Genomic DNA, 72,089 nt, shown 5'->3' with positions numbered 1-72,089 from the left:
TACTCATCTTATGAGCGGCACTAGGTCTATTCTATTTGGATATTTAAATGTCCTCATCGAGTATCCTATGAATATTTATATTTAAAACACATGTTTAAATACTATTGACCCTCATAATATGATCTCATCATAATTCATATAGTCATTGCATGCATACGTAGACCTCAGTTATAAACATCGCTTAGATAATGATTTTTCCATATTTTTTGCATTCAATTGAGTATATATGCATTTTATAAATCCTTAAAATATTTAAATTCATATAAAATGATTTTTCATATTTTGTGATTTTTAAGTATTTTTAGGGATTTTCTGATATTATATTATGAAAGAAAATATTTCTTGAGTCGAATATGATTTTTCTGTATTTTTGAAATTTTATTCACAAATATATAATTTTATAAGCTAAAACATAAATTATTTATATGAGCTTATTGAATTTTTTGGGTTAATCCTAGATAGCATCACATGTTATGATCTAAATCATCGTAAGTAACGAATCAGGGCATTCCGCAATGATTAGGTCAATAATCATTGTCAAAAAGCACAATTATGGCATCAAAAATTTCAATGCTATTATAGCCAATTATTACTGTCCTTTTTCTTCTTTTTTTAATCACAATGGTGATGTGGGATGGTAAAAAAGGCGCGACTTAATTTTCAATAAATGCATTTTAGGGATCAATGATATCCATTGAAATAATATTTACTTTATTATTTTAGAAAAGACGACAATGACAGCACATCCACGTGTCATGAAAATCCTAGGGCCATGCGAACATGTTGTGCACATGTGTACGCATGGCACATATGTGTCTTAAAAGTAATGAAGCTTGTTGAAAAGTGTTTTGATGTGGTGCACGTTGACCATTGTCAAGAAGCACACATACCCTTTTTAGTACCTTTGTCAACAAACACGCATCTCTTCTCATCCTATTAGAATCACTCTTGAGATATTTTAAATCCCTAATATATGTTCCTTGAAGTCAACACATGCTCATCTACTATATGGAATTATTAAGTGAGTATCAATTTATAAATTTTATTGATTAAAATCAAACTCAAACAACAACCTAAATTTAAACCTATAATTGAGTTTATTGTATGAAATACATTATAATAAATACATATTGTATGAAAAAAATAGAACGAGATGTGGAATGTATGATTGAGTTGCAGGCCAATATAGTTCCAACCATTATAATGAATGTGAAATAGTTCTAATTCAAGTCTGTGAATCGATGCAATAAATATGTTAATTATGATGATACCATAATGCATTGATGAGTAATATTTAAACATATGCTCTACATATTTTTATTCAAAGGATACTCGAGAAGGACATCAAAAAATTCTATAAATTAGAGTTAGCCTAGCCTCACTCATGTGATGAGTATGGGTGTTTGTTTCTACAGGCCTAGATCTGGATGAACAACTCAAAATGGTCCATAGTGGAAGACTTAAAGGAATTGTTACATCATCACTAAAATCATGAAATGAGGAACTTATGTACTGATTGCAACTGTAATTTCTTGGATCCCGTAGCAAGACGAGTCGAGCTAGTCAAGTGTTCAGCCTCTAGACATATCCAGGTGATTCTTGGCACGATAAATCTCCTCCTTCATCCTTGGAAACTCTGTTCACCCTCTGTCATTGTCATTACGCCGTCCTGATGGCATCATGAGTGGATATGAGGTGGGGGAAAAGGGAGAAGAATGGGAAGGCCCTTAAAAAATTCTATCTTGGGTGAATTTCATTCAGGGGATTCCCTTATTTATACTAAATGAGTATATTTTGCAAACACCCCCAAAACTTGAGTATACTTTCTGACTTCTAAAAGATCATTTACGTCTGATCCTGTGAGGTTAGATAGTGCTATTCTATCTCGATACTTCAATGCCCTTCTCGAGTATCCTTCGAATAGGCATATTAGAGCACATGATTAAAGATTAGTGATCTCTGTTATACGATACCATCATAATTCACCAAGTTCGATAATCTATTCATGACTTCATTATAAACATTGCATGTGCACTATAATGAATATGTTCTATTAATGAACATGAAATGAAATATGGAATGTTTGATTGGCTTGTTGACAACATATATTTCCATCATGGTCTGACAAATGAATTTGAACCATCTTGGAAGCTTGGTCCTTCCTAAAAATGTGGATTGGTGGTCTCGCTTCAATCTAGTCCAGTATTACTGAACTTTGGTCAGACCCTGATGTTCCCAGATGAGATCATCTTTATAAATTTTCGCCTGATTTTATTTTGATGATTTTTCTGTGTAAACCATTTTTGAATCTTCAATAGAGCGTACATAACTCAATAAAGAGAACTCTAAAATATTGATAATGAGGACTACGATAGTATAACCATTGGGCTTACCAACAAGCTCCAAAATGGTGAGGACTTGACCATAGTGCACATACTTTGTGCCACCCAATAAATGTTGATACCCAACATGCCAGTATAGTTCTCTATAGACAATACCTTTTTGGTGATCAGTGCTCAGCGAATGCCGCCTCATAACCTCTTCACCTCATCCTTTATATAATAGTGCATCATTATTACCCATTGCTTTATGATATTTGTACTTGGGCGATCCAAATCAATTTATGCCACATATCAACAAAGCTCCTCAAAAATTGTTTTATTGATGATGCTTGGGGATAAAATTCCATGCAACCAAAAGTGCATTAATATTTAATTTGAGGTATATCCCTTAAAAGCATGTCATTGTGTTCCTTCTATCCATGGCCTACCACCTAGAGCATCACTCATTGAAGGCAAATTGATGGCGCACACCATCAAGGATCGTCAACAACGTCATCTGCAGCTCGTGCCATCGACGTTGAAGACCGGGTGAAGATGCTCGAGTTATCATTTCTGTTTTTTTGTCTCTCTCTCTCTTGTGTCTTTGCATTTTTCCCTTTCGCGTCGTCATGTTTTGTCGCGTTCACGACAAGTTTGACCCTCTGCTGTTTTACCGTCAAGGGGAGGGGCCTTCCGTTGACCCTTTCCCCTTGTCTCTCTCCCTTTTGTTCCCCATTCCCACATCTCCCCCTTTGTTTTTCTTATGTTCTTCTTTGTTTGTAATGGGGGGACCCATTTATAAGGGCTCCCCTAATGGACTCCCTCGTAGGCCCAATTTGGGGGCCCATTTCCCTTCCCCTTTTTAAGGGAAGAGATGGGTGCCTTATAGACTTAGACCAGGAAGAATGAAAAAATGTTTGTAGTCTATCTTGGTCTCACCTTTAGAAAATACAAAAAAAAGGAGAAAAGGAAGAAAAAAAGAAAGAGAAAGAGGAGAGAGAATGGGTAGAACGGAACGTGGTCAGGTTCACACCCGTTCCGTCCCGCCCACGCGCCGATTCTAGGGCTCCATTCAAAGCCCTAGGCGGCCGCCGCCGCGGGCGCGCCGCCACTGCGCTGCCGCCGAGCTGCCCAAGACCGCGGCGCCGCCACCAGCAGCAGCGCCGCCGCCAGCGGGCGTCGCCGCTACCAGCGAGTGCCGTCCCTAGCGGCGGCGCGCGCGCTGAGTAACGCGGCGCTCGGCGGCTGCAACCGTTGATGCCAGACGCTGCCAACGGGCATGCTGTTGCCCCGCGCCGCCACCTCATTGGGCGCCATCACCGGACACCTCCACCACGCCCTGCACCCCACTGATCGTCGCCGAACCGCGATGTCTCGACGAACGACGCCCCAGGGCGCCATTCCTCACCGCCCCAAAGAGGTCGTTGCCCCGAGCGCAAGACGTCCTCAACGAGTCTTCTGCCAACCTTTACGAAGAGTTCCAGTGCTACTCCGTCTGTCGAGCCGCCGTGATCTCTCCTGCAACTCTCCGCCCCACCCGCTCCGAATCGCTGCTGACCGTCGACGACACTGCATTACAAGCCACCGCCGACGAGATACGCCATCCTCTCCCATTGCTCATTTATTTACCACTCGCAGTATATCTTCGTCTTGACTCCACCGCGCTCGGGCTAGGTAGGTGAGAGAGGACGAATTGATAGAACTACGATCAACTGAGTGTCTTACCAGTATGGACGAGTACGTCCATTACGTGCGAGCCCTACGGATAGATTCCGTTCAGCTGTAGACACCTTCGTCGCTCTGACGAGGTTTGAGAGGCCACCGTCGCTCCAAGCTTGGAGCTCAGCGCCTCCCTCAAGTCGGAGCCTGCACGTATGACACGTAGGGCATTCAACACATCATAGTCACATCAACCCGTTAGGGTTTTGATCCGTCGGACGACGACACTGCCGTAGTCTGATACCATCATCCCTTATCAGCACCACACCATCATATTCGGTGTCGATTGGACGACGTCCCCGATGACGTCCGACATCACTGACGAACGTCAGTAATAACATTTACTTAACCATATCTTTTATGATGAAGAATTTTCAAATATCCCCAAAATTCATTAGTGCTCCCTTCCACTAAGCGATTGATGCATTTATTAGTTCTTCTCACAACAAAGAAGATATATGTAGTCCCACCACCAAGGGCCATGAAGTAATCTTTGATAAAAAACTTGTCTCATCACTACGACACTTATCCCTTCAGGGAACAATAATTTATATATTCCTCATTTAGCGCTTGACCCATCACAATAGTGGTTTGCATGGGACATTACTGAAATATACATACATACTTTTCATAGGCTTTAGAGTTTGATCTAATTCAGCATGCTTTTAAATTTTAGTTTTCAAAATAAGTCATCTCAGATAATAATTCAAATATATAAAATAAAAACAACAAGTGATGGGAAACGCCCTTCGGGGATTGCCGCCACATCATCTAAGCGATCATCATTGTCAACAACAACCGCTGGCTAGCGCGCCACACGACCGGCACGCCAAAGCATCCATGAAAATGCACGGGTTTTAGTACCTCAGGAAGAGCACGTCGCGTGTTCGCGTTTAATTATCTGTTTTTGTTCGTCCAATTTCATGTTTTGTGTTCGTCACGACGAGTTCACCGTACTCATCGTGATGCATCTGTATTGTAGTGTTTTATCCATTGTTTTATTTTGAATTTTGCAAGATTTCTCTTTTGTTTTTTTCATTTTAAATGTTGTGAAAGGGGTCCATTATTGGGCCCCTTATGTGTACCTTGTTATGGGCCCATCATGACCCTATATAAGGCCATGATGGGGGCACGTTCTGTTAAGATCTGGAGTTTTCATTTTGGCAGTTACCAATGTCCAGGTATCACCAAGAATAAGAAGAGGAGGAGGAGGAGGGAGGAGGAAGAAGAGAGGAGGAAAGAAGAGGAAAGGGAGAAAGGTATGTGCCTTCTTCCCATTGCTGCCAGAGCTTCCTGGCCACGTGCTTCGCAACGCCGTGACAAAATCGCGTCGTGCCATTAATCACGACCCGTGGTGTTGGACTCTCGGTCTGCGTGACACCAATCGGTCATCTAGGGATCCGCCGAATCAGAGATGATGCCCGCCAGTTCACCATCCACGTGACGCATGGGCCTCGCCACCCCTCATTGCACCATCATCGCATCCGTTGACACTGATCAGCCGCTACCGGAGTCCACTGCGCTACCCAACAACGTTGACCCCTCATTGGTGCTGCTAATCCCCGATGGTCGTGTGCACTTGCACCATGCGTCACCCCACGTCCAAGGCATCGAGCCACTCCAGTCAACGGACCCACCCTGCACCCGACTGCATGCACAGAAGGATGCTGTCGTGCTGTATACACGGTCCATTGCAATTCCCTTGGGCCTGATCGATCGCGTTCAATCCCTGTGCTCGAACGACCTCCCCACGACTATAGTGGTCAACAATGGTCCTTCCCAACGGCGTTGCTTGAATGAAGCTTGAGCAACCGTTGACTCCCCTTTGGACTGCACCTATCAGCACCTACGAATCAACGCTACGCGATGACATGTCGCACAAGTTGTACGTGTCGCGCTTAGCTTGATGCGCCGCATCCGTTTGTGTGCCGATCTGTGGGCTTACATACCAAGACATTGTATTGTTCGTGTGGAAGCTCCTCGCCGTTGTCGTGACTACCCAGTAGTGCTATCACTCGTTGGGTCGGATGGTAAGCGCTTTTCAGAATAGGCAGTGCTACGTCACGCCCAGTACGCTGACGCGCACCATCCAAGTGTCATCGGCCTGTGTCGCAGTTGTGGCGCCACCGCGCCTCTCGCGCCCAGAATCGCTGGTGACACTGCAGATGCAGTCCGTGCCCTTATAGACAATTCATGCTGCCGTGTTCCGCACGCGCCAAACCCCACGTTACGGTTGCGCCCACCAAGCTCAGCCATTCTTAGCAAACGGTCTCGGCACCATCTCTCTCTCTCCTCCTCGCCTTCGCTCTGACTACCGCTCTAGCGTCGCGTCGTTGCCGCCTGTTGAGCCCAGTCGTGCCTGTCAACGGCGCACCTCCGCCTACTTGCCCACACCAGTCCACGCACCGACAAAGACCCCAACAACAAAACTGAGGAGGTACGTCATTCCCCCTTGCTCGTAAGTTAAATTACGTCTTACAGTATATTTTTGGCTGCACTCCACCACGCTCGGGTTAGTTTAGGTGAGAGAAATTATCTAGAAAACTATGTCATGAATGATTTCTTAGGTACGGGCCGAGTCCATCCGTTACGTGCAAGCCCTTACGAAATTATTCTGTTCGGCACTGTAGTCACCTTCGTCGCTCTGACGAGGGCCAGAAGGTCACTGTTTTCGTCATCGGTCGCCCACCACGAAGCTTGGAATTTCCACAAGTGGGACTTGCACGTACACTCCACTTAGGCCATTTATACTCACGTATTTACATCTCCATTAGGAAATTACCTGTCGGACGATATCTTTGACGACATCCGGCATCACACCGGTATCCAAACATCATCTCGATACCCGTCTTGACGATGACACTGTCGACGTACGTCATCAAAAAGCCCACACATAATAAAATAAAACCAATTTTAAGAAAAAATCATTACTAATAAAAACTGTTGAAAAAAATGACCCAGATCCCTAATCAGCATCATGCATTGATCGTGGTCTGATCTTAACCAAAATTCCTGACGATACACTGCATTCTGATCATGATGTTATTTTGACTATAATTTTTTAGTGATCATATTACAAATATGATTAGATCATATACAGTATGATTGTAAATCTTGCAATAATTTGAATCTGATTAGGATTCAATCATAATAAGGTCTTGCATTCTAATCAGGGGTTCTGATCATAATTCAATTGTGTTCATAATCATATTATGAGCAGAATATTTGATCAAGATTGGGCATAGGTGGTCTAAGTTCCGAAGACTGAGTCTTCCTAGCCCCTGTGAACATGTTTTCCTAATGACAGTCTGATCCTATTCAAAACGTCTAACCAGAGGTTGGGTTTTGATCAGGTAATATTGGTAAAATCAGAACCCTAGTCTGATCAAATTTTTTCTGATCAGTGTAAACTTCAGATCTGGATCTCTAATTAAGATCGGATGCTCATCGCAATCAGATCCTCATCACAATCTGATTATGATCTTTGATTAGGATCAGATGCTAAACACAATCTGATCATGATCACAACTCCTAGTCAAAGGTTGGATTCCAAGCAAAATTTGATTAGGTTCTTACTTAAAATTCTGCTTAGATTGGTTTCTGATCGAAACAGATATCCATCTTATTGAAATCTGACTTAATTTAATATAAAGCAAATTGGGTATTTCTGTCATTTCTTCATCATTCCTCTCCAAGAAAAACGAAGAGGAAATTGAGGAAACGCACAGTCGAGGGAAGAAATGGAAGGAGGTTGTGCGAGGAGGAGCTACAGCAACGCGGGAAGGCTTTTCATGGCGGATTAACAAGCTTGAAGCTTTCCTTTACCCTCCGCTTCTCCGTCAAATGGGTATTTCAGCCGCCCGAATACTCCGCCGATACGCGTGCAGTAGCTCTTCGACGAGGGTACGGTCTGCGTTCTCTCGGTATATAAAGGGCTTCTCCACCAGTCCGGAGGTTGGCAATGATTCCGGCGACGAGTGTTTTGGCCGGCATATTGCGTATCCTGATAATAAGAAACTGGTGCAGCTACCCAGTGATGATCACGCCGCCAGGCACATCCCAATCAAAGCCTACTTCTTCTGTACTAGGTGTTCTCTCGCTCTCTCGTCTTTGGTTTTCTTGTGAATTTGTTCTTGACATGTTGTCGGTGTTCATATGTTAATGGTTTTTGGCAGTATTGATCTTAAGACTATGCAGGCTGAGCATGCTTACAATGTAGTTCCTCCCACCTCTCGGTCGATAAACTATGTGGCGTTGAGATTCTGTGATTATCCCTCGGAAATTGTGGTAAGTAATTTTATCTTTTGATGTTTACTCCTCTCTGATTACACATTCATTCGCTTCATGTTGGTTATTCCCGGAGTCCAGAACTGATACAAAATTAAAGATGAATCTTTTTCTCTATCCCTTCTTGCCGTCAAGGGAATCATTTCAAAGCCCGAAACAAGTGTTTATTTAAGGTTGGTGTATTCATCGAGGAAAACATATTTTGAATGAGGCTGAGGCAAACGTAAAAAATGGAGAACAGAAACAAGAGATAGAGAACATAAAATAGAGAAATCTTCACTTGTTTTTTCTTTGGTTTTTGTCATTCTTTGATTAAAACTTTCTTCTTGATGCCCTTCCATGATGAACTCATGAACAAGATTACGCACTTCTCATCAATTTTTCTTTGCGAAACCTTTATTTGGTTAGTTCGAGTTCTGATTTCAAACCATTTCTCCCAGGATATGGGCGTTATTGAGAATTTCCACCGTTATGTGGTTGTATTTCAATATGGATCTGCGGTCCTGTTTAATGTTACTGATGACGAAGCCGAAGGCTACTTGGAAATCATCCGAAAGTACGCCACTGGATTACTCCCAGATATGAGAAAAGACGGTAACCTTGTTTAAAAAATACGCGTACTTTTACAATCAGAAGTTTATAATTTTTATTGTCCCACCTGGAGCATAAGGAAATAGAAAGATTGGAAATGTGTCTACGAGAGATAAATGTGTCATGATCGAATTATGGTCCTAATACGGAGAGAGATAAATATTGTGATGGACTATTTTTTCTGAAAATATATCTGATGTCGCTTTTATGTTTATTGATATTTATTTTCCTCGTCTTATTACAGAATTGTTGTGAGGTTTTTTGTCTGTTAATCCCTGTATTCTTTTTGTTGGTATTAGACTATGCGGTTGTTGAGAAACCTCTCCTGATGACGTGGATGCAAGGAGGTCCCGACCACATCGTCCTTAAGAACTTAGATGCGGATGGGATTCGCATAATAGGAAGCGTGCTTGGCCAAAGCATTGCTCTTGATCATTATATAAGACAGGTGAGTTATATTGAATTGCCGAGGTATTAGGTGAGCTTTTTTTCTGTAAAGCTGATTAATTGTTCGTGCAGGTCGATGGCATGATCGAAGAATTTACTGACATAAACCGTATCATGGAGAAGACCGGTACCTTCACCATGGAAAGAAAGAAGCTCTTTCAACTCGTTGGCAAGGCAAATTCCAATCTTGCGGATGTGATCCTAAAGCTTGGGCTCTTCGACAGGTGAGTGATGGATTATTGCATCAGTTTGATTAAAAAAACTGTGTAGCATATGACGAATCTTCATTCTCCACATCATCCTTATCCATCTGTTGATAACCTGTCGTCGTCATCATCATATTACTAGATTGGTTGATGACAGTGACAAATGACAAATTCATCAATGGTTGGAGGATGATGACAATGGCAAAAATTAAGGATGACGACGACAATAAATTTAATGCGGAAATCACCTGCTCATTGGTTCTCAAAACTTTCCTTAATGATCATCATTTTTTGCGTTTTGGGGTGATTGCCTTTAATATTTTTAAAAAAATCTTTTTTGGCGTTTTCAGATCTGAAATCGCATGGAGGAATGCGCATTATGATCAGATCTTGGAGTACCTCCGCGAGGAGTTTGAGCTAACCCAGCGTTTTGGAAGCTTGAACTTTAAGTTAAAATTTGTGGAGGTAACCTTATTCTTAGTAAGCCTTCTCGTATGTCATGATCGACGATCATCTTTTCATCGATACTCTCTCTTCCTCAGCACAACATGCACTTTCTTCAAGAAGTCCTTCAGAAGAGAAAGTCTGATTTCCTGGAGTGGTGCATCATTGTACTGTTAGCTGTGGACAACATGATCTCCATATACGAGATCGTTCAAGAATCCGGTGTTCCATCGCCATGAGAGAGGAACACAACTCGTATAAACACTCATTCCTGGATACTGACAAGCCCGGGTAGGACGGTATTACCCTCTCTTAAGTTTTCCTCCTGGGTCCCTTGATTCTTTATATTTATTATATCTGTGCACAAACTTTTTTCCATCTAAGATCAGTGATTTTCCTGCACTCTACCATCGCATTGTGCTCCTCTTCATCTGGAATCTGCTGTTTTTCTTTTAATTCAATACCTTTATCATTTTCTCTCTTGATATATGATGGTTAAATCGGGGTTCGATATCCTGCACAGTTTACACAGAGGGCCATCTTTGGTGAGACGATACAGCTTCAGACGGGTAAAGAAGGCCCAAGTTGGGAGAAGTTTTATACAAGTTAGTATTTTGTATCCAAGTTGCGACATTTGATAAAAAAAGCACCCTCCTAATTTTGCAGGGTTGTTGGCCTCCCTTTTCCTTCTTGATTAACGTCGTCTTCAGAGCTATATTCACGTTGTAACGTAATAAAAATCAATAAGAAAGAATATGATTCCAAGTAAGAGAACTGAAGCTGATAATAGAATGGCTTCAAATTTGTATTTTTTTCGTATCTAATCAATAATCAAATTTACGAGTGCTATTGCACATGTTTTTCATGCAATTAAAAATGTAGCATCCGAGGAATATCTTAGATTTTTCTTTGATGAACATTAAATTTTGGCCAACGGTTGCAACTCATCCGGAACCTCCAATAAAAAATCTTTAATTTTCAAGATCCCACGATTAATTATCTATCCTCTATTACTAGGGGTGGTAAATTACTTTTATCTCGCGATGACTAAAATAGCCATGAAAAAAAGGAAACGGCCGACAAGAAATACACAGAATATCCAGCGCACCGAGAAACGCGGTCCACATACATCCCCACCAGTCAATCGAGAAGGGCATCTCGCGTAAATATAAGAGTTTCGAAGGGCATTCTCGGAAATAATTCAGCAACAAGATCCCAAACACAGTCACCCTAGATCGAGGCCAGAACGGCGGCGGCGACGGCGGCGGCGGCCCTCACCAACGCGGCGGCGCCGGACAAATAGGCGGCGGCGGACTTCATCTTCTCCGGCGGCGGCGGCGGGGGGATCTTCTCCACCTTGATAGCGAGCTTCATGCCTCCGTAGCAGTATCCTCGGCTGCAAATGAAGTAATATTTCCCCGTCTTGTTAAGCTCGAAGGCAAAGCTCCGGCCTTTAGAATAGTTGGTGATCGGGCTGTCCGATAAGCACTGGTTGAACGCCGTCTCGTTCACTTGAAGCACGTCTACTTGCCCCGGTTGGTAGAGAAAGACTGCCATTATCGGCCGAGGAAAGCGCAGATCATCAGATTTTGGAAGAGCCCGGAAATGGAGAGTGGAGGGGGAGAGAGATAGAGAGATGGGTTTTGGGGGAAATGGAGAGTGGAGGGGGAGAGAGATAGAGAGATGGGTTTGGGGAGAAATGGAGAGTGGAGAGGGAAAGATGGGGTTTACCGAGCCAGTCGCCGACGTGGAAGCGCTTGTCCATGGCCCATTCGGTGTAGTTCACGTTGGGGTTCCAGCCCTTGGAGCCGCCGACGGTGAACTTGTCGGCGTTGACGGTGGTGGGGATCTGCAGGAGGGCGAGGCACAGCAGCAGGGCCGGCAGCGCCAGCCTGGGGGAGACGCTAAGGCTCATTGTGTAACCTCTCTCCCTCTCTCTCTCTCTCTCTCTCTCTCTCTCTCTCTCTCTCTCTCTCTGCAGCTCTATATCTACCCCTGCCGACGCTTAGACCAGAATTTATATAGATTTTCTCTCTCTCACTCTCACTCTCTCTCTCTTTATCTCTCTTTTTCTCTCTCTTTCTCTCACTCTCAATCTCTCTCTCTCTTTATCTCTTTTATCTCTCTTTTTCTCTCCTTTTATCTCCTTTTCTCTCTCTTTCTCTCACTCTCACACTCTCTCTCTTTATATCTCTTTTCCTCTCTCTTTCTCTCTTTCTCTCACTCTCTCTCTTTATCTCACTCTCACTCTCTCTCTCTATATATATATCTCACTCTCTCTCTATATATATATATCTCACTCTCTCTCTATATATATATATCTCACTCTTTCCCTCACTCTCACTCTCTCTCTATATATATATCTTACTCTTTCTCTCACTCTCACTTTCTCTCTCTCTTTATCTCACTCTTTCTCTCACTCACTCTCTCTCTTTATCTCACTCTTTCTCTCACTCTCACACTCTCTCTCTCTTTATCTCACTCTTTCTCTCACTCTCACTCTCTCTCTCTCTTTATCTCACTCTTTCTCTCACTCTCTCTTTCTCTCACTCTCACTCACTCTCTCTCTTTATCTCACTCTTTCTCTCACTCTCACTCACTCTCTCTCTTTATCTCACTCTTTCTCTCACTCTCACTCTCTCTCTCTTTGTCTCACTCTTTCTCTCACTCTCACTCACTCTCTCTCTTTATCTCACTCTTTCTCTCACTCTCTCTTTTTCTCACTCTCACTCACTCTCTCTCTCTATCTCACTCTTTCTCTCGCTCTCACTCACTCTCTCTCTTTATCTCACTCTTTCTCTCACTCTCACTCACTCTCTCTCTCTCTCTCTTTATCTCACTCTTTCTCTCACTCTCTCTTTATGTCTTTCTCTCTCTCTTTCTCTCAATCTCTCTTTATCTCACTCTTTCTCTCTCTCTCTCTTTATCTCTTTCTCTCAATCTCTCTTTATCTCCCTTTTTCTCTCTCTTATCTCTCTTATCTTTATCTTTCTCTCTTTCTCTCTCTGTATTTCTTTCTTTCTATCTCTCTCATTCTCTCTCTCTGTTTTTCTTTCTATTTCTTTCTCAAACCCTCTTTTTGTCTTTCTTTCTTTCTATCTCGCTCTCATACTCACTCACTGTTTTTCTATCTCTTTCTCTCATACTCTCTCTCTGTCTTTATTTCTCTCTCTTTCTTTCTATCTCTCTCCTCTCTCACTCTCTCTATCTCTCGTTCTCTATATCTCTTTCTCTTTGCGTTGTGAATGGTTTCTCTCTGTCTTTCTTTCTCTCTTTTCTCACTCTCTCTGTCTTTCGTTATCTCTATCTCTCACTCTTTGCGTACCGAATGGCTTCTCTCTGTCTTTGTTTCTATCTCTCTCTTCTCTCGCTCTCTCTCTGTCTTTCGTTATCTCTCTCTCTCTCTGTCTTTCGTTATCTCTTTCTCTCTCTGTCTTCCTCTCTCTCTCTCTCTGTGTTTGCGTTGTGAATAGCCTCATGGGTTGGCCGGTAGAGATACAAAGAACGCAACTTAGCCGGTTGTAGCTGGCAGCCAGCTCAACAGGGTTCAATGCTGGAACGGAGGTGGGGGTTGAGGATCGATGTCCTACAATGCCTTATTATAAAAAAAAGACGTCTTAATGAGAGTTTTTTTATTAGGCTGGACAAAAGTTTGTGTGGGTCAACTCCTGATGTGGTCCACATTTTTCTAGTAATTGTACACTGATTGAGTCAAATGATTTAGACTGTCCTGAACTCTGGACTAAAGTTCATATCAACATTGATCACGTCGCCCAAACGGCCTTTTTAAAATAAAATAAAGTGGTAACTTTTGGGTACTGTTTTCCCTACAGGGTTGGATTTATTTAATGATGTTGAGTGGTACTGGAACTTTACAAATGCTGAACATGATGACAACCATTATACAACCGTGGTTTGATACTCCAAGTAGAAATCATCTTCAAAACTTGACAAGAGACAAAAACTGTGGATGAATAGTTGAAAATACCAGAGCTTGAGCCAACATTCGGAACCTACTATACCATCTATAAATTTAATTATAGCATTCAGTAAATAACTGGGTACTGAATACTGTCTTTGACATGATTTAAAAATAACAGCATCCGCTGTCCTTTGCACATGGAATGATAGGCTCATAAAAGATGTATCTGGCTTGAATGACATTCTAAAGATCAAACTGTATTTTTTGAAAGGAAATATTACCCTGAAATTTTAAAACCATGGTATTTATGTTTGATCCATGAAACATTGTTTTCTTGAATAAACAAGTTTTTGCTTTATTGCGTAAAGTCAAAAATGGATCAGTTATTTGGCAACTGCATTTTGAACTATGTAAAGTCATCTTCCTTAAACGAAATATGACTGAGCCATGTTATAATTTATATGGCAAAGATCAAAATTATTTTGGGCTGAAATGCATTAATAAATAGTTGAGTTTTGAGGAGATGGCCAATCACTAAAACCTTTTGACTTTGAAATGAAACATTTACCACAGAATGTATTATTTATTATATCTATACATTATTATATCGAGTTTGAATCCAAAATTCCCAAAAATTCATGCATAACAAAATCAAACTTGATGAATATTTGAGGGTGATGTTATAAACAAATGGTATAAAATTTAAAGGGAAACTCTTACTGCAGCTAATGTTTTTTTGAGTGACGTACGTTTTAATGAAAATAATAAATGTCAGTTATCCACAAAGGAAATAATTATTCTTACATTTAAACAAATAAAGTAAGATGGTATGATTGAGTGTGCAGACACAGTAAGCCTTAACTCTTGAAATTTTGAAATTTTCAAAAAGATATGTTTAATTTTAAAATAGCTTCAGACATTTTAAAAATATTTTACAAGAAAATAAAAGTATTTTTAATAATTTTTTTGATAATATCATTATATTATGTATTTTTCATACCATTTTCATAAAGCTACTTGGCGCATCATGTGAAAAACACCCCATTCAATACAAGTATGTGCCATTCTACCTGCATGAAATAGATTAAAACATAAGTTCATAAATCATTTCTCTTCCAGCCCCATTATCAAAAATGGTGGATTATTTATTATATTCCCAATAGGAATAAGTAGGAACCTGTGACATATTAGCATTATATTACATGATTAGGGAAGTTTACACCCATGTTTTTTAAGTTGAGAATATGGGTTCTTGAATATTTTAAGGAATTTTTCTGTCATTATTTTTTAAAGTAAACAAATGTTAAGTCAAAATTATACTTATTTTGGATTCTTTGTACATTTTGGCAGTACTTCTATAAACTGCAATATATTCTCTCAAGATTATTTTTTTTGGAAGTTTATGATATTAATTCACATGTTGACCTCTGATTTATCCACATGGAAACCAATCATTGATTTTCACAATTATTAGATGCAACAACCATTATGAAGAAGTTGTCAATTGGGAATAAAAAAATGTGATGTGACGATGCACCAATCATGAGCTAGCCTTTGTTATTTTAATGTGTCAATACATGAGAAGTAAGGATATAATAAATAAGACAAAACATCATGATAAATCTTAGGCCAAAATAATCATACAATTAAAATAACAGTAATCATGATTGTGAAGTCTGAAATTTCATCGACGCATGGGTTTTATTCATAAAAATAACTGACATGGCACATTTCAATGTCACACATAAATGAGATTTCAAATGTTTAAAAACCAGATGTAGCAGTAAGTCTAAAATATGCTTTGGGTACTCGGGAACAGGGTTTTTCACCGTTTTTATCGATGGAAATATATGTAATTGGCACGCCAATCATATATTTTATTTCTTGTTTCATATTCATTAATCCAATGTATTCATTATAGAGCACATATGATACTAATAATTAAGTCCAAAAATACATGATCCGACATAGTGAATTATGATGAGATCATAATACAGATATCACCAGTCTTCAAGCATGTGTTTTGAATATTCCAATTTGAAGGATAATCAAGGAGGATATTAGAAAATCTGGATAGAACAACACTATCTAGTCTTACTCATACAATGATTATGGTGGGTGGCATTGCCATTTGTGTGGAGACTCTAAAGAAAGATCGTGGGTGGGTGCCTTTTAACAGAAATAATTCAGTTATTGGTCCATATGAGTCCCTAAATGGCATTATATCAAATTGAAAATTAGAATGATTCACGTCATGGTTGTATAAGTGGTCCTTAGACCTAAATCAAGAAAGATGTGTTGTCGATGGACATTGGTAAATTGTGTATGACCTAAGAGTTCATTATCATGAAATTATAAAAAGTCTTAGTTAGGTTGAAATGAAAGTTTACGAATACGATTGAGGGGTCAATATGGGATCATCCAACCTTGACATAATTGGACGCAACTGAAAGGAAGGCAACACGATGAATTCCTTAGCCAAGACACTTGGAATATGAAACATAAGATCGACGATGTTTTTTTAATGCATCAATACTTGCTCCGAGGTCTGATTAGGGTTTGATAGTTGGCCATACCCTAAGTCATCCTAGGAGCACCAATCAGATCAATTATTAAATATACATTGTAACCAATGAAAGATATGTTCCATGTGAGTCAATATACACTCTTTTATATCTTCTTCAACGCGTTGTGTAGCTTGGCACCCCACAAGTTGGAAACTCAACCTATCAATTGGGTTAAATCTATCCATATTTCTATATGGTGATATATTTAATTAATTTGGAAGGCCAATAAATGTTATCAGGCAACTAGACTTGTTAGCTAGACTGATACATTGGCTTAGAGGGACACACACAAATGGTCTTGTGGACGTCAAAATATAGATTTCACGTTTAGGGTTTTTTAAGGAAAAATTGTCACTTAGTATAAATATGGGAAGCCCATGAGAGAAATTTGCCCAGGATAGAATTATTCAGGGCCCTTCGCCTTCTTCTTCATTCTCTATTTGGATCATCTCCATTCTCAATGTGATCAAGATGGCATAACAATGAAGGTGGAGTGGAAATGAGGCTCCTCAAGATAGAGGAGATCTAAAATGTCAAAAATTTCTTGGAGATGTATAGAGGTTTTACACTTGAGTAGCTTAATACATCTTACTTGACGACGTGAAATCACAGATTCAATCCATCTAGAGATCACTTCATCAATAGTTTTGAATGGCATTTTGGATCAAGACCACAGAAACCAACATTTATAAACAAATCCATACTCTAGAAAGATGATGCAATGAAATCCTAAGGCCCTGTAGCCTAAATATAAGTCTTAACTTGGCTGAAAATTAGGTTTTGATACGTGTAATTTCATGCAACTTATTATCATTAAAATGATCACATATGTGTGGAATTAAAGCTTAAGTGAATTATTACGCTTACAATTAATTTATGAATTTTTCTTGATTTTATGGTATTTAATAATTTTAGGAAATTAGTTTCATGAATAAAATAATTTTATATATTAATATTTCGTTGAATTTATTAAAATTTATAGTGATTTTATGGTTTTACTAGATTTATGGTATTTTCATTGAATTTTCTGACATTGAATTCATAAAGAACATAATTTTATGAGTTAGTAATATAATTATGAATTTAATTGAATATTTTAATGAATTTTTTGAGTTTTCCTCGTCTCTTAGTTTTAGTACCACAATAGTAGCATGCAGCATGGACCGAATTACTGAGAAAATTGGCTTGCTTAGATTTCTCCAAATTCAAACAATGATAGATAATGATCCACAAAGAATTTTGGGCTAAAGTTTCGAGGGTAGTTCTATCTTCACCTCCTCTAGTTATCTGCCATCTTGAATCAATAAATCAAACTCCCCATCATTGTAAAAAGGGCACCCTTCGATTTTTTTCCTAATTAATATTAGTGGAGTGATTTGCTCGTTCAAAATCTGATTCGGGTTTGTTCTTATAACCCAAGAGTGAGGGGTTTAATAGTACAGTCAAGATTAACACAAAGGAAGAAAAAGCACCACATGAGTTTAGTCTGATCTTTGTCTTTTTTGGAATCATTCTTCATCCTTTTTTCCTAAGTTATCATCACCCACACACCTCCATCTAAATCCACCATTCACTGGTGTGTACCCGCCTCATCTCCATAACTGCCAGCGGTGATAAAATCTACATCACTTGTCCCCCATTAACCATCCTTCAAGCAATTAACTGAAACCTTCTCTATCACAATCAGTGGTGGCATTTCATTCATCCACTACACTCCACTCCACTTAAGCCACTGCTATCAACAAACGCCCACTGCTCCCAAATCCTGGACTAAGGTATTTTAATTAGAATTAAATAGTATTTTCAGTTGTAAAATTTTGAAAATATTTCACAAAATTTGAATAAATTAGGTTAAATAGGAATAATATTTACTGACCTTCCTAGAATTATTTTTGAATTTATTTAAACTATTTTTATTTTATTAAATTATATTTAATTACTATAAATAAAAAATAAACTTAAAATTCATTTATTCAATGCTTGCTCCCCATGGGTTCTACTACTCGTCCAACACTTGAAAGAAAAAAATAAAAATATTGTTTCATAAGTCAGATTCATGAAACTAATTTTATAACCCTAATTTATGGCTCTATTTCTCGGTCATCCTTGTAGCATCACATGGTTTAGTGATTATGCATGTAGGGTAACTGATGAATGGAAGATTCCATGAAAGACTTAATAAACTCTTTTGTATATTTTTGAGCATGCAGTGTAGCTTGGCATCTCACATGTAGACGAGTCGACCAATCGATTTATTTAAATGAATCTATAATTAATTAATCAATATATTATATACATTTAATTAAAATCCAACTAAATAATAAGTCATTTTGCATTTGGAGTTTTAAACTAAACTGATAAATAGGATTTGATGGGCACAATGATAATAAGATTTAGTTTAAATTATAGTATTTACATAAATTTTAGGTATTTTGTGAATAGTTATTCTCAAAATATAAAAGCCCAAAACCCTTAGGTCAAAACACAACCTTTCACCCTTGAAATTTTCCTAAGGTGGGGCCTCATGTTTTCTTGAGCACCATCATGTCTCTTACAAGTTCAATCCTGGAGAAGATTTTCACATATATCTATAGTTCAAGAAGACGACAAATAAATTCTATATGGACACTGGACGATTGAGTGTTTGGTAGAGAATCAATAAACTCAATGAAGAAATTCACTTTACACAAGTGAAAAGACATCATAAGGTTTCGGTTTCAATATCTATTTTGATTATTTAATTCTCGCTACAGAAATATTTTTGGATCCTAATCAAGGCACATGGCCCCACATGTAGGAGGAACCTATTTTTTTAGACAGATGTGTGATATTTTTGGTTGATATCTCTACAAATGTTTTTTTCATGTTGAGCGATATCTCCTATTTTACCCTTTTATTTCATGATGACCAAAATTTATGTCTTCATGCCAACTAAAATAATTAAAAATAGAAATTATAGAAAAAAAATATACCTGAAATTTAATATTGGACTTCTAGTTGAAATATTTTTTGTTTTGAGTGACAAATTACTTCTTAACGTTAAAAAACAGTGTTGGAACTTATGATCGTTCATCACTAACTAACTAAATCAAGTGATTGTTATCACTATATCAAATGAACCAATTGAATAAGATTTTGATTCATCACATGATAACTGCTTATGCAATAATTTTTCTAAGGATGACTTGATATTAATAGTATAAACTTGACCTTAAAAGTGAGATAAAAGTTGTAATATTTTGTAACCAATTCTTACACATTATTTTTTACTTTTAATAGGATTTTGATCATTGAAATTGCACTACTATATTCACATGTAAATATCATGTGACTATGGAAATGTAATAACAGAAAGTATAAAATAAAACAACATAGTAAGAAACCCTAGTCTCTCATTCTGCCACCCTTTGTCAATTGTTTATTAGCTCTCCAGAGAGTATGCTGCAAAGATTTTCTCCTGCTCCCTAGGCTCAAAAGAACTCAACATGAATTTCAGCTCCTTCCCTCTGAGCTTTAAAGATCCCCTCATAAAGTTCTGATATTTGTGTTCAAGTTTGTTTAACTAGATTTTCAGATCATCTTTATGTTCTTAGTTCTGATTTGAATAATATATTTCATGGGCTGATAGTATTCTTGAAAACCATTCTCGGTGAGTTCAATCTACCTATATTTCTTCATTCATCATGAAGCTTAGCTATTTCAGTTTCGTGAGTTCCATTTTCTCCATTTTTCTCACATATATATACATATTTGGATTTCTCAAAGATTGAATGACATTCAATCTTTCTTGATCACATGTTAATTCAGGTGTACTCGGTGGTTTTTTACTATATTTCTTCATGGTTCTTGCTCATGGTACCTTTGTAAGTTCGGTGCCGTGGTTTGTCCATGGAAAACACGTTTCCATGGATGCAGAAGTGTGTTGATCAATTCACAATCAATCCATGGAAAACACGTTTCCACCCTTGACTTTGCTGCTCCAAGATTGTTCTGAAGCCGTTCACCTGTCCAGCCTCTAGAAGTATCCACGTGATTACTCGACGCTTAGATCTCCACATCATCTTCTACGACTATTCTTAAAAATCTAGAAGATCTTCTCACCATGAAGACACTCTCCTTTGATGAGTGTAGATGAGAGCGTAGAAAGGGAGGGGTTCTCAACTCTGGCCTGCATGGGTGCTTAAAATGAGAGCCCTTTCCCTTGTTATAATTGACTTATGTTTTTTCTTAAGAACCCTAAAACTAAAATATATCCACCAATACCTTTATGACCTTATGTGTGTGACCTTCTAGGCCCTAGTATAGTTCTAGTTAATAAATTTAGTGGCCTAATAAAAATTATTGACCAACCTTATTAATTAATTATATCAACTTATAGATTGATTAAATAAGGATCAATTTAACCCTATCGATAGGTTAAATTTCAAGACCGTGGGGTGCCAAGCTACACTTCGTGCTCTCAAAGATACCGAGTGGTGTCAAACTCTCTCATGGAACTTTTACTGTCATCGGTTACGGTATATGTATAATCCATCATCCACATGAGACTCTCGAACGACTTAAGGTATGGTTTATCATCAAACCTTAATTCGTCATTCGATAGTATTGATGCGTAATGAAGATCATTGGAAAACGCCTTCTCCAATATTCTCACTACCCTGGCCAAGGATTTTTCTGCATCATCTTCTTTGAGTCGATCTCCGCTTATACCGAGAGCGGATGATCCTATCTTGACCCCTCAATCATCTCAGTGAGCTTCTTACTACATCCGAGTTATGACATGTTTGAATCTCATGATTAGAGGCTCGTAAATTGTAGTCAAAATGTAGTTGTCCATTCATGAGATGTCCTTGGTTTCTCAGGTCAGTGGATCACTTATACAACCGTGACATGAATAAACCCGATTGACGTTTGGCATAATACCATTCAGGGATTCATACAGATCAATTCAGTGAACTCGTTCTCCAAAGATCACCCACTATCTGTCCTTAGTGTTGCCACACTAATAGCTACATGATCAGTTATACTTATTGTATAAGTAGGATCAGCTAGTGCTATTCTATCCGTATAACTCGATGTTCGTCTCAACTATCCATCGTATAAGAATATTTAGAATATAGATTTAAAGACTAGTGATCACCATATTATGATCTCATCATTAGTCACTAAATCATTGCAGATATTCATGGACTTCATTATAAACATCACACGGAATAATAATGAATGTAAATATTTTATTCAATGAACTTAAATAAACATGGTAGTGTGATTGTCTTGACGCCCACATAATATCCATCAATCTCCCACTTGGACTAAAGCCAATCACCCTTGTTCAACAATCCCATTGTTTGACAGTTACGCTCAAAGACTTAATGAGCTAGTGACATAGTGGGTCTGCTATGTTGTCGGTTGATGGAACCCTTTCAATCACAATATCTATTTGTGCAATGATCTCCTTAATCAAGATAAATCACTTCAGAATATGTTTTGACTTTTGATGAGACTGTGGTTCTTTCACTTGTGCTATTGCACCATTGTTGTCGCACAACAATGAAATAGGTTCTAAGATGGAAGGAAAAATGCCAAGTTCCATGATGAATTTCTTCAACCTAACTACTTCCTTGGCAGCCTCGGTTGTTGCTATGTATTCAGCTTCTGTCGTGGAGTCTGCAGTAGTACTTTGCATTGAACTCTTCTAATATAGCGTGCCTCCTTTTAGTGTGAACATGACTCCCGATATAGATCTACTATCGTCCGGATTTGACTGGAAACTTGAGTCAGTATAACCCTAGAGCTTCAGCTACTCTCCTCCATAAATCAGAAAAAAATCCTTAGTTCTTCTCAAGTAATTAAGGATGTATTTCACCACTACCCAATGTTCCTCTCCTGGGTTTACCTGAAATCTGCTCATAACACATAGCAAATACAACATCAGGCCAAGTACATAGCATTGTGTACATGATGGATCCAATAGCCAAAGCATATGGAGCTTTAAACATCATAAATCTATCTTCAGGAGTCTTAGGTGAGTGCTACTTTGATATTTGAACTCCATGTCTCATTGGTATGAGACCTCTCCTAGAATTCTCCATGCCAAACCTTTTAGCAATGGTGTCTATGTACATAGATTAGGATAATCCTAGCAACCTTGTCGATCTCTCTATAGATACATATTCCCAATACGTAGGTTACCTCTCCCAAATCTTTCATGGAGAACTTCTTGGTTAACCATGCTTTTACTGATGACAACACTCCTACATTCCCAATGAGTAGAATATCATCCACATATAAAGTCATAAAAGTGATTGCACTCCCACTAGTTTTCTTGTATACATATGATTCATCTTCATTCTTAGTGAAGTCATAAGATCTAATAGCCTCATCAAATCTTAGATTCCAGCTCCTCGAAACTCGCTTTAATCCATAAATGGATCTTTGGAAGTTGCACACCTTATCTTGAAATTCCTTGGATGCATAACCCTCGGGTTGTATCATATACACCTCTTCCCCTTGGTTTCCATTGAGGAAAGCAGTCTTGACATACATTTGAGATAAAAATCCATGTAAAACTAAGAATTAAAACCCGAATCATGAATCAGACTCAAATTTTAATGCTAATCACCATTCAAATCAACTCCAAGGGCATGTACATTTTGCCCAAGCCTTGGCGTTTTAAAATCATTCATGAAGAAGTTCAAATAGTGAAGAAGAATTTTACAACTTTGATGCTTGAACCAAGATCTGTCAACTTTAGAAGCAACACATGTGTCCTTCCTGACCAAATTCTTGGGGGAGAGCTTTGTCGGTGATTTTCCCATTCTTCCCGACCTCTAGTTAAAGATCCAACCATATGGATCATAGAGGTTGAAAAGACAAATCTACCCTAAAAAATTTGGGCATAATCGAATGACTAGATCTCAAGATATTGCCATTTTACTTGTGATTAATCCTAGCCATTGGATTTATTTTCTCTCCTCCACGCTGGTAAAAATGGTGTTTTTTGATTCGTCGCCTTGTTTTCTCCACCCTCAGTTTGCATGCTACCATGTTTTTGCGTGCTTCCAAAAGGTGCAATCATTGGTTGATCGCGATTCCTCTTGAGTGGCTAGGATGGCACCACGTTGCCGAATCCACATTCCTATAAAAAGTTAGAGGAATGAAACATGTTTTTTTCTTTTTTATTTCCTTACAATAAATGCTAGCAGAGTCAATTTCCGCATGCAATCAATGCACGTGGCTAATCGATTCTGCCTTTACAATAAAAATTTGTCTTTTGTACTTTTGGAATATTCTTTTAATTCTAAAAATTATTTCTTGGCTATATAATTGTCAGAAAAATATAAAAAAATGAAACAATTATAAAAAAATTAATAAAAATATAATTGTCAGAAAAAATTAATAAAAGCATTAATGACCTGTAGCCAGGTATTATATGCCCTACAAAAAGTAATTCTTCAATGCGCTGAGGTTCAATGTCATGTAAAAAATAATAAAAATTAAAAATATTCGTAAATCTATAGTGGAAGTCATTTATGTCCATTTAATTATGATAACATGCAAATATGACTATTAAAACACATATATGTAATGTAATAGTCATCAATTCAACATTATAATTTGCAGGTTATCATCTGTCCTTAGTGTCACCACACTAATAGCCACATGATCAGCTATACTTATCGTATAAGTAGGATCAGGTAGTGCAATTCTATCTGTAAAACTCATTCTCCGTCTCGACTATCCATCAAATAGGAATATTTGGAATATATGTCTAAAGACTAGTGATCACTGTATTAGGATCTCATCATAATTCACTAAGTCATTGCACGTATTCATGGACTTCATTATAAACATCACACGGAATAATAATGAATGTAAATATTTTATTCAATGAACTTAAATAAACATGGTAGTGTGATTGGCTTGATGCCCACATAATATCCATCAGCCTTAAGCAAGGTCTTTTTGTTCAGTCCTTTAGTATTACTATCCATCTTGATCAGTTTTATTGGAATGGACTATGAACGTTTTATTATTAATCTATTTATCTTAATTAATATTTATCTAACTTCATCTCTTTGCAATTAAAATATTTTATCTTTCATGTATCTCTAATATTTATTAATTACAAAATATCCTCAACAAATATTTCTATGTTGTCATCTCTACTACTCATTCAATATATTTATCCATCACAAACTATTATGAGCGATATTCAGAAACCCTTTTTTTAATCTATATTTGTCCCTCTCAATAAAAGTATATTTGTAAGTTTATTTATCTAAATTTTGGGATTGAACTATCTAGCTATTGTAACCTCGTCATCTCGTCGAGTCCTCTAACTTGATAGTGCTAAACTCATAATTATACAATTACAAATTGAGTTATTTCAATATGCTTCTAACTATTTGTTTATATTAGGTATACCCCAATTTGATAAATATTTTTATCTTCAATTACTGATTCATAGTATTCACATTTTTCAATGCTTATTATCTCTTTATTGCCTAACATAGTGATTTTAATTACACTTATCTAAATATGTGATGGAAGTCCTTGTCAAACAGGTCCCAGTCAACTTGGCCTTAGCCAACCTTGGAAATGAAAATCCAGCCATGTGGATTGAAAATCCAGAGAGTAAAATATACTCCAATTGATTCAAGATACTCTATTTGTGGTGACGAGGGTCCTTGGCTATGTGGTTAGTGATAAACTTAAAATTAGAGTAAAATTATGTCATTGTGGATTTATGTATAATCAATAAATTTATGAACCTATGATTGTAAAACAATTAAATGAGTGAGTGATGAGCAAGTGACATCTCCGCATGGAATGAAACTTACGAAAATAGTTTTCTCTATATGGTGCATTTGAGAGGACGAGGAGGGATGTATATAGGCATAACAGGTGCCTATATGATGAATATGGTGATGAGATAGGGATTGTAACTAAGGAGATAGTGGATCATTAATGAAGCGAGTGAAAATATGAAAGTACAATGGAGGAGGACAAGAAGAAGTGAAAATAAATTGGTATTAGAACTAAGGAGAAGTGATAATAAGAAATATCTAATTTAGGGTTTAAATTAAGGTTTAATAGATGGTCGGGGTGTTTTAAGATGAGACGTGATGGGATGAAGAATGTAAATATATGGAATGAGTGAGAAATAAGATGGAAGAAGATAGATGTTTTTATTGATGGAAATATATGTGCCTGGCAAGCCAATCACACATTCCACATCGCGTTCCATGTTCATTAATAGAACTTATTCATTATAGTGCACATGTGATGCTTATAATGAAGTCCATGAATACATGATCACACTTAGTGAATTATGATGAGATTGTAATACGGAAATCACTAATCTCTAAGCATGTGTTCTAAACATTCCTATTCGAAGGATGTGCGAGAAGGACACCGAACTATCCAGATAGAATATCATTATCTAGCCACACTCATATGATGAGTATGGCCGGTCCCATAGCCATTAATGTGGAAACACTAAGGATAGATAGTGGGTGCTCTTTAGTGGAAAGAGTTCACTGAATTGACCCGTACGAATCCCTGAATGGTATTATACCAAACTGTCAATCAGGTTGATTCACGTCACGGTTGTGTAAGTGGTCCTTAGACCTGAGACACCAAAGACGTCTTGTGGACGGACGATTTTACTTTGACTATGGTCAACAATCTCTAATCATGGGATTCTAAGTGGCCTTAGTTCGGGTACAAAGATAATTGAGTGGTCAAGATGGGATCCTCCACCCTCATTATAAGAGGTGACAGGTCAAGGAAGACAATGCGATGAAGTCCTTGGCCAAGGCAATGAAATCTCATAGAAGAGTTGTCCGATTATTTCCGAATGCATCAGTACTAACTCGGATGACCGATTAGGGTTTGACAGTTGAAAATATTCTAAGTCATCCAAGGAGCGTCAAGTGGATGGGGGATTATACATACACAGTAACCGATGACGAACAGGTTCCATGAAGTGAGTCGATACACACTCCTTTGTATCTTCTAGAACACAAGGTGTAGCTTGGCACCCCACGTGTTGGAGACTCGACTTATCGATTATGTTAAATTTATTCGACATTAATTAACCTATATGATGATATGATTAATTAATTTAGAAGGCTAGTAAGTTATTGGGCTGCTGGAGTCGTTAACTAGACTGATACATGGGCCTCGAGGGTCACACGCAAATGGTCTTTTGGATGTCCGAAGATATACTTAAGTTTTGGGGGGTTTTATGAAAAATACCCACTTAGTATAAATAGGGGAAGGCCTTGAACAAAATTCACCAAAGCCAGAATTTTCAGGGGCCTTCTCCCCTCTCCCAACACCCCTCTCCATGCCCGATGTGATCAGAACGACGTATCGATGATGGTGGAAGTAGAACAAGACTCGTCAACAAGGAGGAGATTCAATGTGCCAAGGATCGCATGGATACGTCTAGAGGCTGCACACTTGAGCAGCTCGACTTGTCTCACTGGGATCCAAGAAATCACGGATGCGATCCGTGCAAAGGTACTTCGTTTCATAGTTTTAGTGATGTAGTTTGATTCCATTCAAGTCTTCTGCTGCAAAATATTTTGTTTTATTCATCCATATCAAGGCCTCTAGAACCCAATATTTATGTGTATCGAAAGGGATACATGTGACGACATCATGATGGTGTTGATAATATATGATGTAGGTGTAAGATGATATGTGATGTGGATGGTAGATGACAATGGATGGTGATTGATGATGGTGGATAGTGATGATGGAAATGGATATGATCTACCCAAGTGAATGAATCTAAGAACGATCAATTTAAGGCAAGATACGAACCTTAGATTCCTATGTTCTACGAGGATCAAGGCATCTTCCTAATGAATATCAGCCTCCCCAATTCTTTATTAACTTTCTCCAAGCATTTAAGACACCAAGACCATTCCTTATGGACCTTCAAAACTTCCCTTTCTTTCAATATGCATATCTACGAGGAAGTGATATAAAGATTTTTTACAAAGATCAATGACACAATTTATACGTCCAACCATATGGATGGATATAGGACAAAAAGATAAAGCCACCCTCAAAATCTTAGCTCAACTAGAGTTCTGGATTGTTGGATATCTAGCATTGAAATTGGACAATTCCTAGATGTAGATTTAATTCAAAGATTTTTCTCTAATCATCCTCGTTAGCATCATCATGTAGTTTATTAGGGTTTTGTCTCATCATGGCATTAAATGCAACCATTGCTTCAGATTGTCACACATAATCCTTGATTAGCGGCTCCCCTCATACCATCTGTCTATTGGGTTGTATGCCTTGGTTCAATCATGAAAAACATGGTTTTCCATGAAGCTGAAGCAATTAATTGATTCATAGTCAATCTTTTGACAATACATCATATGTACCTTTTGGGGAATTTGTCCACCCTTGACTTTCTTACTTTGAGATCGTTCTAAAGTTGTTCACATGCCCAACCTCTTGAAGTATCCATGTGATCATATCGCTCTTAGATTCCTATGCCAAAGTATCATCTTCCTTGAGTCAATCTCCTCTTATACGGAAGGCAAATGATCCCCTTTTGACCACTCAATCATCTTTGTGAGCTTTTTACTACATCTGAGCTATGACTTGTTTAAATACTGTGGTTAGAGACTTCTAAGTCATATTCAGAATTTAGTCGTCCATCCACGGGATGTCCTTCATGTCTTTAACTCACAATTTTCCATCCACAGTATGTCTCTAGCATCTCAAGTTTAAGGATAACTTACACAACCATGACATGAATCAACTTGATTGATGTTTAGTTGTCACATCATTAAGTGATTCTTCTGATTAATTCAGCAAACTCTTTCTCCAAAGAGCACAAACTTTCTGTCCTTAGTGTCGCCACACTAATAGCCACATGATCAACTATACTAATTGTATAAGTAGGATCAGATAGTGCTATTCTATTTCGAGAATTCAAGGTCCATCTCGAATATCCATTGAATAGGAATATTTTGAATACATGTTTAAAGACTAGCGATCATTGTATTATGACCTCATCATAATTCACCATGTCATTGCACATATTCATAGACTTTGTAATAACATCACACTCGAATAATAATGAACATATTGTTTTATTCAATGAACTTAAATAAAATATGGTGGTGTGATTTGGCTAGACGACCAAATAATATCCATTAGTGTCCCTTCAAGATAAAGACAAAAAATAGAAATAATGGAATATTATATTATATTAAATATAAAAAGGAATAAGTGTCTAATGTGATGGTGTGTCAGCGTGCACCAAGTTAGTGCAATTCTTTAAGAGGGAATGAGACCGGGACACGTATGCCACATGTCTCGTGACACTTCAGCATCACCATGGTAGTGTACGATGAAAGATGAATGTAATATTAAAATAATTCATATTTTGAATTGAAGCTTCTCGAGCAACATGTCCATTTATTGCAAAAAAATGACGTCTTTTTTTATTGGGTCACATCATCATGCAAATACAAAATGAAGATAGAATATTTGTCAGTAATTAATGTCATTGTGGCATTATTAATCATGATGCCATAACTGTTTTGACTTTAATGATTGGTTGTCACCAATCAGTAATGGTAATCATTTGTTAGTCGCAATGATAATCTTTAAATAAGGGGTTAAAACTCATTGTTGGTATCATTCAATAGAAATATAAACTGGTACTCACTTAGTAATCTTAGCTAGTCATGAGTAGGGGTCATGTCCACAGGGAATTGTGATTCAGGATTTAATGTTCTTAATATGGTGATTATTTGAGATAGGAAAATATATGTACTAATTACGAAGTCAAGTCAAGGAGAGTGATAAATCAGGTTTGAGAAGAGTGAGTGAATGCGAGAATGAAATAATGATAACACAAAGAGTAGTGGGAATGGTGTAGAGAATTAGTTGAACACTATAATTAATAAGTTAACAGTCCGACAATGATATGAAGGTGACAATATGTGACTTGGAGGACATATGGAAGTGATGGAATTGTTTTCTACTCATATGGGCTGATTGAAATAAAGTGAGTTTTTTGAGATCCATCAACTATGGTCTTGATGTCCTTGGTGTGTGGGAAGAAACTTCAAAAAATTGGTAAAAAATATATTCTGAATCAGAAAATTATGTTCTTTAAGAATACAATGTTGGAAAAATCCTTAAAAATCTGATTATATCCACAAAAATCAGAATATCAATCTAATGGTTGATAGCACATATTTATATTCATTTTAATGCATAAAAATGTACTTAATTTATGTCTTAAAGATTAGGCCCTTAATTTACATGCTGTTGCACAGTTTGATGAATCGAACGGTGACACATGGCACAACAGAAATAAAAACACAGAAAATGTTTTAATGTTCTTATAAATTAAATATAACTCATAAATATATACATATATATACTGAGAAAAATCATATCTTGATGAATATAAAGTAAAAAATTTCAGGAAAAATCATATTATGATTAGAAAATTATTTTCTTCCAGAAAATGATGTCAGACAAATTCCTAGAAACACCGAAGAATTCAAAAAATTCAAAACATCATTCAAAAATTGATTTCCTTATTTTAGGCTTCATAGCAAACATATATAACCAAATAAACGTGAATAAATAGGTAAATAATGTCATATTAACTTGTTAATGTTGCATGTTATCAGTCAGTTTGAGGGATCTAGGGTGTTGGGCATCACAGGAGGTCAAGACTTGAGTAGGTAGTAATGTAGGACTAGAATGAGTTGTATGGATTGTTTTGGTTAGCATTCTTTTTACCTTGTATCCAATGAGTGTCACAACCCTAAACCCTAAACATTAAACACTAAACCCTAAAAATATCATGATTATTTGGTGAGTTTTGGAGGAGTGGAGGTAGGCATGCTTGGGACTAGGCATATGGAACACTTAGGCCCCTGAACCAGGATAAAACTGCTTGTGGATGGTGAGGTTGATCAGTAAAGCCATGAATCTGTAAAAATACTTTAGGAAACATAAATGATAATTCTAGATCTAGCCCATCCAGTTACTTCACCACTAACTTGGAACTTGCATTGTGTCAAATGAAACAATATTGCTATTATTAACCCATTATTATTTCAATATGTATTACCATTAATATATAAATACATATTCCAAATAACGTTATCCATTACCTTATTTATTTTATTCTTAGATGAAGGGTAGCAGAGAGAATGATAATGGACAATGTGACTAGTGACACTCTTAGAGACCATACAATTAGAACAAGTAATACTAAAAAGACATTAAGGAGGGTTTGATTGGTGTTTCAAAATATAATCTCTAATGTTTTTTATGAGTTTAATTTTTATATTATATATTAACACTCAACACTCTTCTCTATATGAGACTTATTGGACCTTGTTCAGGAACCAACCTACAAGGTTCTGTAATCCAGCCAAAAAGCATCTCTAAGACTCTTGACCATCTTTAGCCAAATACAAATAGATTCAATTTGTACCTTTTCCACTGTTGTCTCACCATGCTATCTTAAAATAAGTAGAATGGGGGAATCCTAAACTCTTCCCTTTGAGTCTTGTCCATAAGCACTTTTAATTTCTCGTTTCCTCATGATATTAACAGGTCACAAAATGTTCAACATCTTCAATCTTCATTCAAGACTCTCTTAGATAGGTCTTCCCAAACTCGGTGCTTTAACTTGAAATGTCCTTAAAATAGTCCCTTGCCACAAATCTCCTAGTTTTCTCCTTTGATGTTTCAAAATATTTTTCAAAAAAATGCTAGTTAAATTTCAATAAAAGATAATCGCATCAATGATTTCTTAAAGAATATATGCTTATTTTTTATAGACTAATATTTTCTAAAATTGTGGATAGTTCAATGACAAGAAGTTAAAAAATGATTCCAATTGTACAAATTTGGATAAAGTTTTGAATTCATACTATAGAGATTTTTTATAAAAATAGCCAGTGTTCACCGTTATATAAAGTCTATCTACAGTTTTGATAGGTAATGTTTCAGAAACATATCTACATTTAAATGATTAATAAGGCTTCAAAAAAAATCAACGTTTACTGTCACATAAAAAAAATTCAAATTTCATTGCTGTGGAAAATTGCACATAGAGGTTTTTTTCAAAAAAAATTTAGTGTTGTAATCTTTGTAGAGAAAAGTATGATTTGTCATGTTAGACAAATTTCCAGATAGATATAGATTCAAATATAATATTTTGAAGATAAATTTCTTATCTGATACTACAGAAATATCAGAAAGAGATAAGTAATGCTATCTACTATCATAAGTCACAGGGAATTATGTTCACGAATTTATCAAAAAATTAGGGAGATGGACAAAGATTTTAATGCATTTTAAAATTGCTGATGAAAATATAACTTGATGTTTTAATGATTTTTTAAAAAAAGGGAGTTAAAAGCTTTTGATGTTATGAAAATTTTAAATCTGAATTAATGTTTTGGGCAATTTTTTACAAAGAGGATTGAATCCTTTAATATTGTCAAAATTAGAGATAAATATGTATATTGATGTTGTTGGAGAATTTCTGAAAGAGAGTTGAAGCTTTTAATGATCTGAAAATTACAGATAGGGATCTAAATTGATGTCGTTGGAAACTTTGGAATGAAATAGTTGGGGCTTTTAATGTTGTCAAAATTAGAGATAAAGATCTAAACTGATGTGGTAGAAAAGTTCGCAAAATGATAATTCAACATTTTACGCATTATAACATTTTAGAGATTATATTCTCACTTTAGTCAATCTATTCAAATATCTCAAATCTTCAAGAATATTGAATGTCGTAGAGTGATTAAGTTTGAGTTTAGAGAAAGAGGAATTAGCTCAATAAATTTCTAAGTTATGAAATCTTCCAGAATTATGACTAACATGATGTGAGGTTCTATGGCCTTGATCTTGATGGAATAGAGTGGATTCTTGCAGTTTATGACTTTGAATAGAATTGAAACAACATCTACAAAATGATTGATCAAATCACATGGGCAGAAATCACATCTTTTGTTTCTTGGCTCCTTGAGTGATAAATGTCAAGCTGATCATGTGTGTCACCTCTAGACATATGCATTGAATCCTTGGCATATTGAATATCTTTTTTGCCTTGATGAACCTGTTTATTGTTTTCCATCGTCATTACGCCATCCCAATCGCATCACGAATGGGGAGAAGCTATGAAGAGTTGGGACAAGAAGGGGAAGAGCCTTGAACAGTTCTGGCCTAAAGGAATTTCCTTCAAGGGCTTCACTTATTTATATTAAGTGGATTTTTTCATACTTAAAGTATATCTTATGATGTTCAAAAAATCATTTGACCTTCTAGACCCGTGTATCAGTTTAGTTAACAACTCCAATGGTCAAGAACCTGTATTGGACATCCAAATTAATCAATTATGTGATCATATAAATTAATAAATGATGATTGATTACAACCAATCGATAGGTCGAGTCTCTATTCCGTGAGAGCGCAAAATTATACCTTGTGCTCTAGATGACACAGAGTGTGTGTCGACTCTATCATGGAACCTGCCTTCATCAATTATTATGTGTATATAGTCCCTCATCCGCTTGATGCTCCTAGGATGAATTCGAGTATGGTCAATTGTCAAATCCTAATCAGTCATCCGAGTTAGCACCGATGCATTCATAAATCATTGGAGAATGCTTCTCCTATATTATACTACCTTGACCAAGGACTTCATCATATGGTTTTCCTTGAGCTTTATTTTCTTATACTGAGGGTGGATGCCCCCATCTTGATTACTTAATCATCTTCATAAAAATTTTACCGCATCCAAGCTAAGACTACTTAGAATTCAATGATAATGAACTTATCGCTCATAGTCAAGTATCACACATGCTCTATAACAAATAGTTTGGATTCATGAACAATGAATGAGATGTGTAATGTATGATTGGCTTGCGGGCCACATATTTCCATCACAAAAAGTGACCATCAACATCAATGTATAAGAAAAGGAAACGAAAATGAATTATAGAGACAAATGCATAAGAACCGAGGAGTGAAAATGATCACCATAAATGCTGCATGGAGAAAATGCCATTTCAGGAAGCCATCATTATAAGTCATTTTAGGAATTCCATGATAGTGATGTGATGGCTTCCTGAAATGGCATTTTGGTGAAACTAGAGCTTTCTCACTTTGTACTAACCATTTGAATTATAATTTCAAAGTTATTAACAATAAAAAGAATGAGCTAACAAGTTCAAAATGTATCATTTTTACTATGTTCTATTCTCAACTTCTCCTTAAAATGTCTACTTAGGAACCTTCCTCATTTCTTATAAAAAAATAATAGGTGCAATGAAAATACGCAAAATAATGCATATTATCTACCAAATAATATCTTAAAAAATGAATTAATAAGCTTCTCAACACCAACTATGGTGACTTTCCTATATAATAATCATCTGTATTTTTTAAAAATGTGTCAAATAAAAAATGATCCTAGATTTAATAAAAAGTAGAGAGATGTCCATGAAAATAGTGAGATTACATTATGAGGGCTCTTTGATGCCCGTAAAAGTAGAGAGATGCCCATAAAAGTAAAAGTCGAAAGATGCTCATAATAGTGAGATTATATTATGAGGGCTCTTTTATGCCCATAAAAGTAGAGAGATGCCCATAAAAGTAAAAGTCGAGAGATGCCCATAATAATGTGTATGATACATTGCAGAGACGTTTCTGATAGTTGTTGTAGAATTGAGATTTTTATGGAAGTACATTCGATTATGTTATGAAAGATAATGATTTAATAACTCTCTTTCCCAGGTAATTTCTTTCGTCTTATAACTAACAACTAATAATGCCACGTCACGGAGGGCTAAGCGTGTTATATTAAAAATTTTCGCAAAGAGTTAATCGAAACAAATTATTCTGTTTCGATACTCTTTTTAAATAGTTCCTCCGCCGTCGACTGAGAAGTGGGGCGACCCTTCCTGAAACGGAGGCTTCGATTGTAATCGGCAAGAGACAATCCAAGGTTACATTTTACATATCTATCAGTAATCTTCACTCTCCGGGTGTTGTTTTCGTATTCTTTCTTCATCTTGTTCAGGCGAATCGCGTTCATCCGCTGGTTCTTTTTCTCATTTCCTACCGTAGGGATGGATAATTGGACGCATACTGCTTTTAGTGTGTCTTATTTCTTTTCCCTTGTGTTCTTTGATTTATGAAAATTGAATATGCTTGCCTTCTTTTTTTTGCGCTTTAACATTGATTAATGTCTTTTAGGGTTTTAGAGAGGACAGGTTGGGTTCTACTTTTCCTCGATGGCGGACGACGAGTACGATGATATGGATATGGGGTATGCGAACATATCTTGCGTATTAGTTCCTATCGGCTTGCCAATTTTCTGTTTTTCAATCTAGAAAATCGCGATTTTGTTATATTCTGTTTTTCAATCTAGAAAATAGCAATCTAGGAAAGCTATTCACGTATAATTCTCGAAAATGTTTTATCTTTCACGTGCAATGATTCCAATAACTCTCCATGCTATTATTATTCTGGACTATTCAATTTTCCAGGATCATGCCTAAGTCTCCATTGCTTTATTCAGTTTATTCAATCTTTATTCATATTTCTGTCCATCTTCAATTTCCTGCAGTGGAGTGGATTCATGCAAACCTATTGCTTTATCACTCGCATAAGTATTTCTGTTTTTTTTTTAATGATTGATTCACAAGGCCATCACCCGACGAAGTGGTGATCACCAAGCTTACACATGTAGATCCCTCACCAAAGCTCACCTTAGTATTTCATATATGGGATATGATTGAAAGGAAATATCCTAAGCCTATAAGTAGTGTTGATTAGTATAACTGTCGTTTAAACTTTATGTCCCGGGAACCTTTTTTAGAGGGTTGGCAGGCCAGAGATTCAGTTTGATGTTCAACTCCATTCTTGCCATGGAAACTTCTATCAGTAGAAATTTCATAGTCTCTTCTGTCCTAACACTGGCGGAATCCTCACAAACCTATTGTGGAGAAGCATGTTTTCTGCTTCTGTTCTATAAAAGGCATGAGTATTATGTAGTTATCCTATAACTTTATTGATTGGTGCATTCATTTCTCATATTTCGTCGCCGTGCTTTGGCTATGATCCTATCTACCTCACATTTTTTTCAAGTGAACTAAGCACATGGCCTCATTGGTCCGTTGATTATTTTTTTGGTTATTTCTGTAAGATTTTCTTGAACTTCCACCGAAAGTTTTTCTCCTTTGGAAATAAGTTTCTTTCTTGAACTGGATATTGGTATGTCAGAAGTATGATTGGAGTAACGGCCCATGAAATGTTTATTCCTTTGGATTAACTCAATTTATTCATTCAAAATATACCCTTGGATGTCTCATTAAAATTTTCTTTGTGATCTTTGAGATACGAGGATGAGCCCCCGGAGCCTGAAATAGAGGTAATTTTTCTCTGTTCTAAAATTGCGGGTGCAAATATCTCTTTTTAGGCGTTAGAGAATTTCAAGACATTGTCTTTTTTTCTCCCAGGAAGGAGCAGAGGAGGAGCCAGAGAGGCCCAACGAAGAGGTTCCTGACACCTTCGTAGGGACTGAAGGTGAAGAGAAGGAAGAGAGGCCACCACCAGAACGCCCGAGAAAGACCTCCAAGTACATGACCAAATATGAACGCGCTAGGATTCTGGGGACCCGTGCTCTCCAGATAAGGTACCTTCCCTTTTTCTTTTCTCTCCCTTCAAAAAATACATAACTTGACAAGTTAGGGAAATAACTTATTAAATTATGTTTCCGGTCTGAAACAGCATGAACGCCCCGGTGATGGTCGAGTTGGAGGGCGAGACAGATCCACTTGAGGTACTCACTGCCACTCTTATGGTCCTCAACTGGGCATGCCATACTCTGTCTCTCTGTGTGTATATATATCTCCGGGCACCATTCCCTCAACCAACTGACAGTTTACCTTGGATTAATGCCCAGATTGCCATGAAGGAACTCCGACAGAGGAAGATACCATTCACAATTCGCCGTTATCTGCCTGATGGAAGGCACGTTTCTGGGTTCCCCATTTATCTTTCCCTATCGAGCTTCACACTCGATCTTCTAATGAATTGATTATTCCTCCGCAGCTACGAGGATTGGGGTGTGGATGAGCTGATCGTAGAGGACACATGGAGAAGGCAAGTGGGCGGCGATTGACTGTTTTCACTGGAGTATGTCCATGCTAGAATTATATACATGGATACTAACATACAGACATTGAATATGGTTGGTCTAGTGTATCTGGATCATGGTCTCTGTGTGGTGGCGGGTCAACCCCCCTAGAACATCGTGGATTTTATCCATCTCCAGGTGGGCCTCATCGCCGGCGACAAACTCGTGGACTTTGCCGTTGACTTCAACACAGCTGCATCCTGGTGTCTTCACCACCCCGCGTCGTCTCATCTCAATCTTAATCTGGTCAGCGACTCGATGGTGCCCACTGAACCTGTACGTGTTGGAAAGAGTTGAGTACCCTCCGCTGTGGGTACCATCCAGCTGATCCAGGGAGCAAAAGTTAGCCCTCGTGTCGAGTCGCCAGGTGGCACTCAGCAGGCCCCTCCACGCGGCGGCCTCCTCCGAAGCCGGACAGGATGCGGGCATAGCGGCAACAACCTCCTGGGCCTCTTCGACAAGACCAGCCCGGGCCAAGAAGCCGGCTACGCAGGCATAATGCTCCCCACTCAGTTCAATCTCGTGGTCCACCTTCATACGGCGGAATAGCCGCAGACCGTCTTCGACGAGGCCGGCGTGCGAGCACGCCGTCAACACAGCCAGAAAGGTGGTCTCATCGGGGGTGAATCCTCGCCTCATCATCTGAGCCAGCAGGCCCAGAGCTCTCAGTCCATCTCCGAGGTTTGCTGAACCCGTGATCATAGCATTCCAAGCCACAACATCCCTCTGTGGCATTTCATTGAACACCTCCGCCGCGCGTTCGGGCTCCCCGCACTTGAAGTACATGTCCACAAGCGCAGTCCAGAGGCGGACCGTCGGCCCGAGCCTGGCCCGGCCCAGATGGCGGTGTATCCACGCGCCCAGGTCCAGCGCCCCGAGCCGCGCGCAGGCGGTGAGGGCGGCGACCAGGACGCCCTCGTCCGGCTCGACCTTCTCGAGCTGCATCTCTCTAAACAAGGCGAGCCCCTCCTTGAAGCAGTTGTTCTGCACGTACCCAGAAACCATGGCGCCCCAAACACCGCAATCCCTCCCCCGGGGCGCCCGATCGAACAGCTCCCGCGCGCCCACGACGTCGCCCCCCCTGGCGTGACCGCAGATCAGGGCCGTCCACGCGGCGACATCTCTTTGGGGAATTTCGTCGAACACCCGGCGAGCGGCTACTATGTCCCCGCACGCGGAGTACCAGTGTAAGAGCGTGTTGCCCACGAAGATGTCGAGGTCGAGGCCGAGCTGAAGAACATGGCCGTGAACCTGCTGCCCGGGGCGGAAATCCTGGCGAAGAGGAATACATGCTTTGAGCAGATACGGGAAAGTGTAGTTGTCGGGGGAGATGCCGCGGAGTAGCATATGGCGGTAGACATCGCCTACGCGGGCGTGGCGGCGGTGAAGTAGCAGCGCTTTCATCATCGTGTTGAGGATGCAGGGCGTGGAATGTCTAATCTGTTCTAAGAGCCGCTGGGCGTGGTCGATGCAGCCGCGGTTTGGGTCTGCGCAGAGCGATAGAATCCTGTTCGCGATGAAATCGTCTTCGCCGAGGCCGGCCATGATTATTTGGGCGTGAGCTTGCTTTACTTGTCTCATTGTCGTGCATTTCTCCAGCCATTGGAGAGCTCCTCGCGAGCTGGACATGGGCGGTTGGGCGCTCCGACCTAGATTCTTCGTTGCCTTTGTCGTTCTCTAGTTTGTTCTCATGGTGATTCTTGATATTCGAGTTGGAAAGAACGGTGGAGATGTGAGAAGGAAGAACCAAGTTCTAGTCGCCGGCATTTTTGGAGGAGAAAACCCAAGTATGAGAGGAGCAAACTGGATGGAAAGAGAAAAAATTGAAGACGACAAGAAGCTGAGTTGAAAGTGGGGTGTGCGAACATGTTCGTCGCGGCGAATGAACAATGAAAGTGGGGTGTTCATGTTCATGTACTCGCGCATAAAAGACTAATAACTAAAGTATCAATAGTTAATATTCGAAGTTTTACGCATCTTATGAGAAGTGTGGTCCCTAATGAATTGATTCGTGTATGTGAATACGTAGTGTTTGCAATGGTATTTACAGTAATTATTAGTTTAGAGAAATTTAAAGATTTGAGTCGTTCAAAATGTATTTTTACTAGTTACCTTTTAAGTGATGATATCATTTTAAATGAAATAAATATTACTGAGTAAAATAAAAGTAATATGGATCTAAAAATATTTATTCTTCACCATCAATGTAGTATTCTGTCATAGGCATATGTGAAGTGCGATAAATAAAAATTCTGATGGATATTTATATTTATTATTCATTCATAGGAATCAAATAAATGTCATTCATTCAAAGGACTCGTGATGTTAAATAAATGTTACCATAAAATATTTGATTTAAGTAATGATAAAATAGTTTCTTTAATTTTTTAACTAAAATTGATATCAAAATATGTAACTAGTACGAGTATTAAAAGAGCTACTGTAGAATGTTGAGCATATATCATATAAATATGTTAAGAGCACAAGATACAAACTTAGGAAATATAGTTATATTAATTATGGATCTGTAGAAATTTGAGGATTGTTGATGTTGAATAAATGTTTTTGATAATTGTTAAGTATGCAGCAATACCACCCTCTTTGGAGTTATATTTTAACAAAAAGTATAAGATAAATGAATCTTCAATGAACAAGTGTCCAACATAATAAGAGTTCATTAAATTCTAAAATCTCGATGGCATGTGAAAACTAGAAAGTGAAAAATTACTTCAAAATTAAAAAATTCCAGTCAAATTCGAAAGTGATATGCCTACACGACAAACTTCCATGTCATGCCTAATAGAAATTATGTGGCCGGCAAGCCAATCACACATTCCTTGTCTCATTCCATGTTCATAAATAGAGCATATTAATTATACTACACGTGCAATGTTTATAATGAAGTCCATGAATACATGATTGGACTTAGTGAATTATGATGAGATCGTAATACAGAGATCACTAGTCTTTAAGCATGCGTTCTAAATATTCCTATTCGAAGGATACGCGAGAAGGACATTGAAGTACCCGGATAGAATCACACTATCTTGCCTTGCTCATATGATGAGTATGACCGATGTCGTAGCCATTAGTGTGGAGACACTAAGGATATATAATGGATGCTCTTTAGTGGAAAGAGTTCACTGAATTGATCCGTACGAATCCCTAAATGGTACTATACCAAACTGTCAATCAGGTTGATTCACATCATAATTGTGCAACTGGTCCTTGGACTTGAGATACCAAAGACATCTTGTGGACGGACGGTTGTACTTTGACTATGGCCAATGAGTCTCTAATCATGGAATTCCAAACAGTCTTAGTTCGGGTACATCAAGAACTTCGCGAAGATGATTGAATGGTCAAGATGGGATCGTCCACCCTTGGTATAAATGGTGACAACTCAAGGAAGACGATGCGATGAAGTCCTTGGCCAAGGCAATGAAATCTCATAGAAGAGTTGTCCAATTATTTCCGAACGCATCAGTACTAACTCGGATGACCGATTAGGGTTTGACAGTTGAAAATATTCTAAGTCATCCAAGGAGCGTCAAGTGGATGGGGGATTATACATACACGGTAACCGATGATGAACAGGTTCCATGAAGTGAGTCAATGCACACTCCTTTGTATCTTCTAGAACACGAGGTGTAGCTTGGCACCCCACGTGTTGGAGACTCGACCTATCGATTGTGTTAAATCGATTCGACATTAATTAACCTATATGATGATATGATTAATTAATTTAGAAGGCCAGTAAAGGTTATTGGGCCGCTGGAGTCGTCAACTAGACAGATACATGGGCCTCGAGGGTCACACGCAAATGGTCTTTTGGACGTCGGAAGATATACTTAAGTTTTGGGGGGTTTTATGAAAAATACCCACTTAGTATAAATAGGGGAAGGCCTTGAATGAAATTCACCAAAGCCAGAATTATTCAGGGGCCTTCCCCTTCTTCTCTACTCTCCCCACACCCCCTCTCCATGCTCGATGCGATCGGAACGGTATAACGAGGACGGTGGAGGTAGAACATGGCTCATCAAGGAGAAGGAGGAAATTCAACGTGCTGAGGATTGTATGTATACATCTAGAGGTTGCATACTTTAGCAGCTCGACTTGTCTCACTCTGGGATCCAAGAAATCATGAATGCGATATGTGCAAAGGTACTTTGTTTCAATGCTTTTATGATGTCGTTTGATTCTGTTATGTGTCTTCCGCTGCGTGGAATCCTCGTCTTCATGCAGATCTAGGTCTCTAGAACTCAACAATGGTATTAGAGTGAGGTTCTGCCTACGTATTCCCAATATGTAGGTTGCCTCCCCCAAATCTTTCATGGAGAAGTTATTGGATAACCATGATTTTACTAATGACAACATTCCTACATTTCTAATGAGTAGAATATCATTCACATATAAAGTCACAAAAGTGATTGCACTCCCACTAGTTTTCTTGTATACACATGATTCATCTTCATTCTTAATGAAGTCATAAGATATAATAGCCTCATCAAATCTGAGATTCGAGCTCCTCAAAGTTGCTTTAATCCATAAATAGATCTTTGCAACTTGCACACCTTATTTGGAAATTCACTGGATGCATAACCCTTTGGTTGTATCATATACACCTCTTCCTCAAAATTTTCATTGAGGAAAACAGTCTTGACATCCATTTGCCAAATTTCGTAGTTGTGGTGTGCAGCTATGGCGAGAAGAATTCTGATTGACTTTATCATGGCAACTGGAAAAAATATTTCGTCATAGTCAATTCCTTGCCTTTGACGATAACCTTTCACAACTAGTCTTGCCTTGTATGTGTCAACTTGTTCATCTGCACCAATCTTTTTTCTTAAAGATCCATTTACACCCGATAGGTATTATACCTTCGGGAGGGTCAACCAAGTACCATACTTGATTTTGGTGCATGGACCGGATTTCAGAATCCATCTCTTTTCGAAATCTTTGAGAGTCAGAATCTCAAACTACCTCATCGTATGTCAGAGGATCATCATCCTTAAGATATAGTGTCTCGACTTCACTTGATGCAATATGTCCAATATAGGGATCAGGTTGTCTCACTACTCTTCCTAACTTACGTGGCTCCAATGTATTTTTCTGAACATGTCCATGAATTGAGCGCTCATCTGATGAGATAGTATTTGTGTCTTGACTTGGAATTTCTTCTAAGACTACTTTACTCCCACAATCTTCTCTTAGAAGATATTCATCCTCTAGGAAGACGTCACTCTTTGAAACAAAAACATTTTGTTCCTCAGGCCAGTAAAAGTAGTATCCATGTGTCTCTTTTGGATATCCCACAAATTTACACAACTCATTTTTGGGTTCCAGTTTTCTTGGGTCGTGCCTCTTCGCATGGGCAGGACATCCCCATACTCTAGGATACATAAAATTTGGGCTTGTTCCTCTCCATGTCTCATATGGTGTGGAAGTTACAGACTTGCAAGGTAACATGTTCAGTATTTGCGATGTTGTTTCAAGCGCATATCTGCAAAGGAACACTAGTATTTTTGAGAGGCTCATCATAGATCTTACCATGTCTAAAAAGGTTTGATTTCTCCTTTCCGACACCCCATTCATTTGTAGTGTGCATGGAGGAATTAGTTGAGTTAGGATATCATTATCCTTCATGTATTGAGTGAACTCTGTACTTAAATATTCTCCACCTCGATCTGATCAAACTATTTTAATGCTCTTTCCAGATTATTTATCTACCTCATTTTTAAATTCATTGAAATTTTCAAGAGCTTCAGATTTATACTTCATTAAGTATACCCATTCGTATCTAGAGAAATCATTGGTGAAAGTAATGAAGTAAGAACAACCACCTCTAGCCTGGATAGGCCTAGGACCACATACATCAGAATGTACGAGTTCCAAATGCCTTTGACATGCTCCCCATTCCGTGAAAATGGTGATTTGAGTAATTTACCCATAATGTAAGATTCACAGGTCGCGTATGATTCAAAATCAAACGAACCCAAGTATGCATCCTTATACAACTTAAGTAATCTTCCATTTCCAACATGCCCAATCTGGTAGTTCCATAAATAGGTTGTGTTCACTGATTATTTACTCTTATTAAGAGAAACATCTAATTGGAGATTCTAACAAGAAACATCCATCAAGTACAACCCATTGACCAAACTGTGTTAATGCACCAATTTATTATTAAAATAAACGGAACAATATTTGTTCATAATGGTCACGGTGTACCCAAGTCTATCCAAAAAAGAGATAGATATGATGTTCTTTATTATGGTAGGAACATAATAACAGTCTTCTAAAGACAAGAAATCTCTGGATGGAAGCTTGAGGTTCACTGTCCCCCATAGTGATAGCAACAACTCTTGTGCCATTTCCCACTCTCAGCTCCACCTCGCCTTTGCTTAGCTTTCTTCTACTTGTTAGTACCTACAAGTCATTGTAGATATGAGACGCACATCCATTATCCAATACCCATGATGATGAATCTCTACAAGACAAGTAGGTATCTATCACCGGAATAATAATGAGCGTAAATATTTTACTCGATGAACTTAAATAAACATGGTGGTGTGATTAACTTGACGACCACATAATATCCATCACCTATGTGGTCCTGTGTGATCTTGCCCCATTGGTGGGTTCATAATTTTCCTAGACTTCATTGCCAACACTAAGCTTAAGGAAGCCCGTTCAGGATGGTTGCCATTTCATGTGTCTCATGTTTGTGCTTGCAAAAGTCAAGTTGGACATGATTCCTCATGCTTTAGTGCCTCACATGTGTGATTTGATCTTTGTGCACCTTGTGATACTAGCCATTGTTTGACTTTCCTCATGGCCTCTTTTGTAATGACACTGTTTAAAACACATAAAATTGAGAGAGAAGATGAGTTTGAGGAAGTGGTATGATTCGTATCCTTTTCTGTTTATTGAACCTCGATTGGTTCTTCTTCTTCCTCTTCTTTGTTTCTTATTGGGTGGATCTCTTCAATGTCATGCAAAGGCTTTCCCATTGGGTTCTAGAGGCCTAGATCTGGATGAAACGAAGATTTTATGCAATGGAAGACATGTAGCAAAATTGTAACGACATCGATAAAACCTTGAAACGGATTGCATTCATGATTCTTTTGATCTTCAAACGAGTCGTATGGGGCTACTCATATGTGCAGCCTCTAGAATTATCCGTGTGGTTCTCAGCAAGTCAGATCTCCTCCTCCATGTTGACGAGCCCTGCTCAATCTCCGTTGTCGTCGTTACGATATCCCGATCGCATCAAGAGTGGAGAGGAGGTGTGGGAGAAGGGAGAAGAAGGGGAAGGCCCATGAATAATTTTTTCCCTCAGTGAATTGCATTCAGGGCCTTCCCTTTTTATACTAAGTAGGTGTTTTCATAAAATCCCCAAAACTTAAGTATATCTTCCTACGTCCAAATGACCATTTGCGTGTGACCCTCGAGGCCCATGTATCAGTCTAGTTAATGACTCGAGTGACCCAATAACTTTTATTGGCCTTACAAATTATTTAACTATATCAACATAAAGATTAATTATCGCCGGATCGATTTAACCCAATCGATAGGTCAAGTCTCCAACATTTGGGGTGCCAAACTAAACCTCGTGCTCTAAAAGATACAAAGGAGTATACATCGACTCACTCATGGAACCTGTTCGCCATCGGTTACAATGTACGTATAGTCCCTCATCAACTTGGTGTTCCTAGGATGACTTAGGGTGTGGTCAACTTTCAAACCCTAATCGGTCATCCAACTTAGTACTGATGCATTCGAAAATCATCGGAGAACCCTTATCCAATATTTCACTGCCTTGGCCAAGGACTTCATCTCATCGTCTTCCTTGAGCTGTCACCTCTTATACCGATGATGGATGATCCCATCTTAACCACTCAATCGTCTTCATGAACTTCTTGATGTACCCGAACTAAGACCGTCTAGAATCACATGATTAGAGACTCGTTGGCCATAGTCAAAGTACAACCGTCAGTCCACAAGACGTCTTTTTTGGCTCAGGTCTAAGGACCACTTACACAACCGTGACGTGAATCGACCTGATTGACAGATTGGTATAATACCATTCAGGGATTCGTATGGGTCAATTCAATGAACTCTTTCTACTAAAGAGCACCTACTATCTATCCTTGGTGTCTCAAGACTAATGGCTACGGGACCGCCGTACTGATCATATGAATGAGGCTAGCTAGTGTTATTCTATCCGTATATTTCGACGTCTTTCTCGAGTATCCTTGATTGGTCTCTAGTGTTATTGGAATGTTTAGAAAACATGGTTAAATACTAGTGATCTCCGTATTAAGATCTCATCATAATTCACTAAGTCCGATCATGTATTCATGGACTTCATTATAAGCATAACATGTGCACTATAATGAATATGTTGTATTAATGAACATGGAACGAGATGTAGAATGTGTGATTGGTTTGCCGGCCACATATATTTCCATCAGCCATGCGACGAGACTATGACAGTGTTGGTGATAAGTGAGATGGATGGTAGATAGTGATATATAGGGATGGATGACAGATGTTGATGGATATGGATGATGGATGATCTACCTAAATGTGTTGAATAAAGACCAATGTAGGACAATAGGATAATCATAGATCCCGATATTCCATCTTGATCAAGGCATCTTTCTGATGCAGATCAACTTCCCACTTCTCTATTGATCCTCTCCAAGCACTTCGAACATCAAGAAAACTTGATGGACTTTTAAAACTTCACTTTGTTTCAGTCTGCCTCTTTAGGGAGAAGTGAACTTAAAGATATTTTTTACAAAGACCGAGAGCTCAATTCAAAGATCCAGCTATATAGATGGATAGAGGACATAAAAGCAAAGCTACCCTCAAATATTCAGCTCAATCATAATGCTGGATCTTTAGATATGAAGCCTAGAATTTGGATGATTCCTAGCCATTGATTTAATCCAAAGATTTCTCTCTCCTCATCCTCGTCAGTGATGTCGTATCAGTTTGTTAGGGTTTTGACTTATCATGGCATTAAATGCGATCATTGCCCCAGATTTGTCCTTGTCATTAGCGATGAACAGATCTCATTGCGCCACATGTCACATTCTAAAAAAATGACGAAAGGGTAGGAATATCGGTATTTTTATAATAATAGTTAAACACAAGAGAGCGTGTGAAGTGGCGGGCCCCATTACGTTGCCACATCCTCTTTCTACCTCGCCAATTAATAAATTAAAAATCGATGCTACATGTACACATGGCGCCAAGTGTCTATGGTATGTCATCGGCTGCCACCACTTTTGACCAGTCAAAAGTTAGAGAATAATGATTTTAAATTCCCATTTGCCTCGGTCCTTGCCATGTATTAATTGTAAAAGAAAATCTCCTTTTTTATTGAGCTACATTAATTTTACCCTTAAAGTAATAAGAGAAAGAGTATATAGTATTAAATCATTGATGAGGTTTAATGATTGGTTTTCGCCAATCATTAACCATAATAGATTATTGGTCGTTGTTCGACAAATCAAACAGCGACACATGACATGGTGGAAATAAAAGGTCAAGAAAATCTCAAAATTCATATGAAATAAGCCAGAAAAATATAAATAAATATGCATTTTGACTTATAAAAATCATATAGTTACAAATATAGTGTCGAAGAATTCAGGAAAAATAAATTCCAACTCGAAAAAGTATGTTCTTTCAGATTTTTATGTCAAAAAAACCCTACAAATATTTAATAATGAATTAAATTAAAAATATCATTCTAAAAATGTATTTAATCCTTATAGGCTTGATAACATGCATATATAACCAATTTAATGTGAATAAATATGTAAATATCATTACATAAACATATTACTATTGCATATTTTTAGAACGCACCTGAGAACATAAATATTTTTACCAGCCAGCTTTTAATCCTATTGAGTTTGCATTCATGTGATGGTTATGGTGTGGTCGTCAAGCTAATCACATCACCATGAGATATTTCTTTTTTATAATCCATATGTAATGTTTATACTGAAGTTCATGAATACGTGCAATGACCTAGTGAATTATGATGAGATCATTATACAATAACAACTAATCTTTAAATATGTATTCTAAATATTCTTATTATATGGATAAACAAGATGAATATTAAATTATATGGACAGAATTTCATTATTTAGTCCTACTTATACAACAACTATGGTTGACCTTGTGGTTGTTAGTGTGGAGATACACAGATTTGTATGAATCCCTAAATGGTATTATAACTAAATGGAAATCAAGTTGATTCAAGTCACAGTTTTATAAGCGATCCATTACCTTGAGACACCAAGGAGATGTCATGGATGGACGACTATGTTTTGGCTACGGCTAACGAGTCTCTAACTGTTGGATATAAATAAGTCTTAGCTCGAATATAGTACGAAGCACATGGAGGTTAAGATGTGATCATCTGCCCTCAATATAAGAGGAGATAGACTCAAGGAAGATGATGCAGCAAAATGCTTGGCCATGGTAGTGAGGATAATGGAGAAGGTTTCTCCGATGATCTTGTGACACATCAATATTAATCATACCCTAGGTCATTTTGGAGTCTCTCACGGATGAAGAATTATACACATAGACAAAGGTTCCATGAGAGAGCTCGAACACTATATCTTCTAGAGCACGAGGTGTAGCTTGGCACCCTAAGGGCCACAAGTTTAAGCTATTAATTGGGTTCAATAGATCCAATGTTAAGTAATCTGTATATTGGTACAATTAATTAATAAGGTACATCTTGAAGGAAAATGCTAGATACATCTTGAGTCACAATGCCTTTACATCAAAAACAAGAATGCCCCATGCTTCCATCCCATTATGTTCTAACCTGGCCATCAGCATGTGCTATGAGTGTTATCTTTGGGAATATCGTCACGGTTCTTTTAATTTGATCAATCTCATTATCATGGGATTTCCCACACTCTCACACATCACCCCTGACTTCACACCTTCACCGTAGGCGGTCACTAAAATCACTCTTGCCCAAAAAAAGGTAGATTGCTGAGACCTCACAGAGCCATTGCTGACATCTGGTTTGTTACCCTTAGAGGCTCATCATCTTCGATAGAGTCACATCTTTGACAGTGGTGTGAGTTGGTGTATATTTTAATTGCTGACTACCCACTTCCAACGACATAGTCATGTCATGGAGGAAGAGGGGATGATGTCTGTCCCTTCCCTCACTCCTTAAGCCAACAAAATGAGTTAGTTTTTTTCCTACAAATACTCCTATAATGATGGATAGAGGAAGAATTCCGGTTTTGAATTTTGGAATGTTATTCTTTTCTCTAGATACATCTCTTCTTTCTTCTGCTTCATTTATTTTCTCTTCTAATTTGCAGCGGTTTCTTCCTTCGTCTACTTGGCAATTTGTCATGACCTGTCAGGTACATCCATTTCTATAACTATTGATTTACTACGTTAAGGTGTCTTTCTTTTAAATTGTAAAATAGTTTACTTATCGCTCTCTCTCACACCATTTCCCTCTCTCTCTCTCTCCATGTAGTTCTTTCTCTTAATATCTCTCTCTCCATCGTTATCTCCCTCTTTCTTTCACAAACTCTTGATTTCTCGTTCTTTCTCCCCATCTCCTATGTCTCTCTCCCCCCATTTCTCTCTCTTCAACATACTATATACTATTTTTAATTTTTGGCTTAATCAGCTTATTGAAGCAAAATATAATAATAAACTAAAAAGATGACCAACTGAGCTTGCTGGGCCGACCAAGTCAGGTAACCGGACCCGACTGTCGGTCTAAGCCGACCCGATCCCGACCGCCAAATCGTACCGTCCGATCATCCGATCGTTGGTTTCTAATAGTATCAGTTATCTAATCTGGAAAGATCGATCGCTCTTAATTTTCCCGGCGTGTTCTTCGTCGTGGCGGCAGCGAAGGGAAAATGGCCAGCGCGTTGAGACCGCCTCCGTCGCGCTCGGAGGCGCTATCGCTCTTCCGTTCTCTCCTTCGCACGGCGAAAAGGTATTCCGATTACAACATCAGAGAGTATGTTCGCAGGAGGACGATCGATGGGTTTCGGGAGAATCGCAATCTCGCCGATCCCACGGCCGTCGCCGAAGTCCTCTCTGAGGGCAGGAATCAACTCGAAGTTGCAAAGCGTCAGGCCGCTGTGTACTCGATTTATGCGCCTGAGGTGAAGAGCGTCATGGAGTTCAGCTCTTCTTGAGGAGCTTGGATATGGTTTTGTTCGATTGAGGTCGGCAAGTAGTTTCTTCTCCTCTTTCTGTCGTCGGCGGATGTGGAATTACTGTATGAATTGTTGGATCTGGAGGGTGTCTGAATCTCCTTCCGTATCATCTCATCTGACGTAGACGTTCTTATCCTGCTTGATGATTCAACTGAGCCAACTTTTTTGTCATTTGGGCCAAAATTAGGGTTTTTGGTTGTAGCTGTTGTGCCTATTATTCGTTATATTATATTTCAGAATGTCATTATATTCTCGATACTGCTCGATTCGTGCGAATCGGCGTCAAAATCTAGGCCGTCTCCTGCGAAATTGCCAATTTCGAAATCCGGAAGCCAATGGGATTTTCCACCCCTTGTCCTCGGATCTGAAATATGTTCTCCGAATGGGTAAACAGTTGAGTTATGCATACCTTCTCAAATCTAATTATCTTCGCTTTTGTTTGAAATCTAGTTCTTAAATCTAGTTGAAACGTAGATCAGGTTCTGACTCCAACGCTTATCCTCGATAAATACTTCATCTATGTCGTGGTTTTAAATGACCATGAAATCTCTATTTGCCCAATGACCGATGAACAAGACGCACACACCGCAAGACCCAATAATAATCTCAAGGGCATTTGCAAGTGCAGAGCCGTCACGAATTTCTTCCTGATTCTTGAAATTCTTTCAATATTTAATTTCTAAGATAGATGGTTTGTGTGGATTCTTTTCTTGGGCTACAGAGTCAGTATTATCAATTTTACAACCGTGGATGAAATCTTTCACATATCATCTTCGAATACTGTATGCAAGTGCATCGTGATCCTTGGTGTCATTGACTCTTCCAATTCTTTGTTAATTTTTGAGAAAATATTCGGAAGATTTCTTTTTTATTTGCACATCTCTTGAGTGAATAAGTCAAATACTACTCATTTAACTCTCTGTTGCTGGTGATTGACGCACGAATAAGAACAATCAAAAGAATAAACACCGCAAGAATTCAACTGCTTGCCCCATAATCCCATAAATTATATTTTCACGTATTTCTTCTCGTGGGTATGAAACTGAAAAGAAATAAACCTGCTTCTCTCCAAGAACTCTTTCTCTCTTTTTTTTCCCCCGTTTTTTGATGTAATTTGAATGATGATACGAAAAAAACCTCTTTGCATAAGGCTCAAATTAGGTCTACGCAATCCCAACAAGCTACAGGGAACAAGACTTGTGAGATCAGGAAATTAATACATTTAATATTTCAGAAAATAGTAGGCTCCTGAAGTTCTTCACCGGCTCTAATTAATGAAGTCATGGACTTCTCTTGGGCCCTCGTGCGCCTCATAAACACTTGGCCCGGGTCATGCGCTTCTCCCCGTCATCCTCCAAAAGCCCACTAAAAGCACCGCGTAATAAACCAAGTCCCGGAGGGCATTCTGGGAATTTCACACTCTCCTTACGGGGCCATGCACCTCATTCTCGCCGGCGCCGCCCTCCTCCGGCGGAGTTCGTCGGAGAGAAGCGGCGAAAAAAAAAAGAAAAAAGAATAAAGAAAAAGAAGAGAGAAGAAGGCGTTTGCGCCGGTCTAATCTAATCGTCCTCCATTGTTGAGTCTTTCCGCCGGGGGGGTGGGGGAAAGAGAGAACAAGAAAGGACGGTGACAAGAGAGGACAAAGAGGGAGAGAGAGAGGAGGAGGAGAATTCGCGGCTAAGTATGGAAACCTGCTCTGCTCAGTTGTGGAGAGGGTTGGGGCCGGTGGGCACGAGCCGCTTCTCGTCGTCGTAGACCGCGCCGGCGAGTCCGGCGCGGGTCCGCGGGGGAACGTGTCTGGCGATGTGGATGCACCAGGAGGTCCGGCGGAGGAGGCGATTGTGGGCGTGGTGGTGGCACCGGCGGAGGCTCGCGAAGGGCTCCGGCTCGCCCGCCGCCGGCCCGCACAGCAGCAGCAGCGCCGCCAAGAACAGCGCCCGTAGAGCGGCGGCGCCCATCAACTGATAAAGAGCTGCCGTTGGAGAGACGAGGAAGAAGGAACAAGGAAGGAGGAGGAGGGAAGAGAGGCGACTTTGGGAAGAAGAGGGGTTGAGGTTCAAGAGCCGGGACGTCAACGGGATCGTGTGATCGCTGGGCTTCGTCCCGGCTCGGCATTAACGTCCCCACTTTATGTAGCGGAGCCCACGCGACGTCGACGGACTCGCCTCGCTTTGCTCATGGGCTTTGCCCCCCCTCCCCGCCTTCTCGTGAACAATCATCATTGTAAAGGGCCTCTCCCCACTCCGCATGGATGAATAAATTAGAGAGAGAAAGATAGATGTAGAGGTGGATTGGTAGAGAGATAGAGACGGATCGAGGATGGGACTCGCAGAGATCGAGATGGAGACATAAGATGTGGATAGTCAGGTAATGCGCTAGAGAGATATAAAGGTGGATAGATAAAGATCGAGTTAGAGAGAGAGATAGACGGAGAAGATGTTGAGGAGAAGGAGGTGAAGCTTGTGAGAGAGAGATAGAAAAATTGTCAAGGAGAAAGAGGTGAAGCTAGAAAGAGGGAGAGATAGATACACAGAGACAATGTTATGGAGAAAGAGGTAAAGGTAGAGAAAGAGAGAGAGAGCGAGAGAGAGCGAGGGAGAGAGAGAGGACGGGAGAGGGAGAGAGAAAGCTAGAGAGAGAGAGAGCAAAAGAGAGAGGGAGAGGGAGAGAGAGAGAGAGAGAAAGAGAGAACAAAAGAGAGAGAGAGGGAGGGAGAGGGAGAGAGAAAGCTAGAGAGAGCAAAAGAGAGAGGGAGAGGGAGAGGGAGAGCGATAGAGAGAGAGAGAGAGCGAGAGAGAGAAAGAGAGAGCAAAAGAGAGAGATTAGGAGAGGGAGGGAGAGGGCCAGAGGGAGAGAAGGAGAGGGGGAGATAGAAAAAACCAGAGGAGAGATGGAGAGGGAGAGAGAGAGAACCAGAGAGAGAAAACCAGAGGGAGAGAGGGAGAGGGAGAGAGAGAGAGAGAAACAGAGACGGAGAGAGAAAGAGAGAAAGAGAGGATGAGGGAGACAGAAAAAGAGTGAGAGAAGAAGAAGAGGGAAAGAGAGTGTGAGAAATAAGAGAGAGGGAGAGGGAGAGGGAAAGAGAGAGAGGGAGAAGGAGAGGGAAAGAGAGAGAGAGAAAAAGAAAGTGCGAGAAAGAAAGAGAGAGAGCAAGAGAGGGAGAGGGAGAGAGAGTGAGAGAGAGAGAGAGTTGAAAATGGCGAACCCCCCAATCCTATCTTCCAAGATTGTTGGGGTTGACTTACCACACACAATCTAGTTGCAGATCCTATAAAATAGGATAGTGCCTACTTTCTAGGATTGTGCCTAGTTTTTAAGGGCACTTAGATCATGGTTTTTGCCAGTAAAAGGACCCTCATTTCTCTTGTTTTCTCATCCCTTGTTCCATTCTGTTTGATCCCTTTGAGTTGAGTTATTCGAAAGTTCTTGTGAACTTGAAGTCTCTTCTCTCTCCTTCTCTTGGAGTTTGTGCTCGCTGGACGTTTACGACGTGGGGACGTGATGAGGCTGACAACTATGTTTGGGTGTTTCTCCTCCTATCGGCTTGGTGATCATCTGTATTATCTTCTGCATTTGTTCACGTCCATGTATGCTTCTGAAAATTTTTGTGACCAACAAGTTGTATCAGAGCTACGTGAATGAGTGGACTTGTTATGGCTTATGAAATGAAAACTTCCATTATTTCTCAATACACCATTGAGAAATTGTGCAGCTCGGTCAATGTCTGTCTATGGCAACAAACTGATCGAAAAGGATGTTATTGCAGTGTAAGATGATTCCAAACCTGAAAGTATCTTGGATGCTGATTAGAGACAGATGCAAAAAAAGGCCTCCAGCACTGTTCATCAATGCTTTTTAGATGGTGTGAGATATCATGTTTTTGAACTTGAAGATCTTGTCCAGATGTGGAAGACATTGGCTACGCAACAAACTAATCGAAAAGGATGTTATTGAGACGTAAAATGATTCCAAACCCGATGTTATCTTGGATGCCAATTAGAGACAGATGCAAATAAAAGCCTCCAGCACTGTTCATCAATGCTTTTTAGATGGCGTGAGATATCACGTTTTTGACCTTGAAGATCTTGTCCAGATGTGGAAGACATTGGCTACACGATATGCGAGGAAGACAACTATGATTAAGGCTTCTTTTCAAGCAAATCTTTTTGGGCTCTAGATGGACAAAGGTACCAAATTGCTTGCTCATACTGATCATTTCCAAAGTCTTTGCATTGAATTTCAGAAGTTTGAGAATGACTTATCTGAGGCGAGCAAGACGATCATCTTGTTCATTTCTTTTGCCCAACAAGTACAAGAACCTTTTGACGACTAGCAATTTTTATGTTAGTGGAGTTTGACCAAATACAGTGTGCATCTGATGGTGCTCAGAGTTAAGGTTTGTTCATGCAAGGCAGATGAGAAAGAGGTCATACGAAGGAGAGAAGCAAGATGATGGAGCGCGCCAACCACTCCATTATATACATCTTCGGAGTCATGAGCATCATCATCGATGACCGCGCCAGCTCGCGTCCCGCTCAACCGGCATGCCAAGGCATAAGTGAAGACAACCGGGTTCAAATACCCTGGGGTGAAAGCATGACACCATCGAATGTTTTGATTTACACCGACCCGTGCTCGTTCAGTTCGTCATTTTATCGTGTTCGCGTGTTATTATTGAAGTAAGGATTTTGTTCATCTTCTTGGTCTCACGAAGGAAGAAGAGGGAGGAGGAAGGAGAGAGGGAAGGAGAAGAAGGGAAGAAAGCGGGAGGAGAAGGAAGAGGATATCGATGCGCCAGAGTGCTCCCTTGGATATCCTCACAGCCAGTGAATCAGCCTACCCGTGAATTCCATTACGCTCCCACCTGACAATGCCAGTTGTCCGTTGGTTTGCGCCATACAGGAATTCACAATCATTCTACCTCTTGACGTGCTGACAATTCGTGCGTCCTAGAAGGTCCCCACACCTGCCCGTCCGCCTAGCCAGTGTCCCCGCTGAAATGTTGATGACCACATGCTAGGGTAAGTTGCGTCCAGTCAAACCACAATGGGTTTTCCTGCAACAGTCGTGGCTATCACAATTCCCCACGCGATGCTAATTTCCCACATGCCAAGCATGCACCACAACTCGACGGACTCCCCACAAGTCGTGAGTCATCGTGCAACTTCTTGGGCATGCGACAGATCTACGATCGCCGTGAATGAATATGCACACTGCCCCCTGGTCAAAGTGCCAAGTGTGTGCGACAACCCGCGTGATTACCGCACCCTACTTTGAAGCCATCAGTCTGCCTTGTTCGTACGCATGTGTCGCAAAGTCGGCGCAACAGCCACGCTGCTTGCACCCTCAACGCTTTTGTGTTTCCCAGCCTCCACACCGGCCGACCTTGTTATCTTCATGTCGGGTGCACTTGCCACAGGTCAAACAGCACGACCGACTACCGTATCAACCATTTGCTTTCACCGCCAGTGCTCCTACACGACCAATAGCCAATGCCACCACTCAAGCTCACTCGATCACGGCTCCCGTCCTAGCTCGCAACCATCGTTTGGTTCTGCTAGTGTCGTTCCACCATAATGCCATGACGCTGAGCTCAGTCGTTCACTTGAGCAGCCCCTCCCTTGCCCTTCTCACTTCCTCGTCTTTGCTCCTCCGATATCAGGCTCCAGCGGCGCGTCACCCCCACCTGTCTAGCAACGTCGTGCCCATTTCCAGCACCACTCTACCACACTTGCCCGTACCGACCCACGCATCGACAAAGATGCCGATGACAAGCAACACCGCCGACAAGGTACATCGTTCCCCTTTGCTCGTCATTTATATTACCGTCTTCAGTATATTGTCGACTGTGCTCCACCGCGCTCGGGTTAGATTAGGTGAGAGATTATATCTTGAAAACTACGACACGAGTGAATTCTTAGGTATGGGTCGAGCCCGTCCATTATGTGCGAGTGCCAACAAAAATTATTCCATTCAACGCCGTAGTCATCGTCGTCGCTCCGACGAGGGTCAAGGTCTCTGTCACCGTCACTGGTCTCCCATCCTGGAGCCCGGACCTCGGCAATACCCCACGAGTTAGGGCCTGCTCGTACATCCACCTAGGGTTCATCGCATCACGTAGTTTCATATCCCCGTAGGGGAATTACCCGTCGGACGAGTCATCGACGACATCCAACATCATCTTGGTATCAGAGCATTGTCTTTGATACCTGACGGGCCATGTCATCGACGACGTCCGTCATCACAAGACCAGGGAGAAGAATAAGGGTTGGTCCAAGTCAATGGCCAACGGGTTGAAAAATCAGGAATGTCACAAGTGTCATGTAAAGGGACACTTAAGGGGGGGATTGTCAAAGCTGAATGGTGGAAAGGGATCAACGGGAGAGACAACTGCGGCTGACATCACAAAGGTGGAGGATATTGATGATGGTGATGTCTATTCTGCCCTAGTTATGGCTGTCGAGTTAGCAGACATGTAGATCATTCATTCTGACTGCTCTTATCATATGTATCAACACATTAATTGGTTTGGCTCTTACAAGATTTGGATAAGGACTATTTCTAAGGGAAAAAATACTCAGTGAGAGGTTATTGGCATTGGCACTCATGATGATTCAGATGTTTGATGGTGTGGTGGGAAATGTGGACATGTTTCGGCTTTATGTTATAACTGGATTTTCCTTGGCATGCTAGAGGCGAGTGGATGTACTTATCAGGCTGATGACTGGATGCTCAAGGTTTATAAAAGTTCACTTGTCCCTATGAAGGGGATTCGATAGTGAGCCAACATTAACTGACTTGACGGGAGCACTGGTGTAAGTAGAGTTTGCCATTCTGGACTAGGGACTAATCATACCGGACCAGATTGGGACCACTTGTCTGCCATTTCTGGATGGACTGTTGGGTAAGTCTGGACCCGGTTAGGGGTTAAGCAGGACCGAGATTGGATATGGTCAAACCCCCTCCCCTTCTTCTTTCCCATTCATGCCAGCCCTCCCCCCGCTTTCCTGTTTCCTGTTTGTGAGAGAGTGAGTGAGAGAGAGAGAGAGAGAGAGAGAGAGAGAGAGATGGAGAGAGATGAAGAGAAAGAGAGGGAGGTAGAGGGAGAGAGAAAGATAGCGAGAGACCAAGGCAATGGGAACACGATATAAGAAGTTGGAAGTATCCATGTCTAAGGCATTGGACCTTTGACGTCTATAGTACAAGTGTAGACTGGGTTATCCCGATGTAGGGGTGCAAGAAAATCTAAATCATGAGCAGGCTGTTTATACAGACCATAAATATCGTGTTGCTCAGAAAAAGAGAGATGATGGACAAAAACATTTCTAGAGGGATTAGTCACCATATCGAGCAGATGACATAAAGTTCAATCTTAAACGAACAATGCGAACAACCAGGTAAATGAACTGTATAGTTCAATCCAGTATATATACATGTTATTTCATAGGATTTCAACATTTTTATATCAAAAATTCTTCTGAATTAGGAACAAAGTTGTGATCTCGACCCGATAAAAAAATCAATATGTAATTTTCTAAATTTTACGTTCTCTCACAATATTTCTCAGTCGCATCTTGATAACTTTGCTTTTGTGCAGACCAAGTTATTTGTCATTTTTCCTATTTCATTCTTTAAATCTGCAGTTATTGACACCAATAGTACACATAATTAATTTAAAATTCCAATAATATTATCCTTAAATATTAGGTACTCTTTTGGTACAATCCTAGTTAATGATTTTTTTTAGATAGAAAACATCAAATTGTAGTAAAACGATGAATCCAACCCATCAAGTTTTTCACATACCTCAATAGGTGACTTAACATATTTTGCAATAGAAGTCACTAAATTTATTGGTGCTTGAATACCTATAAATGGTTACGAACAAACATAGTGGATTAATACTAACCATAATGGGAATGGCCTGTCTTGACTCATCGCCTATTGTGACTGTTCGGCCTCTATCTCTAATACATCCACTATCTACATAAATCTCTACATCTTTTGTTTCATTCTTGAAATACTTAAAAAAATTTGGTTCACATGGAACCAAATCCAGATTAATTTAGATTTTACCATCCATCTCTGCCTTACTATCATGCTTTGTTACACAATTGTATTGCCACTGATGTCTATTAAAGTTATCACAATTCACATATATTTACTTTTAGGCATAAATATCCAATTTTTAGTATTAATAAATAATAAATAAACAAGTCAACTCCTTCTAATAGGTCAATTAGATAAACGAGAAGAGTTAAACCTTTTAATTTTTCACTTAAATTCTTGGTTGTCACAAATAACGCACAAAATATCATAAATATATTTGATTGTTATTAAATCTTTGTAAAATAGATTTGGCATGTCTAGGATATCCCATACAAATATTTCCTAGGATTTTATGTCATCTACTCTATTACAGATAAACTAGATGAAGATTTAAAATAAAAATATCAAACATTAAATAAATAATATAATATAAAATTCAACTTTTTTTTCACTATGGAAGGACTGATGAAATAATATAAAATTTAGCCATTCATAAATGATTTCCAAACATCAAACTTTAACTTTTTTACTTTAGTCAACTTGGGTTAAGATGGGCCCATCCACCCTCGACATAAGAGGAGATTAACTCAAGAAAGAAGGTGCATGAAATCCCTGATGAAGGTAGTCGGGATATTGGAGAATGCATTCTTCAGTGATCCATGTTACACATCAGTATTAATTGAATGACAATTAACCATTCATTGAGTCACTTGGGAGTCAAGAGTATGAATGGTTATACATATATGGTAACTGCAGATGGTAAAAGTTTTGTGACAAAGTCAAAGTACCAAATATTTTTAGAAGATGAGTTTTAGCTTGGCACCCAACCAGTTGGAAACTCATTTTATCAATTAGGTTCGATCCTTGATTAGGTAATATATAAGTCAATATAGTTAATTAATAAGGCCATAAAATAAATTTTATTGGGCCATTAAATTTATTTACTATATAGATACAGGGGACTAGAGGGTTGCATGCATAATATTAAAATGACATTGGAGGGTATACTTTGAAAAACTTTTGTGAATATCTCTTAAAAAATAAAAATTAGGGGCCACCCATTTTAGATACACATGCCAGCCAGAGATGGGCCTCTAACTTTTAATACTTTCTTCCACTCTCCACTCATCCCATTGGTTGTTCTTAATGGTGAGAAGATCAACAAGTTCTTCAAGACTATTGGGTGAAGGAGAGGAGATCAAGAGTCATTTGATTGTATAGTTATGTCTAGAGGTTGGGAACATGAATGACTTGAAAGCCCCCTCCCAGGTAGAAATTCACGGGTGAAAAAATTTCCCCATAAGGAAATATTGTTATCTTTCTTCTTAGATCAATTAATAATTGATCATGTCTTCCGCTGCATTAGAAATGGTTTTTCAAACAGGTTCCATAAAAGAGTCATTATGCTCTTTTTTATGTTCTAGACCACAAGTCTTAGCTTTGCATCCCATGGACTGGAAACTCAATCAATCAATTGGTTAAACCAATTCTTGATTAATTAATTTATATCGTGATATATATAATTATTTATGTGGGCTAATCAAGGTTAGGTGAGAGTAATATTAATTGCACTACTACTTGGATATTCGAAGATATACCTAATGTTTAGGATTTTATGAAATATTCCGTTTAAATATAATTAGGAAAAGGCCTTCAATTAACTTTACCTAGGGCATGATTCTTTAGGTGGCCATTCTTATTCTCCCTTCCCTCTTTGGATCCCACCCATTTCTGATGTGATCAGAATGACATACCAATGACAGTGGATTGAGAACAGGAATCTTTAGATGAAGGAGATTAGAATCACAGGGAATCGCATGGATGCATCTACAGACTAGAAACAAGAAAAATCAACACGTCTCTCCTGGGGAATAGAGAGAAAACAATAGTCAAATACACGCAAAGGTGTTTTTGCTACTGCATTAATCATCAATGTTTCATGTTAATCATGGCCTTATAAGCTAGCATAAGGTCTGTAAATAACATAAACTATCAAAAGTTTTATAGAGATTTTCTAAAATGTCCACATTTACAAAGTGTTGCTACTAATATGGGATATCGACAAGGTATGCTTTGTGTCAGGGATAAAAACTGAAGAACCCTACTTAAGAAAATCAGGAAACTGCTTGAAGAAATTGGTGGGATGTATGTAAGTGAATTCCATTCTTCCAAAAAAATGTGGAAGATGGAAAGTAGGTGTTTTAGGGTGAAGCCAATAAAGTGTGGTGGCTCTAGACGATGGTCATGATGATAAACAACAGATTCAGTAGGTTCCTATTTGAAACGCTTCACCAAAATGGTGGTGTGTTTTTCCATATCACTCAAAAAATTCCAAGTCATGTCTAGAATAAGACAATGAATTCTATTGCCTTGCATTATGCAACAACATAAAAAATATGGAGGATGCCCATAGAGCTTCAGATATCATAGATAGAATCATGGTACTACCATAGATTAAGGTTTATGGAGTTCTGGAGAATGGGGAAATGATTTTATATAAGAAAAAATTAGGGTGATCTGACCTCGGTGGAACTATAAAGAAATAAACCAATAAGATATATATGTAATCATTGAAGAAAATAATTAGTACTGTTGCGAGAGTAGAAAAACATGGGATGTCCCCCATGATGCAAATACAAATATGTAATATAATATAATTACATACTGATTATCTTCTTAAGCATTCACCAGGACAAATTTATTCATTGCTAAGTATATGATGCTCATAAAGATCTCTAAAAATATATACAATGATTACTGAATTGCGATGAGATCATAATACCCTGATAATTTATCAAGTAAAATATTTATAATAATTATTATTCAAATGGTATTCAAGAAAGACATCAAAATATCGAGACAAAATATCAGTATCTACTCGTACTCAAATGATGAGTCTGATTGATCTTGTAACTATAAGTATGGAGAAACTAAGGAGAAAGACTAGGTTCTGTCAAGGAAAAGTGTTCATTATATTGATCCCCATGAATCCCTAGATTTCAAGAAAGGTTATTCATATAACATTTACATTTTGATGCTGACTTGTAGTCTCGACACCTGAGAGACCAAAGACATGCAGGGGATGGACAGTTATATTTTGATGCTGACTTGCGAGTCCCTACTCACATGATTAAAGTACACAGCTTGTATGCATCAACAAGTCCACGAGGTGATTGCTTTTTTAGGGGAGTATTGTCCATCCGCAGCAAAGAGTACATGAATCAAGCATGCCAATGCAAAGAATTTCTTTGCCAAAATAGCAGAAATATTAGAGAAATAAAATTTTGAATAATCTCTTAAAAAATAATCATGAAAAGGATGACCAATTGACAATTGATAGACCATACCCTACGTCATTCTATGGAGTCATTAACATGACTAGTAAATGGGCCTAATGTCTTAGAGACACACGAGGTTTATTGGATGTTGGAGGATATACTTATAAAACTGTAGACGCTTAAAATAAAATATGCTCTTTCTTTTCATTCCTTGGATGCTCATCCTCACGCTCACCTGGGGCCCCCTTCCATTAAAGTACAACCAAAGTGGAGAAAAGATCATCTATAAAGTTTGTAGTGCATATTGAGTTAAAGAAAAATGGATTCAGCATGCTGAGTACTGAGCGGATACTTGTTCAGATACTTCCGTATTTCAAAGGAACTCATTCCAGGAATAGAAAAGATCACCTGATGTAAGGTGTTTCAATCACTGAAATTTGTTTTGTTTTTTAATTTAGAACTCTTCTTCCATTTCTTTTGAAAGTTCCACTATATTTTATTTAAAGTTATCCATGACACGAAAATGAGAGATTGTGAATTAACATTCACGGCACCACAATAGGCAATTTTAGGGCGATGGGCACAAAACCCAACAGCCCACATATCAAATTAAATCAAACGAAAGGGTTCTTGAACTTTGAATAATCTCAAGGTTGCACTTGAGTGCTTACCAACTTGTAAAAAAGAGACATTCATGTCCACAAAAGATTTAGATCAATGACAATATTCTTGGGTAGCATCGGAAAACATGCCATAATACACCACAAAAAATTTTATGGCACTTTTTATAAATTGAGGGTTTAATTTTATGGCACTTTTGTTAAAAATTGAAACTAAATTTATGGATTGTAAACTATTATGGATTAGGAGGTACTTGAAATCATGACCTTGATCAAAGCAATCCAACTTTAGTTGCACACTGGTAATCAAAGACAGATCTCAAAACCAAAAAGACAAAACAAAAAATCACTTTTCAGTGGAGTAAATCCGGAATTTTTGGGTTCTTTGAATGAGTATCTTAAAGCCACTTATGTGTCTAGCTTCTAGAAATATCCACATGATTTTTAAAGTGTTGGATATTGTTTTCTTTTCCTCTACCTATGCTACCAAAAATGTATTTATTTTTCTTTCTAGTAAACTCCAAGTGTGCTTGGAAGAATGAAAATAAGAAAGGGGATAACACTCAACGTTGACTGTTATCAAACAACATAAGAAATGCAACAAAGTAGATTTTCCACATCAAGGATTTGTAGACCTGAAATGCATCTCTCTCATTGTAAGTATCAAGAAAACTAAGAAGCAGACTTTGCTTAAAACTTTAAAATTTTCTCGAGATGTTATGATGGCGCATGCCATTGAAGACCATCGATGACGTTGTCCATGCCGCCTGCCACCGTCGTCGAAGATCGGGTGAAATCGCTCAATTATCCCGTTTTGATTTTCGTCATTTTCCTAGTCGTGTCTCCTGTTTTCCATATTTGCCGTCCTGTTTTCATGGCACTACGACACGAGGTGCCCGCGTTTTCATCGTCGTGGAAAGGGGCCTTCCCTTCCCCTGATGTCGGACGTCATCTAGGATGTCATTCGATCGGTACCGAGCATGATGGGTCGGTACTGATAATAGATGGTGGTACCAAACGTCGATTGTGTTGTCGTCCAACGGATGAACCCTAATAGGTCAATGTAACTACGATGCAAAGATGAGTGGATGTCCTATGTGTCGTTCATGCAGGCCCCGACTAGAGGGAGGCGCCAAGCTCCAAGCTTGGACGTGGTTGCCAGGTGACGGCGACGGTGGCCTCTCGGACCTCGTCAGAGAGACATAGTTGTTGCACGCAATGGATGGTCTCGTCCGTACCGGTAAGACACTCAAAGTTGTTTGTAATTTTCTCTCGATACCTCTCTCACCTACCTACCCGAGCGCGGTGTAGTCAAGACAAAATTATACTGCAAAGGATAATTAAACGAGCGACGGGAGAGGATGGCGTACCTCGTTGGTGCGTGGCTCATTGTGCAGATTTGTCGACAGTTGCGGCAGCTGCGGCGGTTGAAGCAGGTATGGCGAAGAGGCGCCGGAGAGCTAGCGCTGACTCAATTGACGGTTGGATTAGGAGCGGTTGGAAGGGGGTAGATTAGAGGCAAGGAGAAGAGTGATGTGCGTCAGCGGGCGGTGGCATGGCCAGTGGTAGTGTTGGCGGGCAACGGTAGCATTGTGGCTTCACTCGGCGGTGCGGCAGGGTTGCAGCTGCAGCATTGGTGGACGGCGACGTGGCCGGTGGTGGCGTCAGCGGCAGTGGCGGCGATGCAGTGGGGCGGGAACACAACGTGGCAACAGTCGGCGGCGAAGTGGAGACGCGGGAGCGTCAACGGCTGACAAAGGCGGCGGCATTGCGGCGATCGGGGGCACGGCGGCAGTCGGTGGTACGGCGATGGTTGGCGACGCGGCTGCGACACGACAACGATTGGCGGCGTGGCTGCGGTCCTAGTGGTGTGGCGGCGTTCTCGCGGCGGTGGCCGAGGTGTGTAAGTGTTCGTCGCGGCGCGGGAACGTTTGTGGTGCGCGGCAGCATTCGCGGTGGCACAGAGATGTTCACGGCAGCGTGGCGGCGTTTGCGGCGGCGCGGAGGCGTTCACGGCGGCGTTCACGGTGGCGTGGAGGCATTCGCAGCAGCGGTCGCGGCGCCGTTTGGAGCGACGGTCACGGTGTCAGCGGCGGGTTGGGGGTCGCGGCGGTGCGATGGCAGTCGCGGGGGCGTGGCGTCGATGGCATGGCAGGGTCAAGGTGGCACGGCGTGAGCGTGGTGGCGCAGCGAGGCAGGGACGTGGAAGCGGCGTCCGTAGTAGGGTCAAGGCGACACGGCGACGGTCGCGGCGGCGCGGTAGTGTTTGCGGCGTTGCGGCGGGCTTCCCCTTCCCCTTCTCTCTCCCTTCTTCCTCTTTCTTTTCTTCTCTTCTCCTTCTTCCTCCTCTCCTACCTCTTCTTCCGGTGAGACCACATAGGTGAAAAAAAAAATGCTTCTATAAAATACCTTGTCTAACTTCCCTAAGGCCCCGCCCCTTCCCTTAAGTAGGGGGTCGAGATGGGTCCCTAGGGAGGCCCACTAAGAGGGGGGGGGTGTGAGTAGTCCATTAAGAGGGGGTCTTATATAATGGGCCCCCATTACAAAAACAAGGGAGAGATAAACATAAAAGATGGGGAAACAAGGGAGGGGAGTCCAAAATGACTAAGGACCCTCTCCCACATGATGATGAAGGCATACGGACAGATGACGAACACATCGTAGTGCGACAAAAACAGGACAACGAATGCTCAAAACACAAAACACAAAAAAACAAACTACAAAAATTAAGATACTTTACGGTGGCAGGCAGCGCGGATGATGCGGTCGATGATACTTGATGGCGTGCACCATCATCCCCTTTTCTGTCTTTTTTTTTAAATTTCCTCCCCCTTCTATGGGTAATGGGGGTCCATTCTATAAGGGCCCCTAATGGATTCCTCTTTGTGTTTTGTTGACCTACTAAGGGGGAGGGCCCATTGACCTCTTCCTCGTTATAAGGGAAGAGGGGGGCGCCCTAGCCCCCTTAGACCAGGAATTTCAAGTAGTTTCATTTAACAGGTTCTTGGTCTCCCTTCCTCGTTCAAGAGAAGAGCACAAAGGGAGGAAAAGGATGAAGAAGGTAGAGGAGAGAAGGAGAATTTGGGGCATGAAGAATTGAAATCTCATCCCCTACGTGCTTTGGCATTCCTACGTGCTCCAAGAATGCCGGTTCTGGTCATCTCCGGGATCGAATGAAGCCTCCTCTTGACTCATTTCTCAGGCATCCCTTCGATTTGGTGCTACCCGTGCCAGACACGCCGCTCGTTGTCAATCGGCCCCGTGGTAGTGCACGATAGCACGAGAGCCCACGAACGTCACCAATTTGGTGATGAAAGTTTGCAGCGCGTCGTCAGAATTCCTGATGTGACAACTTCTATGGCGGCCCCCAATTTTGCAAGTTGAGTCGCCACTGGGTCGATAACGATCGCCTGAGATCAATCATCGGGCCCCAATGACCGACCCTCCTCAGTTTCCCCATTTGCAAAATTGGCCGTCGTTGAATTTGGTGTCGGTTGTTGAGAACGACCATTGGAGTCTCAACCTATCGAACTCCACGGATTCTCCCAAATTGCAGTCAGCGCAACGCCAATCAAGCATGGGTGATTCGGAGCTGTCCTGCCGCTAGAGATTTGTTCCGGGCGTTCCTCGGCTCAACCTGGGTCGCCTCTGATCTGGACGGTGGAGTTTGCGCGTTGAGCCTCTTGAGCCGCCGAACCCGGCCCGATGCGGACCACTCGAAACAGGAATTTCCCGTATCTGCACACCCTGACAAAGGCCCCTTCCTCATCATTTGGGGCTTGCGCCGTTCTCCCAGCGCCGGCTTTGGCACGGTCAATCATAACCGTTACCCGAGCCATTCTTCCTCCAACCTTTATCAGCGCTCCAGCATTACATTTCCCATCGAGCCGTCGTGATCTCTTCGACGAATCTCTGCCACACCCTCTTCGATCGCCGTCGATCGTCGACGACACTACACAACGAGTGATCGCCGACTAGGTACGACGTCCTCTCATTTCGCTCATTTATTTACCTTTTGTAGTATATTTTCATCTTGACTCCACTGCGCTCAGGTTAGGTAGGTGAGAGAAACAAATTGAGAGAAAATTAAGACTCTCTGAGTGTCTTCCGGTACAGATGAGTACGTCCGTTACATGTGAGCTCTACGGATAGAATCCGTTCAGCCGTAGACGCCTTCGTCGCTCCGACGAGGTTCGAGAGGCAACCGTCACCATCACCCGGTGGCCCCGTCCAAACAAGGAGCTCAGCGCCTCCCTCGAGTCAGAGCCTGCACGTACGACACATAGGACATTCATACTTGCATCTTAGTTACATCGACCTGTTAGGGTTACCTGTCGGACGACAACATAGTCGACGTTCGATACCATCATCCTTTATCGGCACCAAATCCGCGTATTCGGTGTTAACCGGATGACGTCCTAGATGACGTCCAACATCATGTTAATTTTATATCTATTGCCATACATATGTACAATAAACATTTTTTAGTGGTGAACACTAAAAATACCATTTTGAGAAGAAAAAAATCTTACAATGTTGGATCTTCGTTTGGCTCTGAAATTAGTTGCCAATATTATTGGAAAACTCCCAGGTGGTAAACTATTTTTCTTATTGTATATTTTAATGGTATTTCATGTCTCAAACTAATTAAAAAAGTTTCCAGCTCCACTTTGTCCAAGTGCTTTTGTGCATGTGGGCTTCACTGCGTGCATTGGGCATGATATTATCTTGTCAATGCTCTCCCTTGTATGTTTATGAAATTATGTTGAGCATAAATGTACATGTATGGTGCTCTGAGGGTGTGCGCGAAAGATCCATAATGCATTCATGGTGCTCAGACTTTGGTCACTGTACACCACTATTGTGTGCTTTTAACACTACCTCCATGTAGTTTGGTACTTATATGGACTTGGGGTGTATTGCTTTTCTCCTTTGTACCTTCATTCCGCATTCAATTTGAAATAAAACCATCTTATAGGCATTAGACCTAACCATTTATTTCAAGATTTCTAGTTGATATCATAGAACCAAGTGGAGCTAGTGAAGAATATAATCCAAAATCCAATAAAATTCAAACATATTAAGAATAGAGGTGGAATGATGTCATATGTTTTGAAAAAAATAAATGAAACAATTATTAAAGCTACGGCTTATGCATAAATATGAATTATACAATTTAAATGCACCATAGAAGTACATGTTTTCATGGAGGGAAATGAGGGAGAAGGAGACAATAGTGAAGATGGTGAAAAATATGGTGGAGGATGACATAAATATATGTGGCCAGAAGGCCAAAAAAACTTGTTATATTTTCATTGATACATTCCATTCATTATATTACATTTATGATGCTTATAATTAGATATGTGAATACAATCCATAATGCATGTGCAAATGATTAAGTAAATTATGATTACATCAGAATAGAGATATAATTAGCCTTTTTATATGCATTTTAAATATTCCTATTCAAAAGTATACTTGAGAAGGATAAACAAATATACAGATAGAATAATACTATCTATTTTCAGTCATGTAATGAGTATGACCGCTCGATAACCATTAAAATAGAGATAAAAAGGGAAAATAGAGTGAATTTTAGCGGAAAGATTTTAATGAATAGACCTGTATGATTCCCTAGATGTTATTATGTCAGGCTATAAACCTATGACACCATTACATCTTATGCATGGAGGTTTACTTTAACTATGACCACAAAATGCTATTCATAGAATTCCAAACGATCTTAGCATGAGTGCAGAAATAAGTTCAAAAAAATAATCAAATGATTAATGTAACCATATAGCCTCAGTATAAGAGGTGTCAGATCAAGGAATACGATACAATAAAGTCATTGGTTAAGGCAAGGGGATACCCTAGAAGAGTTCCGTAATAATATCTGAATGCATCAATATGAGAAGGCTCAAACAAAAATCATCCAGGCCTGAACTTTTTAGATGCCCATCCTTATTCTCCCTTCCCTCCGTCGTGCCCGTCCACTCCCAATGTGATCAGAATGACATAACAACAACAATGGATCAAGAATGGGGATTGTTTAAGTGAAGGGGACTCAACATAAGGAGGATCACATGGAGACATTAGGAGCTGGAAACATAAAAAGATACATGCAGCTGTTTGGGAAATTGAGAAAACACAGATCCAATACACACAAAGGTGGTTTTTTCATTATTTTATAGTGCCACCTGCATACAATCTTATGTTTGCTTCTGTACAAATGGTTAAGGTTTCATGTTAATCATAGCCATAGCACTTAGCAGAAGGATGGTAGATAACAAAAAGTAGAAAACATACTATTTCTAAAAATCATTATTCAAATGATTATGGAGAAGGATATCAATGTATCCAGATAAATTCACAGTATCTACTCATGCTTAAATGATGAATAAGGTTGATCCAGCAACCATTATCATGTAGAAGCTACAGAAAGAGACTAGGTGCTCTTTATAAAAAGAGGAAATTATATTGATCCACATGAGTCCCAAGATTTCAAGCAAGGTTATTAACATGAAATTTGCGTGTGTGGTCCCTAGACTTTTTATACCAAAGAAATGTTTGGGATTGGCAGGTATTTTTGAATTTGACTTGTAAATGCCTAATCATCCAATACTCCCAGCTTGAATGCATCAATAAGTCCCCAAGGGGATTGATTGGTCAAGGCGAGATTGTTTGGTGTTAGAGTGACAGGCGATTGATACTGGTAGACGATGTAATACATTCCTTGGGCAAGGTAGTGGAAGTATCAAAGAAAGAATTCTCTAATGATTTATTAATAAAATTATATTTAATAGGATGACCAAAAAGGGATTAGTTGTTGACAATATGCTAAGTAATTATAGTAATGTGTTAAAGATAAAGGATCATGCATTTATAATAATTTATGAGAAAGGTTTGACGAGATACTTTTATTTTCTTGTGCACGTGGAGTAGCTTGGCACCTCATATATCAATTAGGTTTAATAAGAATATGATAAATCAATCTAGCTATTATAAAATAAATAAATAAATAAATAAATAAATAAATAAATAAAAAGCTATTATAAAATAGGTTAGCCAATAAAGTGGTCTTATTGGAATTTACACTATAATGTACATACTCATAATTAATCAATAAATTGGATGTAATTTATTTACTATCTTAGGAAAAAAAAGGCTTACAGAGTCATTCACAGGATGATTACATGCTCCAGAGTGTTAGACACATGATATTCATTTGATGTTAGAGGGATATACTTAATGTAAAAGGATTTTAAGGAAGAATGCATCTTATGTATAAAACTAAGGAAGCTTAAAATAAAATATACACCTACGTCTTTCTTTCGAGTGCTCCTCTTCTTATTCTCTCCTTAGGCACCCTTCCCTTCTAGTAAAATTGGAATGCCGAGAAGATCATCTGAAGCATCGGTAGTACATGTCAAGTTGAGGACAAAGAGGCTCAATATACTGAGGACTAAATGGATGTTGAGTTTGGTGCCTTGGTTCGTCCACGGAAAACACAATTCCTTGGATGCAGAAGCATGGTAATTGATTCATAATTCATCGTTAAAATCAAACATCAAATGTACCATGTGGGGAACTTGTTCAACCCTTAATTTTTCCGCTCTGAGATCGTTCTGAGGCAGTTCATGTGTCCGGCCTCTAGAAGTATCCACGCGATCACTCGGCGCTTGGATCTCCACGGCTTCTTCTTCAACTCTTCTTGAAAATCTTGAAGATCTTCTCACCATGAAGACACTCTCTTGGTTGAGTGGAGAAGAGAGTGGAGAACAGGGGGCTTCAAATCTGGCTAGCCTAGGTGCTTGAAATGAGTGCCCCTTTCTTATTTATATTTTACTTAAGTTTTTCTCAAAACCCTACAAAGTAAAATATATCCACCAATGCCCTTCTGATCTTATGCGTGTGACCCTCTAGGCCCATGTATTCTAGTTAATAACTTTAGTGGCCCAATAATAATTATTTTCCAACCTTATTAATCAACTATATCGACGTATAGATTAATTAACTAAGGATCAACCCAATCGATAGGTCAAGTTTCCAGCCCGGGGGGTGCCAAGCTACACCTCACGCTCTAGAACATACCAAGTAGTGTTTGAACTCTCCCATGGAACCATTACCATCATCAGTTACCGTATATGTATAATCCATCATCTGCGTGAGACTTTCAAATGACAGGGTATGGTTTTTCGTCAAACCCTAATCTGTCATTCGATTAGTACTGATGAGTACGGGGGATCATTGGAGAACTCCTTCTCCAATATCCTCACAACCCTGCCCATGGATTTTATGCATTGTTTTCCTTGACTCAATCTCCTCTTATACTGAGGGCGGATGATCCCCTCTTGACCACTCAATCATCTCCGTGAGCTTCTTACTACATCCAAGCTATGACTTGTTTGAATCCCATGATTAGAGGCTTGTAAGTCGTAGTCACAATGTAGTCGTCAATTCATGAGATGTCCTTGCTACCTCAGGTCAGTGAATCTTTATAAAACCATGTCATGAATTAACCTAATTGATGTTTAGGTATAATACCACTCAGGGATTCATACGGATCCATTCAATGAACTCTTTCTCTAAAGAGCACCCACTATTTGTCCTTAGTGTCGCCACACTAATAGCCACAGGATTAGCTATATAAGTAGGATCAGCTAGTGCATTTCTATCCGGATAATTCGATGTCTGTCTCAACTATCCATAAAATAGGAATATTTAGAATACATGTTTAAAGACTAGTGATCATTGTATTAAGATCTCATCATAATTCACTGTGTCATTGCATGTATTTATAGACTTCATTATAAACATCACACTGGAATAATAATGAACTTAAATAAACATGGTGGTGTGATTGGCTTGACGGTCACATAATATCTATCAGTGGATACTTGTGCAGACTCTTTTATGGTTCAAAAAACCCATTCAAGGAATAAAAAGGATCAGCCTTTTGATTCAATGTAATGTTGTTCAATCATTGACATTTTTTGTTTTGGATTTAAAATATCCATTGCATTTCATTTAAAGATTTCCATCAGGTGAAATAGAAAGAGGTTTACATCCCCAAATTTGGCAAACTTAGGCCATGACAATGAAAGCCAACACCTCACATGTAAAATGAAAAGATTTTGAAACTGTAATTAAGCTCACGACTTGTATAGACTGCACTTGAGTACCCACCAATTTGAAAAAAATAGACATTGTTGTCCACAAAAGCACTTGATCAATAAAAAATAACCTTGGAAAAGCCTAGAAAATTATGCCTTAATATGTCCCAAAAACACAAGAAAAGGGAAAAAAGGTTAAAAATAATTAAACGATTCAACTTTGGACACTTACGCGAGAAAATCAAAACTAAACTTAGGAATTTGTAAACTACCATTGAGTAGGGTTGGTGCTTATCGTGGCTTTGATACAATCAATCCAATATCAATTACACATTGTTAATGGGACACATATCTGAAAACAATAAACATATTTATAAAAAATCACTTTTCCATGGAGTGAACTTTTGATTTTTTGGTTCCTTGAATGAGAATCTAAAATATATTCATATATGCATATTCTAGACATATTCACATGCTCTTTGCACATAAGATATCTTTTTCTCTCCCTTAAACTGTGCTACAAAAAATATAACTTACTCTCTATCTAGTCCAGATTAGAGCATGACTCAGGAGGAGAAAGAGAAGAAAGAGGAGAGCACAAAAAATTGACTGGAATGGTTATCAAACGAGGGTGCCCTACTACATATAATTAGCAAACCTTCCATCAAAGTCCTTGAGAAAATTCAATAAAATCCCCCCTCCTTAAATAAAATTTAATTAATTCAACAACCTTAGAGTATATCCAACAATGTTAGAAAAAGTTATGTGTATGACCACTACAACCACGTACTAATCTTGTTAATAACTAACTGCCAAATAATATTTATTTTAGAAATAAATAATGCTCTAAAAATATTAATCATAATGCCACTAAATTTCACTAATATTATAATTATTATCTATGTAGTGGTTGAGTCCAATAACTATAAAATTAATTTTAGACCCATAAATCTTTTATAAAAATCTTGCATGCCCACGTTAATCCTAATATTTTCAAAATATTAAGCATAGTGCTCCTAAGTTTGACTAAAATTTTGATTATTATCTATATAGTGGTTGAATCGAATGCTCATAGTTCTGAAATTTATAAAATATTTAAAATTACTAATTCTATTAAATATTTATAATAATGATCCTAAGTTTGAAAAATATTATAATTCCTATCTAAGTAGAGGTGGAATCTAATAATTATCAAAATTAATTTTTTCCAATAAATATTTTACTCGTTTAACTATCAGGGGGAATCCGATTAAGGTTATTTAAATATTTTTGTGCTTGAATGTTCTTCTACTAGTAACGAAGTTTTTTAACAGAGAAATTTAAGAGTGTTTCCTTGTGATGATTTGCATGATGTGCAGTTCAAAATTTCACACAAACTCACACTGGACACCGCAAAAGGTTTGTCGCGCAACTGAAAAAATTGCACATGACGGGAAATTTTTGGACCAGGCTGCATGACCTTCCATAATATTTCATAAAATATTAAAATTAAAATTAAAATTACTTGATTAATTGATATTTATTTAACCCAATTGACAGCTTCAGTCGCTAGCCCCATATGGTGCTACGCTACACCTCCTGCTGTAGAATATACAATGGAGTTGGGCAACTCTCTCATGGAACCTTTCTTGCATATTTATAAGCATTTATCTATCTGAGACTTGCTGAAAACATGCATATTTAGTACTTTAATATGATCATATCTACATGTCTATTTGCACTAAATCACTCATATTTCCTTGTGGAGACGATCCGTACTCATCACTAACTAAACATTCTTAAGTACGGTAAAATATCCCAGTTACCAACGACAAATTAAAACCCCTAAATTTGAGATTATCACTCACTAATGACTATGGGTATGGTTAATGGTCAAACTCTACATGGCCATTTGAGTTTGAAGTGATGCATGGTGAAAGTCATTGGAGAGTGCATTCTTTGATATTTCCTTTACGCTGACCAGTTGTTTGACCAAATCTAATTCACTGAATCAATACCCTCTTATACCAAGGGCCTATGATTCTGTACCAAGGACATATTATTTTGTATT

At 39.2% G+C, this 72,089-nt stretch overlaps 5 protein-coding genes across 6 annotated transcripts; 3 read left to right on the top strand and 2 right to left on the bottom strand.

Moving 5' to 3' along the window:
- Nucleotides 1-5,487: 5,487 nt before the first annotated feature.
- On the top strand, nt 5,488-10,425 carry LOC144702549 (protein RETARDED ROOT GROWTH, mitochondrial-like). The gene is made up of 9 exons (XM_078574598.1): nt 5,488-5,812; nt 6,671-6,765; nt 7,737-8,128; nt 8,216-8,327; nt 8,768-8,921; nt 9,218-9,366; nt 9,438-9,589; nt 9,922-10,036; nt 10,114-10,425. Exons 1-9 carry the CDS (start codon nt 5,488-5,490, stop codon nt 10,252-10,254), a joined length of 1,635 nt encoding a protein of 544 aa, XP_078430724.1. The 3' UTR covers nt 10,255-10,425.
- A 649-nt stretch (nt 10,426-11,074) lies between these two features.
- On the bottom strand, nt 11,075-12,011 carry LOC144702207 (early nodulin-like protein 17). The gene is made up of 2 exons (XM_078574161.1): nt 11,747-12,011; nt 11,075-11,565 (listed from the first exon to the last, which is right to left on the bottom strand). Exons 1-2 carry the CDS (start codon nt 11,928-11,930, stop codon nt 11,246-11,248), a joined length of 504 nt encoding a protein of 167 aa, XP_078430287.1. The 5' UTR covers nt 11,931-12,011; the 3' UTR covers nt 11,075-11,245.
- Nucleotides 12,012-34,416: 22,405 nt separating this feature from the next.
- Nucleotides 34,417-36,808, top strand: LOC144702206 (DNA-directed RNA polymerases II, IV and V subunit 6A-like). 2 transcript variants are annotated; one of them, XM_078574159.1, is made up of 7 exons: nt 34,417-34,535; nt 34,787-34,859; nt 35,930-35,963; nt 36,052-36,227; nt 36,323-36,374; nt 36,498-36,565; nt 36,647-36,808. In XM_078574159.1, exons 2-7 carry the CDS (start codon nt 34,825-34,827, stop codon nt 36,714-36,716), a joined length of 435 nt encoding a protein of 144 aa, XP_078430285.1. In that variant the 5' UTR covers nt 34,417-34,535; nt 34,787-34,824; the 3' UTR covers nt 36,717-36,808. The 2 variants fall into 2 exon arrangements, with proteins under 2 accessions (XP_078430285.1, XP_078430286.1); XM_078574160.1 differs by having other exon boundaries at nt 34,454-34,535; nt 34,795-34,859.
- LOC144702548 (pentatricopeptide repeat-containing protein At5g06540-like) lies at nt 36,792-38,276 on the bottom strand. Its single transcript, XM_078574597.1, has one exon. The coding sequence runs from the start codon at nt 38,274-38,276 to the stop codon at nt 36,792-36,794; it is 1,485 nt and encodes a 494-aa protein (XP_078430723.1).
- A 10,329-nt stretch (nt 38,277-48,605) lies between these two features.
- Nucleotides 48,606-49,174, top strand: LOC144702205 (LYR family of Fe/S cluster biogenesis protein). The gene has a single exon (XM_078574157.1). The coding sequence runs from the start codon at nt 48,668-48,670 to the stop codon at nt 48,950-48,952; it is 285 nt and encodes a 94-aa protein (XP_078430283.1). The 5' UTR covers nt 48,606-48,667; the 3' UTR covers nt 48,953-49,174.
- The last annotated feature ends 22,915 nt before the right edge of the window (nt 49,175-72,089 follow it).

The sequence above is a fragment of the Wolffia australiana genome, chromosome 4 (genome assembly GCF_029677425.1).
Source record: "Wolffia australiana isolate 7733 chromosome 4, ASM2967742v1".
Taxonomy (NCBI): domain Eukaryota; kingdom Viridiplantae; phylum Streptophyta; class Magnoliopsida; order Alismatales; family Araceae; genus Wolffia; species Wolffia australiana.
This window is presented reverse-complemented; position numbering and strand designations above follow the sequence as displayed.

What these genes read in the sequence shown, in the direction of transcription:
- LOC144702548 (XM_078574597.1), bottom strand. Translation starts at nt 38,276, where the DNA reads ATGGCCGGCCTCGGCGAAGACGATTTCATCGCGAACAGGATTCTATCG.
- LOC144702549 (XM_078574598.1), top strand. Translation starts at nt 5,488, where the DNA reads ATGGGCCTCGCCACCCCTCATTGCACCATCATCGCATCCGTTGACACT. An exon ending in TCCACAAGTGGGACTTGCAC is followed by an intron (nt 6,766 to 7,736) that starts GTACACTCCACT and finishes TTCCTCTCCAAG; the next exon opens with AAAAACGAAGAGGAAATTGA. An exon ending in AAGCTTGGGCTCTTCGACAG is followed by an intron (nt 9,590 to 9,921) that starts GTGAGTGATGGA and finishes TGGCGTTTTCAG; the next exon opens with ATCTGAAATCGCATGGAGGA.
- LOC144702206 (XM_078574159.1), top strand. Translation starts at nt 34,825, where the DNA reads ATGGCGGACGACGAGTACGATGATATGGATATGGG. An exon ending in TACGATGATATGGATATGGG is followed by an intron (nt 34,860 to 35,929) that starts GTATGCGAACAT and finishes GTGATCTTTGAG; the next exon opens with ATACGAGGATGAGCCCCCGG. An exon ending in ACCCGTGCTCTCCAGATAAG is followed by an intron (nt 36,228 to 36,322) that starts GTACCTTCCCTT and finishes GGTCTGAAACAG; the next exon opens with CATGAACGCCCCGGTGATGG.
- LOC144702207 (XM_078574161.1), bottom strand. Translation starts at nt 11,930, where the DNA reads ATGAGCCTTAGCGTCTCCCCCAGGCTGGCGCTGCCGGCCCTGCTGCTG. An exon ending in CCACGTCGGCGACTGGCTCG is followed by an intron (nt 11,566 to 11,746) that starts GTAAACCCCATC and finishes CGATAATGGCAG; the next exon opens with TCTTTCTCTACCAACCGGGG.
- LOC144702205 (XM_078574157.1), top strand. Translation starts at nt 48,668, where the DNA reads ATGGCCAGCGCGTTGAGACCGCCTCCGTCGCGCTCGGAGGCGCTATCG.